The sequence below is a fragment of the Neomonachus schauinslandi genome, chromosome 8 (genome assembly GCF_002201575.2).
Source record: "Neomonachus schauinslandi chromosome 8, ASM220157v2, whole genome shotgun sequence".
Lineage (NCBI taxonomy): Eukaryota > Metazoa > Chordata > Mammalia > Carnivora > Phocidae > Neomonachus > Neomonachus schauinslandi.
This window is the reverse complement of record NC_058410.1, coordinates 100,709,415-100,781,503: the sequence shown is the minus strand read 5'-3', so window position 1 is coordinate 100,781,503 and position 72,089 is coordinate 100,709,415. Positions and strand designations below refer to the sequence as shown.

Below are 72,089 nucleotides of genomic sequence, written 5' to 3'. Positions count from 1 at the left end.
AAAACATTAAAGGATCATGATTTTGCTTCAAAATTCAACAGTTAAGAACATTTCTAGGCAAAGGTTAGCAAATTTTTTCTGTGCATTATAATCAAGTTGAGGACAGGTTAAACACATATGGCTGGCTCCCATCTCCAGAGTTTCTGATTCAGTCCCCCCAAAATTAGCATGTCTAGCATGTTCTCAGGTAATGCTAAAACAGATCCTCCACAGACCACAAATTGCACCTGGAAATTTTACTGATTCTTTTCTGTATAGAGACCAGCAAATGTATTCTGTAAAGGGCAAATATTTGAGCCTTTGCTGGCCAAGATGCAAAATCAAGGATATTTTGTAGGAACTTGAATAGAAGAGAGAAAACAATTTTCCATAAATTTTAACTGACAAAAATTCAATAGATAGAATGATTGCATATAATATTTTTAGGGGAATACAGATCTAATAATAAGGATTACATTAATTAAACATTTTGCTTAATTGATGTTAGAAGTTAGTAGTTCATGTCATCAAATCAATTACAATATCATTGGTAAATACTAGCCTTTACTCATAGGCCATACAAGGAGGAGGACTCGGTTTGACCCATGGGCTGTAGTTTGCTAACCTTTGCAATACAGTAACATTAAAAAGAAAATCACAGAGTGATAAATAAGTAATTAAACATAAGAGGATACTTGGAGAATAAACTCCTCTACATTACAGGTTAGGGAAGCGAGATTCAAAGTAATGAAAAATCTTAAGGATTCTTTACAACAAATTTGTAACCTATAAAATAAAAACTAAAAGATAGGACTTCATCATCAAATGTAAGGAATTTGAATCAGTTAAAAAAAAAAGAATTCAGGATCAGCTGACAGGAGGAAAATCAATACATCTCTGGCAAAATCTCATTTAACAGAGATTATTATTATTAATTGATAATAATCTCTGGTATATGCTCTTATTAATTGAGCATATACCAGAGATTTTTCAAGAGGTTGGTGGTATATAAGGGCACATATTAAGAAGTATAGGTCATGAACTGCAGTAAAAATCAAATAAAAAATTACTTAAACACTTGTATTTATGTACAGTACTTAAACAGTGCATACTTGGTAACATGACCAATCTGGAGACATATCCCCTAGATGAAGAACTCTCATTAAGAAATAGTTCTATGAGGTATTACATTCAGCATTCACAGAATCAGTTTCACTTACCATTAGAAAGGTAGTACAAATGATACTCAAAGAAATCATTAATGGACATGATATCCCTGAAGTATCACAAAAGAGAATACTAAATTAGTATTCCTCTTAGCAGGAAATAGTCCACTGGCAATAAAGCAATAATAAACAAAAAGAACAGGTAAATTGATCTTTTTCTAACCGTAAGCTATCAACATGGTTAAGTATATGTGCTAAAAATTATATCAAATTTTTCCAACTAACTAGAGTGTCCAGCAAGATTAAAATATAGATGACTGTTGATGAGTGGTAGTAATGGGATTAATCTAATGATCCTTTGATGCCTAGAATATTATCATTCAAGATACAAAGTAATTACTTCCACAATTTGGAAGTATAAATATTTATATAAACATGTCTATATTACCTCATGGAATTCTGACCTTATAGAACAGAATGCTTTTTTTTTTTTTAAAAAGGGAAAAAAAATCTTCACACTAGAAAATTTCTTAGTAGAAAAGGATTAAAAGACATTCCTTCTCATATCATGTGTTTTTAAAATGAAGGAACAGAGAATTCTTACCTCTTGGGGCTTGCTAAGTATGAGGATAGTTCAATTCTTTGTTAGTGGTATCTTCAAAGAACTAGGAGTCAGAGAGAATACTGCACTTTCACAAAGACAATGCTATTTTTCTAGGCATATCAGTACAGAAACATTGTGTCTTAATGAAATGAAGTCATATTATGCATTGATATGTATCAATATATGTATACAATATAACTTAAATATTTCAGGTAGAATAGCCTAAACCGTTTTAAGCACATGGGTGTAATGTAACAATAACAACTTTTGGTTAAACTAAATGCCACCTTCTCATCCCTGGCCCCCACAGCAGCACAATTTTTGGAAATACAAAAGCCACCTTCTCCTCAGTGAAGATCTGTAGGGTAAAATATAGTCTTCAGGGTGGCCAGGGGAGTCCTCATTTTTGCTACCACACGGGTGTCTTCATCTTTCCTAGGCTCACCGTGACACTTCCCGAGTTAGCCATGTGTATCAGCTGCACGAGCTGCTTTTGAAAACTGAAATTCTCTAACATCTCTCTCACATTGCCCTCTTAGACAAAACTATGATAATAGTTTTGGTTACTTAGGATTTTATTTCTTTTAATGATTCAAAAGAATGATAATCCTGCTAGATGTCATGGTGGACCTCAGAGATTGGTGTTCTGAGTAGTTGGTCAGGTTCACTCATCAGCTTACTGAGCTTCCCTCCATAAGACTCTACATTGCTTTCCCATTCCAATTCCTTCTCCAACAAAATTAAAGATTCTCTCAATAGGACACATTCTTTGGGAGAAGCTGATTGAGCTGGCTGAACATAGTCCTAAATTGCTGGAACAAGAACAGCTATTACTGAGCTTCACTGCGGAATTTTATTTGAATAAATGATTTCCTGGGCAAAAGAAGCTCTCTCTCTCTCTTAGACCTTATCATTTATCCCTTTGCAGAGCCATGAATAGGATTTCATTGCCCTACTGAGAGGGCTATTAAACTGTGTCATCTCAAATTGTCATCTTATAGGAACTGGTTAAATGCATACAAAAAGGTTAGTAGGTGAGCCAAGATTGGAAGGCTTCACATTTGAAAGAGAGAAAACATGCATTTTCTTTTAAGAAAGAATTAAAATTATGTTTTGGAGAGATTTTGATGTGGAATAAAGCAAGTACGAAGATAACCATGATTCTCGTAGTAAAACTGGCAGTAAAGTCCCATATATATAGGAGGAGGAAACAGAGCAATTCAGATGAGTAGCATTAATGTCTGGATGGCAACATAGCCATAATGACATTATAAGGACAATTAGAGTCTGATCCCTTGTTTAATGAATATGTTTATCCATCTGAAATACAAAGAAAGTGGGCAATGAATAGACAGAATAGAAACTAAATTATTTTTATTTATATAAACAGTGGTACTGAGGATATAAAAGTTAATATTTCTGTTAAACATTGTGTTTTCTTTTTACCCACCCTTGAGTCAATAAGATGCATCTCTGTTCCAGTCTTCAATACTCAATTGTACTTCTGTTTTCCAGAGTTTATATGCAACACTGATTTCTCCATTTAATGCAGTATCCGTAATCATATTCATCATCATCACAAAATGTTTTACACATTCCTTTCACTCTTTCACATCTCTGAAATCTATACTTGGGCTTCAAGTTACTTCTGGCTGCAATCAAAAAAGACATGTAAAGCCATCAATCTAATTTTTTACTTGGGGGTCTTCTTACTTAGGGAAGGAGAAGTGTGTGGGTGATGGACAGTCCGGTGTGTCAGGCAGTTTTATGACACAATTTAGCAGTTGGTACAGAAAGTGACCGAGCTACAAACATTTTCCTTGCACAAATGTGTATGTACTTATCTTACAATTCACATCGGTACTGAACTTTAGCTGGCTCCTGAAGGTTCTTGCCTTCCCATCTTCTTTTTTTACTTTATTAAGACCAGATTTACTCTCTCATGCTTTCATTAAGATGACATCTGTAGTTTTTTAAAAACCTATAATTTTTATTTTCAGGTGTTTTCAATTTTTTAAACTTAGTCTGATTACCTCTTCACAGTATTATTTGCTCAATGCTTTCTTCTCCATTCCAGATCTTACTCGTAACTGAAATTTTCTTTTATTATATTAGAGCAAATGAATATGTCCCTTTCACCAGTCTACGGTAATAATGAATGAATAACATAACTTAGTACTTAATATATGTATTTTTCTTAAACATTTTTTATGATACTTTTATTCTTGTAGCCAAAATATAAACCTTATATGATAGTAATGATTTCTTCTGATTCTCTGTTATCTCCTACCCAGTATATCCTGATAATTATAGTACAGTAAGCATGAAAATACTGATAGAGTAATTTATTGAGGAAACAAAACCACATAAGATATGCTCAGGAAACACAGTTTTGTTGTACATTAAGTATTTAGTAAAAAGAGGATCCCCATGTTAGTCTTCTAGTGAGTCATCTAACACAATGCAAAGAAGGATGGCCTGAGATTCCAAATTCATAGCTTTGGGTTCATATATTAAAATGGAAGCAAATATTTTGGTTACTTAGGATTTTATTTTTTTTAATGATTCAATTTTACTGCAACTAATGCCTTTAGAAAAGAGACTTGGAAGTCAGTCTTATTACCCCCACCCCAAATTTTATCATAGTATTTACTTATCTTGGATTCCTCATTCCATCTATCTGCATGATAGAATATAATAAGCATAGCTATCACAAATATATTTTGAATATTAAATTTTACACGTGTCAGGAAAAATAAAGCAAAATAATTTCATTAAAATTTAGAGAATAAATTGAATTGAATTTAGATTAAAATTACATGTTAACTCATAGAACCTAAATGCCTGCACAGAACCTAAATGAAATTCAGAATGGTGTTTCATTTCCATGTGGCAGGTGTCTGAGTACCTGGTATTCTCTAAACATTTGGTTGAGAACTAGTCAGAAACTTCCAATGTAGAGAATGTAGAGAAGACTTCAAATGGACTAACTTTATTGTTGTTAATAAAGTTAGTAGAAAAGAAAAGGAAGCTAAGCATAAAATGAAAGAGATTGTCAGGAGGGTTTTGCCATGTAAATATATGTATGTCCTTTGGGAATGGGAAGGTAATTCACGATGACAGAATCCCTGCTCACCAGCAAATTTTGGTGAAAACTAATGAATCGTTGAACACTACATCAAAAACCAATGATGTACTATATGCTGGCTAACTGAGCAAAAGAAAAATAAATAAATAAATTATAAATTAATATTAATTAAAGATACTTGCATTAGCATCAAAAAATAAAGAAATCTAAAGTTATTTCAGAGCTATATTTGATATAATGAAAAGTAGAGAAATGTGATCCATGTTGCATTTTCCTTTTTTTTTTTTTTAAACTTTTGCTGGGATATGTACTTTTTAAGCTAGTCAATGTTCCTGAGACTCTAATATCTTGCCCACCCATAAAATCCATGTTGACTTTTAAGATATGTTAAATTCAGAAAAGAGAAAATATGGATGTATAGTGATCATTTACAACATTAAAATATACTAATGTTGTTTTTACTTATTATTTTAAAGAGTAAAAATGTTTTAAATCATGAAAAAATCTATAGAACTATATGACCTGGAAATAAAAAGCTTGTATTACAAAATTGATTCTATCACTCATAGTTGTTTGCAAATAATATATCATTTTAGAGTCAGCTATGTCATGTGAAAATTGTAAAAGTTATAATGGGATAAAGTATGTAAATAGTGTTGTGAAAATTGGTTATGTTATAAACTGTACAATGTTATACAAATATCATCCATGAGTGCGTATTTATGTGAGGTGGTTGAAACTAGTTAATATAAACCACAAAAAAATAAAAATGAATGACTGTTTGGAGGAAGGATGCATAGCATCTCTTTTATCTGTAATACCTCTGCACATTTTACACAACACTGGAGAAATGGTCTGTGATTACTGATTTTCATGAAAAGAGAGATATGTAAACACTAATTGAAGGACCTACAAGAGATATATATTTTAGACAGGTTTCTGAGAATCTGGACAAGAGTGAAGTGCTACAAATATGGTGTAGGTCTATTGTAGACAGCAACCTGTAACAAGCCCTGCATACACATGAATAGGGACAACTCTGTTAGGAAACAATTAAAAAAAAAAAAAAAAGCTCAGTGGCCTCCATGCAGTTGGTTAAATGTTAGTTTTCCCAAGCTCTGATGGGGGGAAGGGCGGTCCTCCTCCCAGGAAAAATGTCTGGCGTATATTTCCCCATCTCCTAGCAAATAACTTCTCTGAAAATGACATTTCTGTTAACTTGTGATGCAAATAGAAAGGCTGACTTGAAAGGAGGAGGAGGTATTTTGGATGATGTCTACTCTTACTGGGTCCAAGTTGAAATCAAGGTAGGAGCAAGGCCATGGGTCAGCTGGCAGTTTCTATAGCATGTTTGAAAGGGTGTGATCTTTCAGAATCAGATAGTATGATGTTTCAAGCGTGCATACTGTGTTTATTAGGTTTGATATATTGGATAAATGATTTAGTCCACCCGATTTCAGTTTCCTCATGAAACTGAGGTTTTTGTAAAACTTTAAAATTATAATGGGATAAAATATGTAAACTTCTCTTATAATGTTAAAAAAATGAATAAGCCTTCAAAATCAGGTTACTCTCGTAGCCTTTGTTTTGACTTTCCATCTGGATTTATACTTAAAACTGACCCCAAATGAAGCAGTGTTATTAGCATGTATGGCTTGTTATAGTGAGAACACAAACCTCTAGTCTTAAAGCTACATTAGGTCAGGTCCACTGTTTGCCTTGTTCACTGATTTATTTCAGCATGTAGTAAGATGCCTGAAATGTACATGCTCAATAAATGTATAAATGCCTGACAAAATGATTGAGTGAAAGAGTATGGTATCAGAGAGCGATATTTAATTGGTGTTTTATACTGGAAAACTCTCTGGACTTTACTACAATCTCTCCATCAGTTATGTCCTAAATGAGCAAATGACTTAACCCCTGTACTGATTTCTTCAACTGTAAATTGTGTTGAATCATGTCTACCTCAGAGGGTTATGTGGCAATCACATGAGATAACAGATAATAAAATGTCCTATAGCCCACAATTAGTATAGTAGGTTTTATTATCATTAATATGAGTTGTTTATAGATTTGTGTCAGCTTTAAAAGAAAACCTTTATTAAATCACTGATTTTTCGTCACTTTCACTATTATATGAAGAGAATACCTTCTCTTGTGATTCATACACACAAATTTAAATAAGCAACTATTTGTACTTGGCCCTGTACTGGATGTAGATGCAAAAATGAATAAAATAATTAAGCTCATCACCCCCAAGAGTAAACCAATATGTTTTGGGAAATGAGGGCATAGAAATGGTACAATTCACCTGTAAAGACAATCCTGAGAGATGAATAAAATGTTCTCAAAGCATAAAATAAAGAGCCGTACACTGGAAAACTCTATTTTACTATTACTACTACCACAACCATTATTAAAAGCTATGCTCTAGGGATGCCTGGGTGGCTCAGTCAGTTAAGCGTCTGCTTTTGGCTCAGGTCATGATCTCAGGGTCCTGGGATTGAGTCCCACATCGGACTCCTTGCTCAGCAGAGAGCTTGCTTCTCCCTCTCCCCTGCTCATGTGCACACACACTCTCTTTCCCTCAAATAAATAAATAAAATCTTTAAAAAAAAAAAGGGCTATGCTTTATTAAGTGCCCATTAGGTTTCAGGTTCCTTACTAAGCAAGTAGTATTCGTTATCTAATTTAATGTTCTAATAACCTTATCAGATAGGTATAACCATTCTCATTTCACTCATAAGAACAACTGAAGTAAAGAACTCTGCACAAGGTTTCAGAGGGAGTAGAAGGGGTTGGGCAGGCTTCAAAGTTAGTCATGTTGGACTCCAAACAATTGTACGTTCAACCATTTCACTGAAGAGGTGAGTTTTAGTTGCACCTTGAAAAGTCAATGGCATATTTTCTAGGAATTGAGGGGAAGCACTTGTAAGCCGTGTGTGTGTGTGTGTGTGTGTGTGTGTGTGTGTGTGTGTGTGTTTGGAATGAAGTGATATGGATATGGACACAGACTTCAGAAAACACAGGGAAGGTAAATTGGGCTCAGGTGTCAAAAGACCTCTATTGCTGAGGAGCTGAATATTCTCATAAATGGAGTGTGGTGAAACTATGGAAATGTTAAGTGCCATCTTCCCTTTAAGGAAGGGATTAGAGAAAATTTTGCAGGAGAGAGGCTATGTAAATGTTATTAGGACATTCTAAGTAAGAAATAATGAGAAAGATAATCAAGTTAATGGATTTCAAATAAAGAGGAGAAAGTGAGCTTGGGAGTTATTTGTGAATTAGAAGCAGCCCACTTTGGTAACTTTTGGATTTGGGAGAAGAGTACTAGGAAGCAGAGCAGTGATGAGTGTTTTAGCCCTTGATGCTGTGCAGCTGATGTTAACAATTAGTGAAACAGAGAATAAAAGTGGGGGGCGCAGACTTTAGCCTTTGTGAGTAAGATGAACTCTATTTTGGACATATCAGGATTAAAGAATTTGGAAACCATCCAGATAAGTAAGTTCCATAATTAGAAATAAATACAGCTTTGTGGTTTGGGAAGATTTGAGAAAAAATATTTGTTGATAGCAGAAGTCACTACAGTGAACAAGATAATCTCAGGAAGGCATATAAAACAAGAAGAGAAGGGATTCAGGGACAAAGTACTAGAGGTCACTGCATTTAAAGACCATCAAATAATTGTCAGACAATTGTCAAAACAGTGACAAATTCTAGCAGTGCGCCAAAGTCCACTAGATAAAGAGTTAAAAGAGGACTTTGGGTTTGTTTTTAGGAAAACACTGATCACATTAGTAAGATTTTCAGTTAATTGACAGGTGGGTGAATGTATCAGCGAAGAGAGTGGAGACTATAAATCTAGGCTGTTTTTCAAGAAGTTTGGTGAAGAATAGAATGAAGCAGATTAGAAAGTAGCTTAAAGGAAAAAAAAAATCTCATGAAATCTGACTAATTTTACCTTTAACATACCCAGAATCCTACCATTCCTCATTGTTTTTATTGTTAGCACCCTGGACTGAACTACCATAATGTATTACTTATATTACATTAATATCTTCTAATTCCTGAAAGCATTTCAGAGAGTTTTTTTTTAAATGAAATTCAAATCATGTTTTTCCTCTGGTTAAAACCCACTGGATTTCTCTCAGAATAGAGGACAAGATCCCTTCTCATTCCTAAAAAATTCTGGGTAATCTGCCAACACATTTCCTTTCAGACAAGCTCACTCAGGACTCTCCTCCAGACTCACTGTTCTCCAGCCCCCTTCACAGAAATTCCCCACAAATTTCATGTGAGCTCCCAGGATGTTTCTTGGCCTCTGTCAATTTTTTGCTCAAGTGTTACCTTCTCAATAAGGGCCTCCTGAAAAATCCTATTTAAAATTTCATTTTTGGGTCCTTTAACTCTGATTTATCATCTTCTAACATAAATTTGCTTATTTATTATGTTTACTACTTGAATTTATCTCTACCTCTAGAATATGGGCTCCACAAAAATAAGAAATATTGTCTGTTTTGTTTATTGATGTGTCCCAATCTTATTACATTATGGCTTCACATAGTCGCTTCTCAAGGAGAATTTAATGAATTGGTAAATAAATGAGAGGGGGGGTGTGGAATGCAGTGTCTAACATATTGTCAGTGTTATGAATTGACATTGCTCTTGGGGGAAGATCCCATGTCTTACCCATTTGTTAGCTCTATCAAATTGAATAGTTACTTAAAACTCAGTTTGTAATCAATAAATATCAGTTCCTTCAGACAGGAGCTGTAATTTTTTATTTTCATATCCCCAACACATAACATCATACCTGGGAAGAAGCAAGACCATTAGTCAAATGTCTGAATAAATAAATTACTATTTTGGAATTAAATTTTGTTCTTGCCCAAGGACATTGACATAAAATAAATCCTGAAATGGAGTGGATTTGAGTGTGTGGTATCGTCTGCTCCTAGTCCCATGCTGGAATTTGATGGTGATAGACCATTTCAACAGAATGCTTTTAACTGATTCAGGTGTGTATTGAGCTATTAACAACAAAAATACCCAATGCTTGATGGTGTCTATTTCATCAGAGTTGCTGTTAATCCAGACTCATAGAAAACTAAAACTGAAGGAAAATACACAGTGTCATGGAAATTTCAGTTCTGGGCCAAAGGAGAGAAAAAATGTAAAACTTTCAGCTCTTTAGAGCTAACTACAGTTACCCTTGAAAAACGCAGGTCTTAGAGGCATTGACGGCCACTCCACTTCCCCACACAGTAGAAAATACACATATAATTTCTTACTCCCCCAAAACTTTACATATAGCCTACTGTTGACTGGAAGCCTTATGGATAATATAAAGTCAATTAACATATATTTTATATGCTATATGTATTATATACTGTATTCTTTTTTAAAAAAAGATTTTATTTATTTGACAGAGAGAGAGAGCACGCACAAGCAGGGAGAGTGGCAGGCAGAAAGAGAGGGAGAAGCAGGCTCCTGGAGGAGCAGGGAGCCTGATGCGGGGCTCTATCCCAGGACTCTGGGATCATGACCTGAGCCAAAGGCAGATGCTTAACCATTGAGCCACCCAGGCTCCCCTATATCCTGTATTCTTACAATAAAGTAAGCTAGAGAAAATAAAATGCTATTAAGAAAATCATAAGGAAGGGAAAATACATTTATAATACTGTACTGTACCTAAAAAAACCCACATATAAATGGATTCATGCATTTCAAACCCATGTTGTTCCAGGGTCAACTGTAGTTTAATTTAAGATTATCTAGCTGTTCTATCAGTTAACCCAATGAAAGTTACAATGCATGAGCAAGAAAATTGACATAAATCTTCCCTTATGTAAGTATTTACCTTTTTTTCTCTTCTTTCTTTTTTTTTTTTGTTGTTAACAAAATCTGAGGTCAATATGAATTATTAGTGATACCTCTTTCTCTCCAAGGAAATAGGGTGCAGAACTCTATCAAAAGGACTTCTAGAATGTTAAGTCAATATCACATACAGCACACAGTTAAAAGATTTCTTCAGGGAAGAATATTAATTTCATAGTTGATGCCTATAGGTTTATATTCTCCTTCAAGTTTGTCAAATTTGTTCCTTGGGCTGAAGGAAGGCTGGTGGCTTGCATATACGCTGGACCACACAAGGAGAGACCAGCTCAGAAATGTAGATGGTTCTGATTTTCTCTGTCAAGCACTGAGGACAAGGGTCTACCAGGACAGATTAGTTCATATGCAGAGATGCCTTCGGTATCTTCCAGAAAACCTCTTACCAGCTACCATTTCTTGGTGGCCAATAAAAAACTCAATTCTTATTTGTTCCATATTAATAGTATATTACGCTTCTCAATTCTACATTATAGGTCTTGATATCTTAGGTAAGATAAAAGTCAAACATTTCATTTCTTCTCAACATGACTAATATATTTACTGTTCAAATGTTGGGCTAATTTTTTTCCAGGGACACCAATATATCATCTCTATCCCATATGTAATAAAATATGAAAATTTCAAATAGATAGTTTTCATAAGACACAGATAATGTGCTACCTGAAAACATTATTGATTTTTTTGTTTCCACCTTTTAATTTTTAAATTTCTGTGAAAATTAGTACTCAATTATAAGCCAGTGGTTCTAAATCAGGAGTAATTTTGCCTCCAAAGGGGATATATTTTTTAAAAATTTTTAAAAGATTTTTATTTATTTATTTATTTATTTATTTGAAAAAGAGAGAGAGAAAGAGCACGAGCAGGGAGGAGGGGCAGAGGGGGAGGAAGAAGGAGTCTCTCCACTGAGCAGGGAGCCCAGCCAGTACTTTATCCCAAGACCCCAGATCATGACCTGAGCTGAAGGCAGACACTTAACAAACTGAGCCACCCAGGTACCCTCCAGAGGGGATTTTTGACAACGTAGGTAGACATTTTTGATTGTCACAATTAGGGGAAGGGGTGTATTGGCATCTGGTGGGTCAAGGCTAGGAATGCTAAGAAACATCCTATTGCTAAAGATACAATGCTTAGGATAGCTGCCACAGCAAAGAATTGCCTGGATCAAAATTTCAATAGTTCTCAGGTTGAAAAATTCTGTTTAAATAAATACTGTAAAAATACTTTTGAAGATATTTATACTGCAAGGGAACACATTGAGAACTCGAGGTCTATTTTAAGTTATTAAAATATATGAAAGATAATGCACGTGAGGCTCCAATGTGTGCTTAGCAAGTAATTGCCTCATAATGGGGAGTCAAATTTTTTTTAAAAAATAAAAAAGTAAACAGTCCCTTGTGATGGAAATATATCCAGAAACTTTATATAAATAGAGAAAAATTATTTCTTTCTCTTTGTGTGTCACCAAAATAGATAATGCTTAGTATGAACATGGACCCTTATATCTCACATCTACATTTAGAAGATGTAACGAGATGTCCTAATAAAAACATCAAGAGAGGTAGCAAATGGCAACTACACTTGTGGTAGGCACTTTGTAATGTATAGAATTTTCCAATCACTATATTGTACACCTGAAACTAATATAATATTGTATGTCAACTGTACTTAAAAGTAAAAGAAAGGAAAGGAAGGGAGGAAGGAAGGAAGGGAGGAAGGAAGGAAGGTAGGAAGGAAGGAAAGAAGGAAGGAAAGAAGGAAGGAAAGAAGGAAAGAAAGAAGGAAAGAAAGAAAAAATATATCCAGAGGGTAACTGGGGTCTGGAAATTCTTTGACTTCTCATCTCCTCTGAGTCCAAGTCTCGCTCACATATATCCACTCAATAAATTTCATTTTTACTTGTTAAATTATCAAAAATATATTCCATTTTATTTGGGGGGAAGGCAAGTTTCTGTTTTACTGCCATGCTGTGCTATTGATGATGTTTTTTCAAAAATAATCCCAAATGAATGCCAATAACTGAGCTGTATTCCTAAGCTCATAAAAGAAGCAGAATGTGCATTTTCGAATAGCAACTGTATAATACAGAGGTATTGTTGAGAGTGTTGTAGAGTAAAATACTGTGGCCCCTCAGGAAGTAGCAAGAGCAACTCGGGCAGAGTGGAGCTGAAGAGCGCAGGTTACTCCTCCTTTCTGTTGCTGTGTGTCTCTTCAGAAAGGATCATTTCAGGACTGAGGAGATGAACTCAGTTGTTAGCCATAATTTCTGTCTTTGTCAAAAAATTTAATTACATATAGTCTCTTCTTCTTCATGGAATTCTTCCCCTCCATATTTTCTCCCTCTTTTATTTCCTGATACACATTTTTTTTCCCACTAAACAATAAATAAGGACAGAGACGCCGGGGTAGCGCAGTCAGTTAAGCATCCGACTCTTGGTTTCAGCTCAGGTCATGATCTCAGGGTCTTGAGACAAGCCCCTCATCCAGCTCCACGCTCAGTACAGAGTCTGTTTGAGATTCTCTCTCCCTTTCCCTCTGCTCATCCCACTGGTGCTCTCTCTCTTTCAAATAAATAAATATATCTTTTAAAAAATAAGAAATAAGGACAGAAATTGGAACTGATTGTGATTACCTTTGTTCTTCTGTTCTTATATTAATCCTTCTCTTACTTCAGCTCTTTCTCTTATGAGCAGGATCTGCACTCTCTATATATAGTCTCACAAAACCTGCGGTTATATATTTTCATGGCATAATCTATAGAGCAATGTTTAATGATAAAATGGCAGCACATTTCCATTGGAGGCTTGCATCTAAGAATGTTTCTCCCATTTCTTTGACTTCGGGATTCTTACACCATTACTTATGTCAACCAACACAAGCACATAGAACTTTGAAGAGTTCTTGGGGAACTTGCATAAAATAAATCTGCTCACTGCTGGCACCAAGAGATCAAGAGAAAATGCAATGTAAAGGCACCAGATACATGTGTGACATAGAACCACTTCTGAATGGCTCAATATTAAATTTTATTTAATTCTTTGAGATACACAGGCCTTGAAGGATATTCTGGGAAGACTTAGTAACACTGGTCCTCTCTTCTTGGAGCATGTATCTCTTTCTTGTCTTCTGTAAGCTTTACTTCTGCAAGCAGCAATGGGTTCCAGGTCGTATGCAGAAAGCAATCCTAATTTCACTTTCATGGCACTCAACTCTACATCGGCCATTACCCTTTCTGCACTCTCTCCTCAAATCCAAGCTACCATATTGGGGATATTTCTTTTTGGCTGTAAGAAGGAAAGAATGACTGAAATTAGCAACTTAGCTGTGACGCATCCATATTTTAAAAGGAGAAAGTGCAAGAAGTAAAAGATTTTTGTGTAGGTCAAAAAATAAGTCCCCCTTCTAATTAATGACGGAAAATCCTATTGAGCCAAGTTTAAGTGAACGTACCTGAAAATCAGGGAAGTGTCTTGGACCTAAGTTAGGTCCAAGGGAAATCCTGAAAATCAGCAAGTGTCTTGGACCTGAGTTAGGTGTGCCAGCTTGCTTCCTTACAAGTGACTGTATAGTAACTCAAGGATAGTTCCCCAAATCAACAGTTCAAAAAGTGTTCATAATTGACCTCTCAGGCTTAGTCTCTACAATTATCCAATTGCATTTGAGCTCTCCCTTTTCTGCTCTCACAAACATCATTTAGACAAAACGTACTTTTTGGGTTCTTCAAGAGATTTCTACTGCAGCTTGATTTTACTTTTCCAAAATGTTGAGAGAGAGGCAATGTTAAGCAATTTGTCTGAATTCCTACAACTTCCCTGGGTATTTTGGGATTTACTTCCACAAAGAAATTATCTAACTTATACACAAGTCTGATGACAGCGTTGATTTAAAAAATAGGAATGACTAGAGGGTGAGGCCATTTTTTGCCATTACAAGATTGCTAACATTACCAGTGCTCTGAACTACATGTTTTATCTTGTAGCTTGGAGATTGACTTTCACTTAAAGTTTATATTTATGGTAGTTGGAGCTATTTGGGGAATTGGGAGATGTTGGTCTGATAGGTTGTAAGATTCATTCCAAGCCAAATATATTTTAACTTTATATTTCACAATATGTGCTGGCCCATGAGTTTTCAGAAACCCTATGTTTTCAAGTATTTTTTTTTTATACACATCACTTTTGATAAGTAATCACCTTACTCATGTGGTGAGATTGAGGGGACCTGGTGTGGGAGAATTCTAAATATTGCCAATTGCTGACCAAAGGGCAGACTCAAATATTTTTGTATACTCGTGGTATGAAAGCAAATAAATTTTGCCACTAATTTCAACCATTAGTTAGGTTTGGTGTTCTAATCAGTCCCTTTAAAGACCAGGCCTTTCTACCTACACATTCCGTCTGCATTTCCAAAAGTTTGGTGGTGAGTAGTGATACTTCTTAAGGAATACCTAGACTCAGAGCTACATTATCTATATTATTGGTATAAATAGTTGATTTAAAACCTAACTCTTCTATTAAAATGACCTCTCTTCTAACTATAATTGAAGCAATGCAGAATATGACACAATTTACAGCAGAAAAAAATAGTTACTTTGCACAGATTAAATGTTAATTTCTAAATGTCATTTTTTATTGTATAACTTCTAAGGAATTACTATTATCAAGCCCATGGATGATTTGCCAGTGACAGAAACCTGAATTATATTCACTTTAGACATGAGGACTGTCACACTTGTCACACCGTATTGCACCCTAAACTGACCTCACCCCTTCTCTTATTCATTGGTTGTCTTATTTCATCTTTCTAAAAATATTGTCTTCTTTCTTCTCATTTTGAGCTCTAAATATAAGTATTCCCCAAGCTTGTGTCTTTGGATTGCTGATATTCATCTTTGCAAGCCCCCCACCCACTCATTCCACTATTAGGCATACTCCCTGTGAAGCTCTAACTCAATCCCTAGTGCAGGGTTTCTCACCCTAAACACTATTGACCTTTTGAGTTGGACAATTCTTTGCTGTGGGATGCTATCCTGTTCATTGAAGAATGTTTAGCAGCATCCTTGGCTTCTATTCATTAGATATCAACAGTACTAGCTGTGATAACCTAAAAGTTCTCCAGACATTGCCTAATGTCTCCTTGGGGGTAAAGTTGCCTCTAATTGAAAATACTGTTTTCAGTGATTAAAATTACTGTTCTGGTGATGCCGTGATAAGCCAAACATATTGTTTTCAGCCTCAGATACATTGTTCAAATACTGTCTTTTCTCTGAAGTCTCTTCTGATCACTTTCAGGGAAGTAAGCTCTCTTTCCACTGCTTTCACAAAGCACTTCATATGTATCATTCAGACTGCATCTATTAACATGTTCACATGCTAGGGAATTTCTTTAAACAATATACAAAGTTTTACTTAATATATAAGCTAGAAATGGGCAAGATATTTCCTAAAATATATTTCAACCCATAATTTATTTTTATTTTCATTCACCTGCCATTTTTTTCTTTAGGCTACCATTAACCTCGTTGGAAACAGGCGGAAAATCATGACTATTCTTTCAGCACAAAACCATACTATCCTGGGGCACCTTGGTGGCTCAGTCAGTTGGGTGTCTGGCTTCGCTCAGGTCATGATCCTGGGATCCTGGGATCCTGAGATCAAGCCCCACGTTGGGTCCCCTGCTCAGTGAGGAGTCTGGTTCTCCCTCTCCCTCTGACCCTCTACCCTGCTCATGTTCTCTCTCACACTCTCTCTCAAATGAATAAATAACAAATCTTTTTTAAAAAACTATACTATTTTATATTCAAAGTACATGTTAGATTTAAAGAGAAGTGATTCTTGGCAATAACACATTTTTTTTTTTTTTTAGTTTGGCAGATGAAGTAAAACAATACATGAGAATGAAACAATACCTCAGTTCTAGACATTTGGTGCATTTATAGCCTCTAAAAATGAAGAGGAAAGTTAAGTGACTTCAATGGAAATTTTCCAGTGTAGACAGTTGAATGGCTTTTATCTGGACATCTTTTCATCTGTAACTGTCTGAATGGAAAAAGAACGAGGTTTTCTACCTCAATTTTGAGTAAGGACTTTTATACTTTGCAAGTGAGATATAAAAAACAACTGAAGAACTCTAAAAGAACCATACATATGACATTTTATGAAATTTAAGTCAATAACCATACATTGGTGAACTGTAAGTTGAAAGACAATATCCTTATTGCTTTATTATTTTCTACAATGTCTATATTTCCTACCACATCTTTTCTAAATTTGTGGGAAAAAAATATGTATCTAGACATTTTTTTTAAATTTGAGATTCTTTTTTGTCAGTAATGGTAGTTCTCTAAAAGTTTGGTTGATGTGTGCTTAACAAGGACAGTGGCCTTACTTTGAAAATACAAGAAAAAATATACAAAAAGTTAGTAACACTGATGTTGTAACCTATGGTACTGTATCCCCAACTGGTTTTTAATTTCTAAGTCTGCAGGACACATGATTTTTCAGTTTGTTGATAAATGCATGAATAGCTTTAATTATTGGTAGGAGCACCTGATATAGCTGTTACGAAGAAAAAAAATAAGTGACTAAAACAGAAAAATGCTTGATATAGTGATCTAGTCATGCTAGCTATTGTTGAAATTAAAAGAAGAGAAAGATTTATCACATGTTCAAAGCTGTATGAATCTGTATAGAATTCCTTTTTGGCCCTTTCTAGAACTGGAAAAAAAAAATTCAGAGATCCTTTTGAATTTTTGAATGGAGGGAATTTTTGAATGGAGAGAAAGGAAGTTATTCTCTTAGTTAGATGAGCAATTAATTGTATTTCTTTGTTACTTCAATGATGCTTGATCTGATCTCTATTTAGAATTTTATCCACTTGCAACTTTTAAATGATAATTTGGCAGTTTATTATGTAAGCATTGTATACATTTTTAGATTGCCATGATTGACTCTATAATATTTACAATGAAAGAACAAGTTATTTACTCTCCTAGGCCTCTATTATAATTTCTATTGGGCCTAAAGAAATCAGTCAGGTACTAAAAAAGGAATATTTTCCTAAGAGGTAGAGAATTTGAGCCTAATTTTAGTGCCAATTGGGTAGACTTAAACTAATCCTTTCATCTTAATCTCTTTAAAAAGAAGGTAGTAGACTCAATGGTCTTTTCTTTTCCAAAATGTATTATTCTATTTCTGTACAATTCATACTTAAACATTAACTCAGGAGGAGAGAATCTTGTTACATACCTGATGTGAAAAGGTAGCCTTTGAGGGTGGAAAAAATATCTCATGAAAAACATAGCTTGTGTACAAGGTATTACACTCAACATCCATGTGATCTGTAGCACTGAGAGAGAAAGGTAGTGACCAGAAATAGAGAAAGAAAGGCCAACAACGGACATGATTTGCCTATATACTGAGAACGGAATAGTAAGAAAGGCTTCTGCTCATTGGAGGTAGTATACGGGTATACGTTAAAAAGAACCAAAAAAAAAAAAAGCAAAATAGATCTTTCTCTAATACTGAACCATTTATTCCTTACCAGCTGATTATGCTAAAGAACATTTTTTTCCAGTAAAAATAGATTCTAACAAATTGCTTCAGAATGAAGCTGATGAGACTAATGTATTGATCTAATTGGTTTTTTTTAATTATTATGTTATGTTAGTCACCATAGAGTACATCATTAGTTTCTGATGTAGTGTTCCATGATTCATTGCGTATAACACCCAGTGCTCCATGCAATACGTGCCCTCCTTGTTTTGAAATCAGTTTAGATATATAGAAGAGTTGCAAAGGTAATAGAGGTGAAACTCCCAATATGGTAACATCTCACGTAACCATGCTTACGTTATCAAAACTAAGAAATAAACATTGGTATAATACTATCAACTAAACTGCAAATTTTATTCACATTTCACCAGTTTTCCCACTAGTCTTTAAATTTTTTTTTTTCTATTCGGGGGTCCAAGCCAGAATACCACATTGCAGTTAGTATAAAAATCTTTTAATCCCTATGTTATTACCATACTTTTAACAAGAAGCAACTTATGTCTTCTCAAATTCATTAGCACAAATAAGCCCATAAACATTTTCATGTTACCTGGTAAAATTGTGACCCAAAAGAGCAGAATAAAGAAAAAGAGATGAATCTTCATGGTGGAGTTTCTTAGGAAAAAAAAAAAAAAAAGTGTCACCAGATCTTTTTCAAGTCAGGGGTTTCCAAGTAAGAAAACAGAGAATCCTTTTATTTATAGATTCTCCTGGGAAGTGATTTTAACTACTGAGCCTTATCAGTAGTGAGAACATTTGTATGCTTGGTTGAATTGTGCCATGCTCAAAGAACACAGTCACAAGAATTATTACTAAATTTTTCCCATAAAAGTAAAACCCACCTGTGTTACCTTAAATAGACTCTCCTGGAAGTACAAACTTTAAGAGACTTGTAGAGGAAATGTGTTTGGATTGCTAAAACATCAGGGTGGAAATGTTATAGCAATACATTCCTCTATTATATGTTACATATGATGCCAAATATTCTAATATTTTAGTATTAAATTACTGAACGTCTGAAACATTGGATTTTATAGCTGTAAGTTTCCATTGAGATTTTGTTTACAGATGAGAACCAGGGAGGTTGAATGATTTATTTCAGTTCATACACTATGTAATTATTTAAATGTAACGTGATCAAGAAATTCTGGATTCACTGATGAGTATGGGAAATACTGTACACAATAGATTTTTAAGTATGACTTATGAATTCCTTATAATAAATCATCTGATTTCACAATTCTAATGTCTAATGTTTTTAATTCTGTTGATGGAACTGGAAATATATTCTGATCCAATTTGCATATTGCCCACATCTATTATTTCAGATACAGGAGGAAAAGCTGGAAGTTTCACACAATACCCAGAAGCTGATGCTGTAAACAGAGAACAACTAATTGATCCTCTCCTACCACCAAGTCAAGAGATTTTCTAGGACAATGGTTCTTAAACTTTAGCTACATCACAATCCCCTAGAGGGCTTGTTAAAAACAAATTGCAAGGCCCCACCTCCAGCGTGTCTGATTTAGTTGGTCTAGAATGGAACCTAACAATTACATTTCTAACAAGATCCTGGAATGCTAAGACTGGTAGAAGGGGCCACATATTACTCCAGGAAACCTGATTCATTCATTCTATTAACCATCAGAGAAAATGAATCCCAGGGTCATAGAATCTATGTCACAGATGAGTGAAGAATGTGAGGCTGCTTAGGGATAATCAGACCCTCTCATGTTACAGGTGAGAAAAGTGAAATCAAAAGAGATTAACTTACTTGCTTAGCATTCCTTATCCTTTACCAAAAAAAATGTTTCAAATGATAAAGTACAAATGGAAACTGGATTTAAATCAAATGTGAGGAACTTGACTTAGCTATGCTTTCTTTCTGGAAAGAAAAAAACCCTGAAAATTCAGCCTCAGCTGATAGGAGGAAGACCACTTCAATGTGTCACCATGCAATATTTATTCGACAAATAGTTATTGAGCAGTAAAATTTGCCAACGTGGAATTTGCTATAAGCTGATGGCGTATAAAAAAAAAAAAACAGAGTTTGAATATTAATGTTGGAGGGTGACATCAACCAAAGTGGTGGGGTAAAGACCTCTTGAGAATCCGCCCCTCAGTAAAAGCAATGAAAAAAAACTGTTGAAAACTGTCAGGATTAACTTTTTCAGAGCTCTGAAAATTAACAAAAGGCTTGGAACAACTCAGAGTCCTAATTTAAGAAAAATGTTTATTTTTCATACATATATAAATCAATCTATTTATTTATTCTTTTTAAATTTTTAATCATTTTATTAAAATATTTTAATTCCATATTGAAATATTGATTATGATTTTTATGTATTCTTTTTTTTAAAGATTTTATTTTTTATTTGACAGAGAAGCAAGAGAGCATAAGCAGGGGGAGCAGTAGAAGGAGAGGGAGAAGCAGGCTCCACGCGGAGCAGGGAGCCCGATGTGGGGCTCGATCCCAGCACTCCGCGATCATGACCTGAGCAGAAGGCAGACGCTTAACCAACCATCTGAGCCACTCAGGTGCCCCGGTTTTCACGTATTCTGACAATCTTTTTTTCTGTTGTCTAATAGGATGATAAGCTCGTGTTTATGTTTTTTCTTGGGTCGATTGGGATCGTATGTGATTACACATTTTGATACAAAAGTAGGTAGTTTGATATTTTTTTCAGTTCCACAATCCCTTTGCACTGAAATGATAAGTATTACTATATCCAACCCGAGTAAGATACATTAATATATGCAATTAATTTGCATTTACTGTTATGAGGACACAATAAAGTGTGACCTGTCAAAAAGTGTTGCTAGTTATGCATGCATCTCATTTGTTTGCTGTGATAATATTTATTATAAATGTTTAAGTATTTTACAATATTGCATATAAAGATGTAAAAATTTTAAAGTATATACCTAAACTAGTGGTGAACTGTATATAGTCCATGTGTGCAGGAAATATATGCCAGTACAGAATTAAATGTGCTAGGATTTTATTAGGGGAAATACCTGTAGGAGCAAAAGAAGGGAGTTAGGGAAGTTTAGGAGAGCATCAGACTGGGATGCAAAGCTGATCCTGAGTGAAGTAGACAAAAAACATTTGGATGAATGCATCCATAGGCTCCTGTGTAAATGACAAAAAGTTCAGAAAAGCCATAAAGGACTACTCCCCACAAAATCAGCAATCCAAGGAATCCTGTGTCTCTCAGGAAAGTGTCTGCTTTAGTAACCTTGCCGCAACCTGTGAAGGGTGTGGCCTCAGCACAAATGCAGAGATTTATCTCAAAGTCTATCAGCTGGGGCCTGTGATCAATTACAGTCACATTTCATGGCTATCTAAATTTGCCCTTTATGTCATGTAAATTTATTTCTCCACCTAGGTTTGAGGAGCAGCTCCTCCATGATTCCTTTGAATCCTTCTTGAAGGCAAACTTAGAAGATATTAGTGAGATAAATCTTAGCCTCTATCACTATTATTGATTGCTGGGTTTCAAATGGTACTTACCCTCTCCCTCCTCTACTGTCCATCCTAAATACCCTTCACCCTAGCTAGCACATCAGGAGGTTTGGTGGCTTTTCTGGAGATGTGATATAAGTCTTACTCCTCATAAGTTTGAACCCTTGATAATAATATATTTTAATTGATTGTTCCTGCACGTATTTATAAACAATTATAATGGAGCAAGGAAATACCACAAGTGTTCTATACGTTCTGACTCTTCAGTTTTCTTGCATTTGTTCCAGATCACCCACAGGGACATCTGCTTTTGCCATGTAAAGGGTCTGAAATCACTTGAATCTAGAATCTTTCATTTGTTAACTTCAAAGTTGTTTCTGAAGACACCACGACAGGGTGGATCTACTGAAAGATTGTTCTTAAAAGTTATGGCTCCTCAAAATTTTTCGACTGCCTAGGGTTCAACATGATCTACTTGTAGCCACTAACTCCATGGTAGATGAAACTGGCTTTTGGAACTACACTGCCATAGAATAAACTCTCTGCATGTGTGAATGAAGTTATCCAAGGAAGACGCAATGCAAATTTACCATGTACCTTCATGACAATTATTTGGCATTGCTCAAGCTTTAATATTAAATTGTATTTCTTTATTCATTACAAAGATATAAGAGCAGATGTTCTCACCTCTGAATGATGCTAGGGAATGATCTCGTTCTAGCTTCATATATCTGTTTGTTCCCTTCTGTCATCCATTGTTTATAATAGTCTTATATGATGGCATAGAAAACGTCACAGATCCAGGGCACAAAGGAATATTTTCCTGTTCATTACAGATCATTTTTCCCTGCCCATTAAGTCTTTTGCAATTCACATCCACAGCCATATTGCTATGGTGGTTTTTTTCTAGTTTTGGCTATTAGAAAATAGGAATAAATGAAATCTGTAATCCAGCGATGGCACATGAAATGTCCTGAGCCCTGTGGATTTAGAGCAGGGGTCAGGAAACAGCTCTCAGGCCAAATTGGCCCATTGACTGTTTTTATAAATAAAGTTTTTGGAACACAGCCCCACCCATTTGTTTGTATGTTGTCTAGGCTGCCTCTGTTCATGGCAAAGTGGATTGCAGCGGAGCTAGCTGTTGCCTGTAAAGCCCAAAATATTTACTACCTGAAATTTCACCTTTACAGAAAAAGTTCACCAACCCTTGATTTAGGCTTTTGCATTAATACTATAGGGTATTTTCAGGAGAGAAAATGACAGCACACCCCAAGATTACAACTTTGATTCTTATCTCTTCATCTCTACATCCCGAATTCCTCTTTCATCCTCCTCAATTATTATTAATTCAACAACTACTTGTTAAGAATCTACCAAATGTTAAGTTTGGCTTCAGGATCCATGGAAGACAAAAACAATAGGGTCCGTGCCCTTTGCTTCAGTATTATCCCTTCTCTGAAAGTTTTCCTGGAAGTTTCTCACAAACATGACTACCTCTTCCTTTGCCTTCCCTTACCTCTTTATTTGTTTCACTCATTCTGCTTTTATATCATTGTATCTGTGTTAGGGTTCTTGGAAACAATATTCTAAGTCTTGAACAAAAAGAGGATCTGTAATAGACGAAATTATCGCAATCTCTAATATTGATTTTGTCACTTATCTGTATTTTCTCCTTCAGGTTTAATAATTATATCTTCCTTGAAATGGACCAGAAAATTGTGAAAATCTTTTCAACACAGCACTAACTTGTCATGATAAGAAATATATATTAAAGTTATACAAAATTGTGATACGCCTTTGGAAATTTTACAAGATGACAAGGAGGTTGAAATTAAAACTTCAGGGGTGCCTGGGTGGCTCAGATGGTTAAGCTTCTGCCTTCAGCTCAGGTCATAATCCTAGGGTCCTGGGATCAAGTCCTGCATCGGGCTCCCTGCTCAGCGGGGAGACTGCTTCTCCCTCTCCTGCTCCCCCTGCTTGTGCTTTCTCTCTCTGTCAAATAAGTAAAATCTTAAAAAAAAAAAAAAAGAAATTAAAACTTCACTTCTACACATATTGGCACAAGACAAATATTTATGGTATTGATTTTATTTATTTTAGTTCCATCAACATGTCTTTATGAATCATAATGTGAAAGATGTTATTTTATTATATTTGCAAGCATTGTTTTCCTCTAGCTTATATATCACCTCTCCAAATTTTGTGGGGGAAATATGTGCCTCTACATTACTTATACTACCAGACTGGATTTGATTATAGAGAAAGTAAGAGCTTGCTAAATGATTGGAAAGATATCTTTAAAAAAATGTGCATGTTTTGAAATGAAGAGAAAGAGTAGTTAAAAAACTAATGGGAAGAATATTTTATTTTTTTCCCCTGTCCTTAAACAGAGTTTAAGGAGGCATAAGCCTGCTGTATACACTTTTTTTTTTAAATCAACTAATGGACAACCTCCTAGAGCTCTTATAAAGATTAATAGAGTCAATTCAAATAAAACACTTAGCAAAAGATTCAATACATGTGAATGGAAACACCATCTATTTAGGCTATTCTTAATGAAAACCCCTATTAGTGATGGCGTAAACCCGAAGCTCAAGTGGTCATTGGACGCAGAGAGTTGAGACTGTTAGTACTGGCTTTTTGTTCATTAAACTCAAGTGATGCAGACACAAGACTTAGAGAAATAGAAGCATAGAAAAGCATTTACCCTGAGCACTCTCATTTAAACTCGTATTATTATATATCCTGTAATTTAGTTCTCAGAGGTTCAAACAATCAAGCATGCCTGGAATCTTCTCAAAATTAGAAACTTAAATTATGCTCACTTTATCAAACAGGGGCCCATCTTTTGGCAATTCTTTTTTTGTTTTGTTTTGAGAGAGAGAGAAGGGTCAGAGGGAGAGGGAGAGAGAGAATCCTAAGCAGGCTCCACACCCAGCACAGAGCCCCACATGGTGCTCGACCTCACGACCCTGAGATCATGACCTGAGCCAAAATCAAAAGTCTGCCTCTCAATGGACTGAGATACCCAGGTGCCCCTTCTGGCAATTCTTAATGTTTGATACTGTTTACCCACAAGTCCTCCTGGAAACAATCATATCCTTTGTATGGGTCCATGTTTGTTCCTGCTTCACTTCTCTAAGAGTTCCTTACTTTGTAACTTTCCTTTTTCTGCTCCATAAATTGGGGATTCCTAAAGATTGTGTCTTCAGTTTTGCTTTTTTCTTCTATCCACATGTCCATCCAGTCATTCCATTAATATTTATTGGGTTTTTACTATTATATGTCACATACTCTTCTGTCCTCTAGGAAGATCAAATAACAAAACAGGTGCTTTTGCCTTCATGGAACTTGTTCAATACCAAATCTCACTCATCCTATGTCATGTCTTCCTTGAATACTTTTTAAAAAGTTATTATTTCTTCCTTTGACAGCAATAGTATTTATTTTGTTTTATTTCATTTCATTTTACTTTATGTATGTATGTATTACATATAAGCAACAGAAATTTATTTCTTAGAGTTCTGGAAGCTGAGAAGTACAAGATCAAGATGCTGGCAGATTTGGCATATGGTGAGGGTCTGCTTCCAGTGTCATAGATGGCTGTCTTCTTGCTGTATCTTCCCATGGTAGAAACACAGAAGGAGCTCTGTAGGACCCCCTTTATAAGGGCACTAATCCTATTCACGAGGGCTTCCCCTTCTTTTTTTTTTAAGATTTTATTTATTTATTTGAGAGAGAGAATGAGACAGAGAGAGAGCATGAGAGGGGGGAGGGTCAGAGGGAGAAGCAGACTCCCTGCCGAGCAGGGAGCCCGATGCGGGACTCGATCCTGGGCCTCCAGGATCATGACCTGAGCCGAAGGCAGTTGCCCAACCAACTGAGCCACCCAGGCGCCCGAGGGTTTCCCCTTCTTGACCTAATCACCTCCCAAAGGCCCTACCTCCAAATACCATTACATTGGGAATTAGGTTTCAATATATAAATTTTGAGAGGAAACAAACATTCAGTCCATAGCAGGCACCACTGTGGTAGAAGGTGTTGGTGTCTACAGGGAATATGCCCTTATCCAGCCATTCTTAATTTGCATGCAGAGTCACCTCCAGGTGACATTAGCCTCAGGATGTCAGGTTAGATTTGGTTCATATACTCACTCTTGCTGAGATAAAACAATCATCCTCCTTCTTATTTCCATGGGAGTATTTTAAGGGCTGGAAAGCATTTCCAATAACTTCCTTAGAATACAAACCATCTTGATATATATCTTCTTTCCTAGAAGACTCCTCACCTAGATGTCTCAGGATAGTTACAATAGATCAGATGTCCTTCTGTCTCTCACTCTCTTTTTTCATTGTTGTTGTTGAGGTATAATGACATATACCATGATATTAGTTTTAGGTATACAATATAATTATTTGATATTTATATACATTGTGTTATATACATTTATATATCACTGTAGTAAGTCTAGTTAACATCCGTCACCATACTTAGTTACAAAAATTTTTCCTTGTGATGACAACTTTTAAGATCTACTCTTTCAGCAACTTGCAAATAAGCAATACAATATTATTAACTATAGTCATCGTGTTGTACATTATATCCCCATGACATTTATTTTCTAATTGCAAGTTTGTATCTTTTGACCCCCTTTACTCATCATAATATTTTATTTGAATCACTCATATGGCACTGATTACATTTTACCTTGATGTGGAATTCCACTGATACACAACCCAGATGACATTTTAATCACACAGATGATTAAAATAAGTGCTAGGAAATTTACTTACAGAGAGAAAGTAAAGACATCTGTCTAGCCAGAGTTATATCATAAAACTATTCCTATGAAATTTCTTACCCCATTTTTGAACAGGAAGTTTAAACCTCCAAAAAGCTACAAGAAAAAATATAAGCAGTTAAGATACTGTAAAAAAAGAAAAATAATGTTGTTAATGTCAACCTAACCATCATGTATTGGTTAACTGTAAGCCATACATCATTTTCATTGCTGTATTTTCACTTTTTCTTTTTTATCCTATATCATGACTCTCCAAATTGAATGGTGGAAATGAATGACTATAGTTATTACATAGAATAAAACACACAGAGAAAGAGAGAGAAAGGTATTCATGAAATAAGGAAACCTTTTAATTTGTAGGCATGCCCTAGCAAGTAGTTCTGACTACTGAGGCTTATCACTTTTGAGACCATTTTCATCCTTTGTTGAATAGTGTCATGTGCAAAGAGCTGACAGTGAGGAAAAGTCTATTTTATTTTCATATAAAATATCATCTGTCTGTACTAATCTTAAAATGTCCCTTTTTGCAAAAGACCCTAAGGGACATTATAATCCCACTAGTGGTGGATTTAACTTACTAAAACATCAAGGTAAAAATGATACCTCAGTGATCCCATCCATCTTTTACACACATTTCAAAGACACTTCCCATTCCAATTTCAAAATGTTCAAAATGCTCAATATTATGACACCTAAGACCCTAGAATTAGAATTTACCACAGAGATTTTTTATTGCATAGATGTATACAGTAAGGTCCAGAGAACATGAGTGAATTATCATAGTTCTTTTTATGTATATTAATTTTAAAGTATATGATAAGAATGGGAATTTGTTAACAATTCAAAAGTCATCCTAACCCACTTATGTATGCCTTCTAAGTAAAATTATGCATATCATGGCACAAAAATCTTATTCATGAAGCCTAGTACTATTCTCTTATTTTTGCTGTGTTGTTTCAGAGGTATTTCTGATCCAGTCTGCCTGTGAACCATTTTCCATATTTGACACAAAAAAAACCAATGAATTAACAACAGAACATGGAGGACACCATCAGCTGTTAGATCAACCTGGAGTTTTATGCCTCCCAGCTACCTGTCCATGTCTTACTACTTTGACTATAATAATGTGGCTTTACCAATGTTATGAAGAAAGAGAACATAAGAAATGGATAAAGATCCAGAACGATGACATGGCTGAATCTTCCTTCAGAATTTCAAGAAACCGGAACATGAAGACAGAGTGAGCTGAATGCGAGTGTTCATGACACTTGGAAAAATATATGAATTAATTGCTAATGACATTAAAAACAAGCCACTGAAAAAAGTGATCCCACTTATGTGCATCCTTGAGATTTATTAGGTGAAAGAACAAGTGAAATACATCATGGAATTGGGTGGCCATGTAACCAACTTGCACAAAATGGGGCTACAGAATCTGGCATGACAATCTCTTTGACAGGGGCACACAGGGAGACAGTGAAGTAAAGGGATCAGTCTTAGCTGGCTGGCCCATAGCCGCTGGGGTATCTTGTCAATGAAGCACATGCAAGTTTGCCTTACTTTTTCTTTTTTCTTTTTTTTTTTTGTAAGTTTTCCCAAATCATCCTCTTCTATTTCTTTGTACCATTCCTTTCAATAAAGAATTTGGCATTCATACCCTCACCCCAAATATAATGTTTAAAACAAAAATTCTCCTTTTAAGATTTTATTTTAAGTAATCTCTACCCAACATGGGACTCAAACTCACAACCTGGAGATCAAGAGTTGCAGGCTCTACCAACTGAGCCAGCGAGGTGCCCCAGAATAAAAATTCTTGAATAATCAGAAGCCAATCTTCTTAACTTCTTTTTTTTTTTTTAACTTATTTTAATCTCAGGGTTTTATCTGTAAAAAATAATCTCTTAACTATACTTTTCTTATAGGTGTTCTTGAGATTAAATTAAATATTTATGTTTGTGTGCATATATGTAGTAGACCTATACCTGTTAAGGTTCCAGCCAATGATATTTAGAAGCAAATTATCTACAGTTTTAAGGAGTGTTAAAAGTCTATCAGGCAAAAAAAAAAAATTAAGTTTTTATATTATTTCAATGAATCTTCATAGCTCTTTGAGAATTTTTTTTTAGAAATTATGAAAATAAATGTCTTAAAGATTAAGTGACTTGTAAAGATTTGGGGGAATGAGTATCAGCATTCAGATATCAATTCCTGTTTGTCTGCATCAGAACCAGACCTCTTAACTGAAATGCTCTTCTTAATCAAATCCCATGGCATCTACATTTTAAGAAAAAGCAAAGCAAAAATTTCTTATTCAAATTTAAGCAGCATAAAGTTAAAGTTAGAACTATAACTGATTCAAAAAATATCTTATCATGTCAAATGTAAGTAGGTTGAAGGACTGTTTTCTCACTCATTTTATCCACATTCTACTGTTTTTTCCTCTCTGTGCTTGGTACCATATAGACTCACTTCTCTTTACCACTTATAGGATAAAACAAATGATCTATTCCATTAATAGTATGGCATCCAATCCTTTTAGACTTATCAAAAAATTCTCACCATCTTGGATAAGAAAAATGGTAAGAAAGAAAAAAAAGTATATTATATTTGTTGGTTAAATGGAGAAAAAGTTGTTTAAGCCAACAAATGAGTTCTGTTTATTTATTATACAAATTATTTTTGTACTTTCCCCACTAAAAGTCTTCATTACTTCTTATGTCAATAAAAATGTTTTACAGATTTCTGGAAGAAAACAGTAAGATAAATCTAGCAAGCTCATACAAGTAAGATCACCTGAAAAAAAAAGTACAGATATTAAAAAAAAAGAAATAAACCTTCAGAGATAACTTTTATTTTCCTTTACAGGACCCAGCTGGTTTGTGACAGAAGAGAAAGCTAATTTATCATTTACTACCTCTAGCTAAATCAAGCAGAGCCATAGGACATCATTCTGTCTTCCCACACGGATTTAACTGAGTTCAGGGATGAGAACAACAGGACCTCACTAAAGTTTTCTATCACTTTCTTTGCCTTGAAGCTACCAGCTGTGGGCTGTCTCTTCACAGTTCCAAAGTTCTAGTGCTCTATTCCGGTCTTAGATTCATGTTTCTGATGTTTGGAAACTGCACTCAGAGTTTGGGGAAATGTTTACAGACAACAAAGTAAAGGGCCAACTATTATACTTCTCTTTGTACTTTTTCCATTTTTCTGAGTATTAGCTTCATAGATATGAAAGACGTTATCAAAAAATTAGTGTACTTTGAATATAGATTATTTTAGATAATGTGTTATCAATGTCACTCTCCTGTATATAGTAATGACACTGTGGTTATACAGGAAGATACCATTGTATAAAGGGGATACATGCTAAAGTATTTCATATATTATAATGATAGCTAAAATTTACTTTTTTTTTCTGTGTTTAGAGAGTTCAGTTATTCCCTTAGTGTTTTTTTTTATTTTACATTTTTTAAAATTTTATTATGTTATGTTAATCACCATACATTACATCGTTAGTTTTTGATGTAGTGATCCATGATTCATTGTTTGTGCATAACACCCAGTGCTCCATGCAGTACGTGCCCTCTTTAATACCCATCACCAGGCTAACACATCCCCCCAACCCCCTCCCTTCTAGAACCCTCAGTTTGTTTCTCAGAGTCCATAGTCTCTCATGGTTCGTCTCCCCCTCCAATTTCCCCCCTTCATTTTTCCCTTCCTACTATCTTCTTTATTTTTTTTTATTAACATATAATGTATTATTTGTTTCAGAGGTACAGGTCTGTGATTCAACAGTCTTACACAGTTCACAGCACTCACCATAGCACACACCCTCCCCAATGTCTATCACCCAGCCACCCCATCCCTCCCACCTCCCACCCCTCCAGCAACCCTTAGTTTGTTTCCTGAGATTAAGAATTCCTCATATCATTGAGATCATAGGATACATGTTTTTCTCTCACTGACTTATTTCGCTCAGCATAATACCCTCCAGTTCCATCAACGTCATGGCAAATGGCAAGATTTCATTCCTTTTGATGGCTGCATAATATTCTATTGTATATACATACACCACATCTTCTTTATCCATTCATCTGTCGATGAACATCTTGGCTCTTTCCATAGTTTGGCTATTGTGGACATTGCTGCTATAAACATCGGGGTGCATGTACCTCTTCGGATCACTACAGTTATATCTTTGGGGTAAATATCCAGTAATGCAATTGCTGGGTCATAGGGCAGCTCTATTTTCAACTTGTTGAGGAACCTCCATACTGTTTTCCAGAGTGGCTGCACCAGCTTGCATTCCCATCAACAGTGCAGGAGGGTTCCCCTTTCTCCGCATCCCCGCCAACATCTGTCATTTCCTGACTTGTTAATTTTAGCCATTCTGACTTGTGTGAAGTGGTATCTCATTGAGGTTTTGATTTGGATTTCCCTGATGCCGAGCGATGTTGAGCACTTTTTCATGTGTCTGTTGACCATTTGGATGTCTTCTTTGGAAAAATGGCTGTTCATGTCTTCTGCCCATTTCTTGATTGGATCATTTGTTCTTTGGGTGTTGAGTTTGATAAGTTCTTTATACATTTTGGATACTAGCCCTTTATCTGATATGTCATTTGCAAATATCTTCTCCCATTCTGTCGGCTGTCTTTTGGTTTTGTTGACTATTTCTTTTGCTGCGCAAAAGCTTTTTATCTTGATGAAGTCCCAATAGTTCATTTTTGCCCTTGCTTCCCTTGCCTTTGGTGATGTTTCTAGGAAGAAATTGCTGTGGCTGAGGTCAAAGAGGTTGCTGCCTGTGTTCTCCTCTAGGATTTTGATGGGCTCCTATCTCACATTGAGGTCTTTCAACCATTTTGAGTCTATTTTTGTGTGTGGTGTAAGGAAATGGTCCAGTTTCATTCTTCTGCATGTGGCTGTCCGATTTTCCCAACACCATTTGTTGAAGAGACTGTCTTTTTTCCATTGGACATTCTTTCCTGCTTTGTTGAAGATGAGTTGACCATAGAGTTGAGGGTCCATTTCTGGGCTCTCTATTCTGTTCCACTGATCTATGTGTCTGTTTTTGTGCCAGTACCGTACTGTCTTGATGATGACAGCTTTGTCATAGAGCTTGAAGTCCGGAATTGTGATGCCACAAGCTTTGCTTTTCTTTAACATTCCTCTGGCTGTTTGGGGTCTTTTCTGGTTCCATTTCTTTGAAAAAAGTGGATGGTATTTTGATGGGGATTGCATTGAATGTGTAGATTGCTCTAGGTAGCATTGACATCTTCACAATATTTGGTCTTCCAATCTATGAGCATGGAATGTTCTTCCATTTCTTTGTGTCTTCCTCAATTTCTTTCATGAGCATTTTATAGTTCTCTGAGTACAGATGCTTTGCCTCTTTGGTTAGATTTATTCCTAGGTATCTTATGGTCTGGGGTGCAATTGTAAATGGGATCAACTCCTTAATTTCTCTTTCTTCTGTCTTGTTGGTGATGTATAGGAATGCCACTGATTTCTGTGCATTGATTTTATATCCTCCCACTTTACTGAATTCTTGTATGAGTTCTAGCAGTTTTGGGGTGGAGTCTTTTGGGTTTTCCACATAAAATATCATATCATCTGCAAAGAGTGAGAGTTTGACTTCTTCTTTGCTGATTCGGATGCCTTTTATTTCTTTTTGTTGTCTGATTCCTGTGGCTAGGACTTTTAATACTATGTTGAATAGAAGTGGTGATAGTGGACATTCCTGCTGTGTTCCTGACCTTAGGGGAAAAGCTCTCAGTTTTTTTCCCATTGAGAATGATATTTGCTGTGGGTTTTTTATAGATGGCTTTTATGATATTGAGGTATGTACCCTCTATCCTTATACTCTGAAGGGTTTTCATAAAGAAAGGATGCTGTACTTTTTCAAATGCTTTTTCTGCATCTATTGAGAGGATCATATGGTTCTGTTCTTTCTTTTATTGATGTATTGTATCACATTGATTGTTTGCAGATGTTGAACCAAATTGCAGCCCAGGGATAAATCCCACTTGGTCATGGTGAATAATCCTTTTAATGTACTGTTGGATCCTATTGGCTAGTATTTTGGTAAGAATTTTTGCATCCATGTTCATGAAGGATATTTGTCTGTAATTCTCCTTTTTGATGGGGTCTTTGTCTGGTTTTGGGATCAAGGTAATGGTGGCCTCATAAAACGAGTTTGGAAGTTTTCCTTCCATTTCTATTTTTTGGAACAGTTTCAGAAGAATAAGTATTAATTCCTCTTTAAATGTTTGGTAGAATTCCCCTGGGAAGCCATCTGGCCCTGGGCTTTTGTTTGTTGGGAGATTTTTGATGACTGCTTCAATTTCCTTAGTGGCTATAGGTCTGTTCAGGTTTTCTATTTCTTCATGGTTCAGTTTTGGTAGTTGATACATCTCTAGGAATGCATCCATTTCTTCCAGGTTATCTAATTTGCTGGCATAGAGTTGCTCATAATATGTTCTTATAATTGTTTGTATTTGTTTGGTGTTGGTTGTGATCTCTCCTCTTTCATTCATGATTGTATTTATTTGGGTCATTTCTCTTTTCTTTTTGGTAAGTCTGGTTAGGGGTTTATCAATCTTGTTAATTCTTTCAAAGAACCAGCTCCTAGTTTCATTTATCTGTTCTACTGTTCTTTTGGTTTCTATTTCATTGATGTCTACTCTGATCTTTATTATTTCTCTTCTCCTGCTGGGTTTAGGCTTTATTTGCTGTTCTCTCTCCAGCTCCTTTAGGTGTAGGGTTATGTTGTGTATTTGAGACCTTTCTTGTTTCTTGAGAAAGGCTTGTATTGCTATATACTTTCCTCTTAGGACTGCCTTTGCTGCATCCCAAAGATTTTGAACAGTTGTGTTTTCATTTTCATTGGTTGCCATGAATTTTTTTAATTCTTCTTTAATTTCCTGGTTGACCCATTCATTCTTCAGTTGGATGCTCTTTAGCCTCCATGTATTTGAGTTCTTTCCGACTTTCCTCTTGTGATTGAGTTCTAGTTTCAAAGCATTGTGGTCTAAAAATACGCAGGGAATGGTCCCAATCTTTTGGTACTGGTTGAGACCTGATTTGTGACCTAGGATGTGATCTATTCTGGAGAAATCCATGGGCACTAGAGAAGAATGTGTATTCTGTTGCTTTGGGATGGAATGTTCTAAATATTCATCATTATATGAAGAACCATAAATATGTATAAATATGAAGAACCATGTTCTTCATGGTTCTGTTCTTTCTTTTATTAATGTATTGTATCACATTGATTGTTTGCAGATGTTGAACCAAATTGCAGCCCAGGGATAAATCCCACTTGGTCATGGTGAATAATCCTTTTTATGTACTGTTGGATCCTATTGGCTAGTATTTTGGTGAGAATTTTTGCATCCATGTTCATGAAGGATATTTGTCTGTAATTCTCCTTTTTGATGGGGTCTTTGTCTGGTTTTGGGATCAAGGTAATGGTGGCCTCATAAAACGAGTTTGGAAGTTTGAACCATATTGGAATATATGAATCATATATTCATCATTATGGTTCTAAATACATGGTTCTTCATATTAAATACATTAATAAAAGAAAGAACAGAACTATGAAGTCCATTTGGTTCAGTGTGTCATTTAAAGTCTCTATTTCCTTGTTGATCTTTTGCTTAGATGATTTGTCCATTTCAGTGAGGGGGGTGTTAAAGTCCCCTACTATTATTGTTTTGTTGTCAATGTGTTTCTTTGATTTTGTTATTAATTGGCTTATATAATTGTCTGATCCCATGTTAGGGACATAGGTATTTACAATTGTTAGATCTTCTTGTTGGATAGACCCTTTAAGTAGGATATAGTGTCCTTCCTCATCTCTTATTATAATCTTTGGTTTAAAATCTAATTTGTCTGATATAAGGATTGCCACCCCAGCTTTCTTTTGGTGTCCATTAGCATGCTAAATTGTTTTCCACCCCCTCACTTTCAATCTGGGCTACCTTTGGGTCTAAAATGAGTCTCTTGCAGACAGCATATCACTGGGTCTTGTTTTTTTATCCAATCTGATACCCTGTGTCTTTTGATTGAGGCATTTAGCCCATTTACATTCAGGGTAACTATTGAAAGATATGAATTTAGTGCCATTGTATTGCCTGCAAGGTGACTGTTACTGTATATTGTCTGTGTTCCTTTCTATTCTATGTTACTTTTAGGCTCTCTCTTTGCTTAGAGGACCCCTTTCAAGATTTCTTGTAGGGCTGGTTTCGTGTTTGCAACTTCCTTTAGTCTTTGTCCTGGAAGCTCTTTATCTCTTCTTCTATTTTCAATGACAGCCCAGCTGGATATAGTATTCTTGGCTGCATATTTTTCTCACTTAGTGCTCTGAATATATCCTGCCAGTCCTTTCTGGCCTGCCAGGTCTCTGTGGATAGGTCTGTTGCCAATCTAATGTTTCTACCATTGTAGGTTACAGATCTCTTCTCCCAAGCTGCTTTCAGGATTTTCTCTTTGTCTCTGAGACTCGTAAGTTTTACTATTAGATGTTGGGATGTTGACTTATTTTTATTGATTTTGAGGGGAGTTCTCTGTGCCTCCTGGATTTTGATGCCTGTTTCCTTCCCCAAATTAGGGAATTTCTTTGCTATAATTTGCTCCAATATACCTTCTGCCCCCCTCTCTCTTTCCTCTTCTTCTTCTGGGATCCCAATTATTCTAATATTGTTTCGTCTTATGGTATCACTTATCTCTCGAATTCTGCCCTCATGATCCAGTAGTTGTTTATCTCTTTTTCTCAGCTTCTTTATTTTCCATCATTTGGTGTTCTATATCACTAATTCTCTCTTCTGCCTATTTATCCTAGCAGTTAGAGCCTCCATTTTTTATTGCACCTCATTAATAGCTTTTTTTATTTCAACTTGATTAGATTTTGGTTCTTTTATTTCTCCAGAAAGGGTTTCTCTAATATCTTCCATGCTTTTTTCAAGCCCAGCTAGTATCTTTATAATGATCATTCTGAACTCTAGTTCTGACATCTTACTAATGTCCGTATTGATTAGGTCCCTGCCAGTTGGTACTGCCTCTTGTTCTTTTTTTTTTTGAGGTGATTTTTTCTGTCTTGTCATTTTGTCCAGAGGAGAATAGATGAATGAGAGAACAAAATGCTAACAGGGTAACAATGACCCTAGAAAAATATACAATAAACAAATCAGAGAAGACCTAAAACCGGGGGAAAAGAAAGGGAAAGAAAGAAAAAAGAAAGAAAAAGAAAAAGATTTAAAAAAAAGAGTATGATCAAATATGATCAGGCTGGTGCATAGATCAGTGCCACACACTAGATTTGGGGCGTATTTTGGTCTGTTAGAGGACTTTATAAAAGGAATTGATAAGATAAGAAGTTGTTTGAAAAAAGAAAGAAGTGGAATTTAAAAAAAAGGGAGAGAAATTGATTAGGCAGGAGACTAGAACAAAACCATACACTAGAGATTTACGATGTATTTTGGTCTGTTAGAATAAACTGTATCCTAAAATTTTAAAGAGAGAACAACTTATAAAAATACCAAAAATAAGGCTAACTACTATGAAGGGATAGACTATGACTCTAAAAATGAAAAATAAAAAAGATTTTTAAAAAAGGGATTGATAAGATGTTGGTTGAAAAAGGGAAAAAGAAAAATTCAAAAAAAAAAAAAGAAAAGACAGTTAAAAAAAATTAACTTTGAAAGACTAAAGAATCATGGTAAATAAGCCATGAATTCTATGTGCAGTGTTCCCCTAACACTGGAGTTCTGCCGTTCTCATTGATCAGTAAACTTGGTCTTGGCTGGCTGTTCTTGCTGATCTTCTGGGGAAGGGGCCTGTTGCCGTGGTTCCCAAATGTCTTTGCCAGAGGCAGAATTGCCCCACCCTTTCCAGGTCCAGGCTAAGTAATCTGCTTGGGTTTGCTCTTGGGAGCTTTCGTTCCCTGCAAGCTTTCCGTACAGTTTGGAGGACGAGAGTGAAAATGGTGGCCTCCCAATCTCCGCCCCTAAGGAGCCAAGAACTCAGGGCCCCACTCCTCAGTGAGCCCCCAGAGAAAAGCAGTCAGTCACTCCCATCTCCCCGGTCTCTGGCCGCACTCTGTGCTCACCCAGCCTGTGACCGAGCATTTCTATCTCTGGCACCCGACCCCGTGTGGAGTCTCCAAACCCAGCAGATCCCTGCAGTGCACTCTTGCGCTGCTCCTCCTCGGGGAGGAATGGGAGTCTCCCCGTTCTGCTGCTTGTTGGGTCCCTGCTGGAGGAGCAGTGGCCCAACTGTGCCACGATCATGGTTTATGGCCACCCCAAGTTGAAAGCCCACTCCTCGGCTCTGTCTCTGTAGCCGGCTTCCCTACTCCAATACCTGGGAGCTCTGCTGCACTCAGGCACTCCCCAGTCTTTCTGTGACCCTGAGGGTCCTGAGACCACACTGTCCCATTGAGGGTTCCACCTCTCGCTTAGCCACTGGAGCGACGTCCCTCAGCGGAGCAGACTTCTAAAAGTTCCAATTTTGTGCTCTGCTGCTCTATCATTTGCCAGTAGCGGCTGAGGTAGGCTCCCTCCCCTGCCATCTATCTTCCGAAATAACGCCTCGGATTCACTTCTCTGCATGTCCTACCTTCCAGAAAGTGGTCACTTTTCTGTTCAGAGAGTTGTTGCTATTCTTTTCTTAGCTCTCCTGTTGAGTTCATAGCTGTTCAGAATGGTTTGATCCCTATCTAGCTGAATTCCTGGGACCAGACAAAATTTAGGTCTCCTACTCCTCTGCCATCTTGCTCCTCCCCTAAAATTTACTTTGAAATAATTTTAAGAGAGTGGAAAAGAGCACCACACACACATACACACACAGACACACAGATACAGACACACACAAACACACACACACACAACCTGTACCAAAATAGCAACCTGTTAACAACTGGTTAGATGAATCTAGATGAAAGGTATACAGGTATTCATTAGTAAATCAGTCTACAACTTTGCCTTAAGTTCTACCTTTTTCGAAATAAATTTGGTAAAACAGCTAAAATCCTCAATTTACTGGGTTAGTCAAATTTTTTTATTACCATATACAATAGTACTCTACATCATATTTATAATTTTCATGTTGGCTGCCTACACTGAAATATGAGCTTCCCAAATTAGAGACTAATGTTTTCCTCTCTGCATTTATGTAGTTTTATTTAATTTACTTTTTAAATTTTATTTTTATTTAAAGTTATTTTTAGTTTAATTTCTCTATTTCCAATAGGAAAACAAAGCTATTCTAAACAATCCATCTGGGAATTAGTGACTGGTACTGTGTCTAAGAGCTAGGGAATAGAGAGAGAAGTTGCATGTCCAGAATGTAAAAGCTATGGCTATTCAGTAGGATCTAGAACTATGTTGGGTGTTACCTGAAGGGAAGTGGGACCATGTTCAGTGAGGACCTATAACCAAAAGGAGAATTAGCCAGTACCAGGAAATAATGCCTTGAAACAGAGGAGAAGGGAAAAATTAGTCAGGCTTTACCTATCCCTTAGGCATTCTTCCTTGGGTGCTTTCAATTGTCTAAACCACTTAGAAGAGAGGCAGCAAAGGTTCTCAGAAAATATTGTTTATCCAAAGAAGGAAGAAAATTGATTAGAAAGAAAACAGGTAATTAATGCACAGTAGTTTTTTTTATCTCTAAAGTCTTTATTGAAGTACAATATACATACAGAACAGTGCATGTGTAAGTATACAGTTCATTAAATACCCACAAATTAACCCCAGTATGTAACTGGCCTCCAGATCAAAAAGAAAAACATTACCAAGTACCTTGGGGTTTTCCTCAATATATCTTCCAATCACTATATCCTCACTCCAAGGGTAACCAAAATCTTGACATCTAACAACATAGATGAATTTGATGATGATGATATGATAATTTCACTTTTGAATGGAGTTATGTTCTTGTATGTATTCTTTTTGTTTTTCATTTTTGCTCGAGATTATGTTTGTGGGATTCCTCCATACTGTGTGTCCCATTCATTCTCATTTTCATATGGTCTTCCATTATGTGAATAGCACATTGTAGTTTTCCATCCCACTGGCAATTTGCATTGTTCTAATTAGAAATTAATGAAAAATGTCGTTATGAGATTTTAGTTTACACCTTTTGATGATGATGATGAAGAAGTGGGGTAACATTTTTACTTCATCCAGCAATGTTTAAGGGTTTCCAAAAGCTCCACATCCTCACCACTATATACTCACCAGTATATGGGATATACTTGATTATATCTCATCTTTTCTAATTTAGCCTTATATATATATATCCTCTATCTGAGGTGTCTGTGCAACTCTTTATCCATTGAAAGTCAGATTTTATGTCATAAAAATTTATTTATATGTTTTTTCTACATATTTCAGATGATTCCTTTTGGACAAATGGATGTTTAAAATCTTTTCCCACTGTATGGTTTGCATTTTCCCTTCCTAAATATATCTCAACAAACAGAATTTCTTAAATTGAATAGAAGGCAATTTATTAATTTTAATTAGCAAATTTTGAGGGTTACTTATAATATACTCCTTACTCCAGGCCATGAAGATGCTATAGGCTTATTGTTTTATCATTCACTTTATATAAGTAATCCACCTGGAACTACATTCTTGAATCTATGTTGTGATTTAGAGATCAAGATAAAATGTTTTCCCATGTGATATTCAAGTATCATTTTATGAAAAATTCATTTTCCCTACTTCTCTGCAGTCTTACCTATGTTAAAAATCAAGTGACTCTAAGTCTCCTTCTAGACTTCTATTTTGTTCTATAGTAAATCCTTGCACTTATACCATACACATTTAATTACTATTGCTATATATTAGGCCTTAGTGTTTGGTAGAATAGTCTCTAACTTTGTTCTTTTCAAGATTACTTTGTCTTTTCTTGGCTCTTTGCATTTCCATACACATTTTGAATTGAATTGTCAACTTACAGGGTGGGCAGAAGTTTTCTGGAGTTTTGATGGTAATTTCTTTGAGTCTGTAGATGAATTTGGAGACAGTAAAAATATTTACAATCCAATTCTCTCATTACATGAACAGGTTATATCCTTTCAATTATTTTTAAAATTTCTATGCATTTATTTTTTAGATTTCTACCTATATCATTTCAAAAATAATATTTTATTACGTATGAGATGCATTTTTCATTAGAGGTATTCCTAGATATTTAATGCCTCTCTAAATGTTATATATTTTTCAATTTTGTTTTTAGTTTATTTCTGGTATACAGAAATATAATTTACTTTTTTTTGTATTGACTTTGTTTAGTGATCTTGTTAAATTGACATATTAATTCTAGTAGTCTATAGATTTTTCTGAATTTTCTAGATATATAATCATGCTGTGTGTGAATAATGACAACCTTATTTCTTTCTTTTCACTCCTTATACTATTTGTCCTTCTTCTTAGCTTATAGCACTGGTGAAGTGCTCCAGTGTAGTGTTGTACGAAAGTGTTATTAAACTGACATTCTTAATTTGTTTCTGAACTTGGATGAAAGTGTTCAGTATTCCACTATAAAATATGAAGTTTGATGTAGGTTTTAATACAGCAAAACATTATCAGTTTAAAAATATTCCCTCGATACCAAAACCAAACAAAGATATTACAAGAAAGGAAAACTACACACCAATATCTCCCAGGAACACAGATGCAAAAATCCTCAACAACATATCTGCAAATCAAATCCAACACTGTATAAAATATTATACACTATAGTGCAGAGGACAATAGGGGAAGGGAGGGAAAACTGAAGGGGAAGAAATAAGAGAGGGAGACAAACCATATGAGACTCCTGACTTCGGGAAACAAACTGAGGGTGCAGGGGGATGGGGTAATTCGGTGGTGGGCAATGAGGAGGGCACACGATGTGATGAGCACTGGGTGTTATATGCAACAAATGAATCACTGAACATGATATCAAAAACTAATGATGTATTATACATTGGCTAATTGAATTTAAATAAATAAGAGAAAAAATATTATACACTATGACCAAGTGAGTTTTATCCCATATATGCAAGCCTGGCTTATCATTAAAGAATCAAGTAATATGATATATCACATCAACAAACTAAAAAAAAATCATTTGATCATATCACTAGAGACAAAAAAAGCATTTGACAAAATCTAACATCCATTCATGATTAAAAAAACTCTCAGTAAACTATGAATAGAGGGGAAATTTCTCAACTTGATAAAGAATACCTACAAAATGCGATAGCTAACATCATTCTTAATGGTAAGAAATTCAAAGTTTTCCTACTAAGATCAAATAGAAGGCAAAGATTCCCTTTACTACTCCTTTTCAACACCATACTAAAAACTGTAGCTAATGCAAAGGACAAGAAAAGGAAATAAAAGGTATACAGGTTGGGAAGGAAGAAATAAAGCTTTCTTTTTTTAAAAGATTTTATTTATTTATTTTAGAGAGAGAGAGTGTGAGAGAGAGAGCACAAGCCATGAACCGGGGGGGAGGGGCGGTGTGGGCAGAGAGGAGAAGCTGACATCCCCCCCTGAACAGGGAGCCTGACTCGGGACTCAATCCCAGGACCCTGGGATCATGACTTGAGCCAAAGGCAGATGCTTAACCAACTGAGCCACCCAGGGGCCCCTAAAACTTTCTTTGTAAATGACACAATTGTCTATGAAGAAAATCTGAAAGAAAAAAAAAAAAAACCTTCCTGAAATTCATAAGCAATTATATCAAGGTTGCAGAATACAAGATTAATATACAAATGTCAATCACTTTCCTATATACCAACAATTAACATGTGGAATTTGAAATAAAACAGAATATCATTTACATTAGCACTCCAAACACGAAATACTTATGTACAAATCTAACAAAATATGTGAAAGATCTGTATCAGGAAACTACAAGACCCTGATGAATGAAATCAAAGAACTAAATAAATAGAAATTCCATGTTTGTGGATAGGAAGACAATATCATCTAGATGTCAGTTGCTCTATAGACTCAATTCCATTCCCATCAAAATCCCAGGAAGTTACTTTGTGGATATCCACAAGCTGATTCTAAAGTTCATAGGGAGAGGCAAAAACCCAGAAGAGCCAGAACAATACTGAAGAACAAAGTTGGAGAAATGACACAACCTGAATTCAATACTTGCTATAAAACTATAGTAAACAAGACAGTGGGATGTTGGTGAAAAAATAAACAAATAAATCAATGAATAAAGAACCCATTAATAGACACACACAAATATAGGCAACTGATTTTTGACACAAGAGCAAAGGCAATACAATAGAACAAGGATAGTCTTTTCAACACATGCTGCTTGAACAACTGGACATCCACATGCCAACAACAACAACAACAACAAAAAACAACCCCCCCAAAAAAAACCCCAAAATGAGTCTAGACAACTTTCACAAAAATAACTCAAAATGGATCACAGACCTAAATGTAAAGCACAGAACTATAAAAAATCCTAGAAAATAACATAAGAAAAAACCTAGGTGATCTTGAGTATAGTGATGACTATTTAGATACAACAAAGACATGATCCATGAAAGAAATAATAAATTAGACTTCATTAAACTTAAAAAAAATTCTACACTGTGAAAGACAATGTTAAGAGAATAAGAAGACAGATTAGAGACTGGGAGAACATAGTTGCAAAAGATACATTTAATAAAGGAATTTAAGTTGAATTTAATATTCAAAATATACAAAGAACTCCTGAAACTCCTGAAACTCAACAATAAGCAAACAACTTGATTAAATAATGGGTCAAAGACCTTAACAGACACTTTACCAAAGAAGATATGCAAATGGAAAATGAGCATATAGAGATGTTCTAATGGCTTCAGGGAAATGCCCATTAAAATGAGATACCACTCCACACTTATTAAAATGGCCAAAATCTGAACATTGACAACACAAAATGTTGATGAGGATTGGATCAACAGGAACTGTCACTCATTGCTGGTGGGAATGCAAAATAGTAGAGCCACTTCTTTTAAAGTTTTTATTTAAATTCCAGTTAGATAACATACAGTGTAATATTAGTTTCAGGTGTACAATATAGTAATTCCACACTTCCATACACCATCCAGTGCTCATCACAACAAGTGCATTCCTTAATCCCCATCACCTATTTAATTCATCCCCCCACCTCCTCCCCTCTGGTAACCACCAGTTTGTTCTCTATAGTTAAGAGTTTATTTCTTGGTATGTCTCTCTCTTTTTTTCCTTTTGCTCATTTGTTTTGTTTCCTAATATGAGTTTCCACATGTGAGTGAAATCATATGGTATTTGTCTTTCTCTGACTGACTTATTTCACTTACCATAATACACTCTAGCTTCATCCATGTTGTTGCAAATGACAAAATTTCATTCTGTTTGATGGCCATCATATATGTGTGTATATCTTCCTTATACATTCATCGGTCAATGTATACTTTCATATTTGACTTTTGCAGCCACTTTAAAGATAGTTTGGCAGTTTCTTACAAAAGTTAACATACTCATATCATACAATCCAGCAATTGTGCTACTTGGTATTTATCCAAAGGAGGTGAAAACACATTTACAGCAAAACTCACACATGCAGGTTTATTCATAATTGCAAAAACTTGGAAGCAATCAAAATGTCTTCAAGGAAGTGAATGAATAAACTGTGGTATATTTAGACAATGATATATTATTCACAGATAAAAAGAAATAAACTGTCAAGCCATGAAAAGACATGGAGGAATCTTAAATGCATATTACCAAATGAAAGAACCCAATTTGAAAAGGCTGCATACTGTATGATTCCAACTATATGACATTTTATCATGAACTAATGTTGAATAACTCATACCAATCAGTAGGAAAAGAGGCACAATCAATAAAAACATGGACCCAAGATCCAAATAGAAATTCACAAAATAGCATATCTAATGGCTAAAGAGTATGTAAAAAAGTTTATCAACATCATTTGAGAGAAACAAGTAAATGAAAAACCAGCATGATATACATTTACACACTCAGAAGAATAGCTAAAATTGGAAAAATTATTCTATCAATAAACAGGAAAGGACCACTAATATGAGAAAGTTACAAGGACTCCATAATAATTCAGGGATAATGCATACCTTCCATCTTCCTTCAACTCTCTCCCCACTCCTGACTCTCCTCAAAGAATGCTTGATACACATCACCAATCATTTACAAAAGCTTTTCACAACCAACATAGAATTGGCCCCAGAATCACATTTAACACAGTCTCACCATGGACTTTTCTTTTCCACTGTTTCTATTCTTCAATTCAAAGTCCCATTCTGTATTCTACTCTTTTTTTCCAAGCCAACACAATGTTCATGAATGATTCAGGCTGAAATATATTTTATTTAGCTCTTTATTCATTACAGACATATACAGACAGAAATACTAGGTCATGAATGAAGTACTAGAAGTAATGAACTAAAGAGAAGATTTAGTTAATGTTTGTCCTTTTTGTGAATGGGTCTCTTCAATTACTCAATGTGGTCACATTGTCTCATGCAGCAGAGAGTTGTAGGTCTTGCACAGTATGCCATCTTAAATTCTTTTTCACCACATTGATTTTTACATTGACCACTAAGCTTTATGCATGCTTCCCACCAATTAAAGACAGCATAGTGCTCTTTACTTCTAGCTGAAAGAAGGCAAGAATGAATGGAATTAAAAATTCAGGTAATCCCCCTCAGGTAGGGGTATAAGAAATCAAAAAAAAAAAAAATTCAGGTAAGAAATGCCAAGATTTAAAAGAAGACACACAAAGAAGCACAGACCACAGAGGGAAGAAAAAGGAAAAGGATTCACCGGTTTTTTCATTGGAATCTTTCTGTCTCTGTGTACATTAGAGCAAACCAAGGAAATCAGCAAGCATCCTATTCCTAAGCTAGATCTCCCACGCCTACACATTTCAACTGATCAAGTCATGACTCAATAAGGGATATCTGGAGAGCTTGCAACATCGTAATACCTTTTTCTACCTCTCTTGCTCATCCCTAATGAATATGAGTGTGCCAATCTCCATCTTCTCTCTCATTTATTATAAATGCATAGTTCTGTTCTATTGTGAACCTTTCCTCCTCCACATGGTTTCATTGTTCATCGAAACCTGACTTTAGTGTTTTAAAATACTAAAAAATACTGTTTTTTAAAAATTTTATTCAATATCTCAACTCTTCTTGGGTCTGTACCCCACTTTAACCCCCAGGAAATGTTCACTTAAAAACAGATACTTTGGGAGGTTAACATAATGAATAGGAAATTAACAGAAAAGATAAACATAGCAAACGTTTCAGCAAGGCTGTTAATTTTTCAGTACTACTTTCCCTTTTCTCTTACACTAGAGTTTCTGAACCTATAGAAACTTTAAAATTTTTCACTCTTTCACTTTGCAGTGTAGTTCCTTTGATTTTGTAACTTCAACAATCATGAGGAATGAGGTAAGGATCTGCTGTTTCTTCAGAACAGAAGTTCTGAAATGGTTTTCATTTATTCCCTGTATCTTCAAAAATGAAACTATAAATAAATGGTGCAGATTAACACAGAACCAGGTTTTAGCTCAATATAATTAATGCCTTTTTAACATTTAATGCTTTTATAAAGATCATGAAATATCTTGTATTAGTAAATACACATCCATCATCCTAGATAAAAATAATCAGGCCCTACTGGACATATTTTAGAAGGTCAGCCAGAATGGGTAAGCCATTGTCACTGATGTCTGTAGGCAAGCTTTCATCCCAGAGACCTTTTAATTCTATAATTAACCAAACCCTTGTCCATCTTTTCCCAGTAAAACATTTTACAGAGGGTTTTTTTGTATACATATTTTAAATAAAGTAGAAATACTATTCACATGATATTCTCTTTATTCATCTTTTGCAATTTTGATGACCATATAGGTTATTTGCTATATGGCAAATATTGTTACTATTAATATTCCTGTACTCATTCCTCAACCATATGTACCAGTCTTCTGTTGGGTAGACATATTCACAATGGAAATCCTAAATCATAGACTATACATGTCCTCAGCTATAATAGATTGTGACAAATTGTTTTCCAAATTGGTGCTACCAGTTTCACTCTCTTCAGCAGTGCATGAAAATTCTTACTATTTCATTTGCATTATCATACTTTGCATTATCAAACTATAAAAATTTTAAATATGCTTTTGAATGTGTGGTGGTATCTTATCATGGTTTAAATTTGCATTTTCCTGATTGTTAATGAGGATAAACACTTTAAATAGGTTTGTGTATCCACTTTGACAAATTACCTAAGTCTTTATCCCATATTTCTACTGAATTTTCTGTTTCTTTTGATTTATTAGAATTCTTTATGTATTTTAGATACAAGCTTTTCGCCAGCTATATATTTTGTAATTTTAATATTTCATTCTATGGCTTGGTCCAGCTGCTATATAAGAACTGAGGAAATTTTTCATGTGAGGTGTTGATCAAGTGGTGCTATGGCCAAGAAGGAAGAATCTTAGAAGGTTGTGAGTACTAAAGCCTAGGTTTGAGATGAAGGTGACCAGAGATAATGTACACTTTCTCTGTATATTAATGTAACTCTGTAATTAATATAAATTAAATTATTTTGAAATCAAAAAAGAATAACATAATTCTCTAAGTTCATATAAATGCAGGTATATGTAGAGAAATATTGATAGATATATAAACAAAAATAGACATTTAGAGATAGAGATACATAGATAAATCAATGTATATTATAAACAAGGTAATTTTGACTTTGAAGAGTAAGAATTCCAGAATTGCAGATTACAGACTAAGGGAAGATTTAATCTAATGCATATCCAGTCACAGTGAGTAAATGCCAGTTTTTAAGTTTTTATGTCATAAATGCAGGCTTTTCCACTTATACACATTGCCAACAATATCTGATAGCCAAAAAATGGTATTTATTTTGTTAATGTCTCAAAACAACAGCTGTTAATGAATATACATAACTGCAATAAAGGATGACTCTTCTTTACTTACTTTCTTCATACCATAATTGAACTGATGTGATATACAACAAAACTTAAGCAAATAGAATAACCAAAGAACAAATTATTTTTCTATTTTTTTTATTTAAAGATTTTATTTATTTATTTGAGAGAGAATGAGAGAGAGCACATGAGAGGGGGGAGGGTCACAGGGAGAAGCAGACTCCCTGCTGAGCAGGGAGCCCGATGCGGGACTCGATCCAGGGACTCCAGGATCATGACCTGAGCCGAAGGCAGTTGCTTAACCAACTGAGCCACCCAGGTGCCCCTATTTTTCTATGTTTTTAAGTATTATATCATAAATCTGAGTACAGTCTGACTTAGCTAATGTTACCACATCTTCAAGAATAATCCTCAAATTTGGCATTATGATCCAACAAATCAACAATTTCTTACATGCCTCTGTCCTTTTTCTTGTTTTAAAAATATCCTTGTTTTCTTCCTTTTTTTTTTCCTTTTCTGCCCTCTAAATATGTGCATTCCTGAAGACTATTTTTTGGTTTTCCTCCCTCCCTTTATCCATGCATCTGTCCATTTATTCATTGATTCATTAAATAAATCTTAATTGAGCACCTCTATATATATCATGCACTGTGGTAGTCTTCAGCAATGATAAACAAAACACAAAAAACTTGGCCCCTGTATAAATTAACTTGGCCAATGACCTCGTCCCTACGTCTTTTTCTGAACACTGTCACAAAGACAACCTCTTTCTTTACCTTCCCATAGAAATTTATTTGTATCACTCACATTGTGTTTGTAACATTCTAACTTGAGAAGACACCTTGCTAAATGATATTCTAAATCATAATTGAGATAAAGACTAAAGCAGAGAAGAATTCTTTTTGAAATAAATCCCCAACACCTAGTCTAGACTCTTCTTGCTCAATTGCCTTTTTAAGTTATCTTAATTACAGCATCTTTGGAAGTAATAAGAACACCTTAATTAGCCTTTCTATGTAACAATTATATTTTATGTATCCAAAGATATCAGGCTTATGGACAAGGGGCAGTGGTGATTGACTAAAAGAAATTTTGTCAGCTGTCACATAAGAGGGAAACTAAGACAACTTAGAAGTCCCAGTCTGGCTTCTAAGCATAATGACACTAACAACATTTTTTAAAATATTAAGGATGCTAGAAGCAATGATTGGAGAATGTTCCATTTTGGAAATAGTAAGAACACCTGTATAGATAGAGTTTCATAAAAAATAAGACCCTACGACTTTAAAATGAGACTTCTTTCTCATTCTGAACATGAAATTCAACCTCCATAAAACTAGACATTGAAAGACAAGAAGAGTTAAATAAATGGGAGTGGGATGGAGAACATAGGATATTTCCTCCATTTCTTTTGATAGATAGTGATTAAAATTGCAAGATATAATTCTACTTGTTTTATTTTACCTGGATTGTTTTCCTTTGTACCATATTTTGCTTTTCCAAATATTGTGGAATAATTATGCATCTCTGAGTATAGTTTCTCAAATCTTTTTCTACATATGGTCATCAATAGTGGCATAGAATTGGTAATAGGTTGGTCACAACCCACTGCAAAAGAGAAAAAATTACTTTAAAAGCATAAGAAAAGGGTATTTTCCAAAATAAAGACAATACTGTATTTGCCTTTATTTCATGGTTCTATATACTATAAGAGGTTTTAAAAAATGATGAGCTTGTAAAAATATATCTCTTCAAAATTAGGTTGACTAAATAAATGAATGGCTTGGCTATTAATAAGCTTACCTCACATGACTATTGTAAGGAGTAATAAATTAATAAGGACAAGAGGCAGAACAGATGCTAGCTATTAACATCATTACTATTAAGGAAAAAAAGCATCAGTGCATATTTAAATCTATGTAATTCTACATAGTATCTCAGAAAAATTCTACAAATATGGAGAATTTTAATGAAGGTTTTAATAAGCTTTTATAAAGATGATGAAGGAAAACAATTATTCTTACTTAAATTAACTCCATGTCCTTGAGTTACATTATCAGTTGAAACTCAATTCTCTTTTGGTGAGAAATTGTCAGCTAAAAAGTTACTTGTGTTTGAGTGTCAGAACAGAGTAGCAGTAAGAGAATGAGTAATTATAGATTTATTTTATGGTGATCTCCTCCCATCTCAATAATGACAGATATCTTGGTGACCCCGAGAAAGTAACAAAATAAAGAAGAATTTAAATGGAAGTGAGTATATGTATAGCTAGTCTTTGGTCTTTTGGCTAGGCATTTAACTTCACTTAACCTCTGCTACTATAAATGCAAGATGAATAATTTGCAAGCATAAATTCATTCCATTCTCAATTTTTTTCAAATCTACTAATATATTAAATTTAGTAGAATTTGAATATTAAATAAAGACACATTTCATGGATTGATTAAATCATGGTAGTACTATTTTTTTCAATAACATATATATATGTACATATATGTATAAATAATTATATATATGTAAAATCTCATGTAATCAAAGTGAATTGCAGACTTTATTAGTGAATTGTCCCTGAAAAATTATTCAACTATTTTCTCCATCTAGGGGCTGTAAATAAATATAATATTGTCTTGCTGATAGTGTTAACGTAATGATTTTATAATGTTAATGATATTTACTTAAAAAGATCCTGACCCCACCCCACTTAGTGCTGATCCCTGTGGCAATAGCATTCATATTACCTGGTGGAATGAAGACACCAAAGGACAAAATAGAAAAAGAAAGAAGGATCTTCATTGTAAATTATTCCTTAGGAGAAAACAGCTCACAGATCTTCTGTCTTAACTTATGTATTGTTGAAATAAGAAAGAAAAAAAATCCTTTCACTTATAGAACTCTTCTGCACAGTCTTGATTACTGAAGCTTGTTAAGAGGAAGAACATTTCTATGCTTGGTTGAGTGTTCAAAAAGATACTGGCTAGACAAAGTCGGTGCACTGCCATACAAAAATGCCATCTGTTGATTTATCTTGAGGCTAGTTTCTCTACAAGATTATGGGTATAAATAATAAATAAATAAATAAAGGTTGAGAATAACCCTGCAGTAATTCACATGATATTGCAGAAGTATGTGTTTTATATAACCACATTTATCATTTTAATGTCCCCAATATAAGAATCTCAGTGTAATGAGAAATTCAAAACAGAATTTTAGACTGATATTACCATTGAGGATATTTGATTTTACACAAAGAAGTATGAGATCTAGGGTGATCAAGTGATTTCATAATCCATTAACATTTTTATTTAAAATATATATTAACATAAACAATGACGGCATACTGACTTGTTTGAAAATTATCTTATCTAGATCAGTTGTACCCTGAAGAAAGGTCTATCCCCTCAAGTAAGTTTTATGAATGTCAGTGCATAAGCATCCTATGTTAAAAAGTCAAAGTGCATTTCTATTTTTTTCCTATGTAGCATGAAGTTATTTCTGAGATCATTCATAAGTTTTCCATGGTTTATTATAGCAGATATTGGAGAAGTGCAGGTGAAATTGTTCCTGAGATCCCATAAACAGACATTAGGAGCAACAGTCCATTGATTCTCTCTTACTCCACCCAAAGAAGGCACTAAGAATCTGGGGATAAAGGGTCCCAGTCAACATTAGCCATCCTTATTCTACATCAACACAGGTGTTAGCTATCAAAACATGCATATTTAAAGTCCTAGCAAAACTTTATGAACAAAGTGATAGAGATATGTGCAAGAATTGTTTCCTTCTATAACCAATTTCTTCACTTTGTAAAATCTGAATTTAAAATGAGGGATTGGAAGTTAAGAACTTGGTGGGAAGCACATGATTGAGAATTTTGTCATCATCTGACATAGAGGAAGACCATTTAAGACTGTCTCTACATAAGATGAATTCATCAGAAATTAATCTAATACCTATTAATGTGCCTATTAATGCTCTAGTTGCTGTGAAGAAGTTACTGTGAAGAAGATAGTGTATTTGATTGTTGTGGATGAGAATAAGTATTAGTTGAGTCACTACAACTAAATTTCAAATTCTATTAAAAATAAATTATTGGGTAGCTTCTTTGTTATCAAAACTCCAGTGAATAAACCCTAAGAAAAGAGCAAAGAAGAAAGGTCTCTCTTTGATTTTCTATTCTATTCCTTTCCAAAGGTGCAATATTGTTACCTCCAGAGACTGTAACCAATTAGAAATTTATGTTGGATATTTCATTTATTAAATCTCAAGGGAAAAAACAACAAAATGAAAATATTACTGCTGACTCACTTAGGATAATTTGTGACTCTGGTCTAATCCCATGGAGAACGTGGAAATCCTCCCTTTTTTGAGCAGGTAAGCACCATCTCAGTCTTTTACTCTGGATGCCCAACACATTAAACACAGAATCTACCTCATGAAGCAGAACTAGACTATTTTTTCAACACTTATTATTTGAATATGACAGTACATATCATTTAAATAGTTTTTGTTTTACAAATACAAAGAATTTTAAATCATAGACAACTGGATAATTTAGGAAGATTTGGATTCATTGATCACCAATCTGTGATCACTTTGTAGTCATTCCAGATATTTAGGAAACCTAAAAAAAGACCTTGTCACTGCCTTGAGGAGCTCAAATTATTTTTGAAAAGACATGCAAATGGAGCACTGGATGTTATACACAAACATTGAATCATGGAACACTACATCAGAAACTGATGATGTATGGTGACTAACATAATAAAATAAAATTAATTTAAAAAAAAGAAAAGACATGCAAAGAAATATATGACAAAGCAATAGGGTAAATGTTATAAAAGTTGTATGAAAATAATTTTTATATGTGTTCTGAGTGTAGTTTTTCCCCTCCAATATCACAAAGTTCAACATGGAAGATTGCATATTACAGTGTTTCTGGATTAGGGATTTTGTGGATCTAATCAGAAAAATCTAAATTGTGAAAATTAAAGCAAAAACTATTGCATTGAGTCCATTGAAGAAAGTATTTTATCTTGTTTCATTTTCTCTTCATTTCCTAATTTTCCTTATTAAATTATAGAGAAGCAATTTATCACTCTAATTAGTGGCCCAGGGTCTGCAACATTCACGATTATCAAAAACCACACCATCTTAATAGTAAAAATGTACAAAAGGTGTGTATTTTGTCAATTCAATCAATTGGCAATGGCTATCTAGACTGTTGAGCTGAAAAGAATTCTAAGGCCAATTCTATGTTCAGTGGGAAAGAGTGTTGTAACTAAATGGTGATGTATATTAAACATTCCAGGCAAGGAGAGTTGCTAAAGAATTATCACATATTTATTGTCTCCAAATTAATAATATGAAATACATAGGATCATAAAATCTTTGTAACTTTCACATGTTATTATTTTCTGTTATTATTGGTAAAACTTCTAAAAGAAAAGCAATGCAAATTCTAGTATTTAAAGCAAGCAGCTTTGCAAGTCTTTTAAGGAGTGTAATCCTGAAGGGGTTGGCAGTGAGAGACTCTTTCATGGAGAAAATGAGTAGATTAGAAGGGAAAGAAAAGAAAGAATGGAAGCATACCTGTACATGAGAAGTAACCTTATAACTTAGTCTATAAAAATTAGAAAAATCCCAAACATTTAATTACTTCAATTCATTGTTAGAAATGTGCTTTTTGCTCCATACCAAAGATCTTGCTACACTGTCATTGGCTATCTCTTAAAATTGAAATAAGTATTACTCACATAGGCATATATATGCAATCTATTTGCCAGACCTACCCTAGCAATTTTTTCTCAATTTTCTCTAAAATGGCAATCAGCAAATCTTTTCTACCATGCTTCTATGTTTGAGCTCAGAGCTGCTCCCTTTTCTCTGAACCCTCCTTCTGACATCTTTTTCTAGCTCTTAGTCCTGAGGAGGTAACCCCCTAAACTTAATAGTTACTTGAAACTATAAGTGCTTAATTTTCTAGTCAGTGGCAGTTGGATTATTCTCACATGTCTATTAATCTAATTGTAAATGTCACATTGGGGAGCTCACAAAAAATGGTCACTACAATTAAAACAAGATATCTTATCTGAAGGTTTATATCTGTTCAGACTTTTATTCATGGGCTAATTAATTTTTCCACATAGTTTCTTCAGCATGAATGCCCTGCCAACCCTTATTCCATTAGCTAATTCCAATTATTTCCTTCTTTTCAATGTAGGTGTCGTGTTTTTATCAGCAATCATCATGACTACCCTGGATTAGGTTCTACTCTCCTTTAAATTATCTCTTTTTCTCTCCTTCTCCCTCCTGATTAGATATTGAGTTCTTCAAGTTCTTGTAGAAATTGTATTCATCCTCATACTTAAGTGGGTCTAGCTCAGTCCTACTATTTAATAGATATTCAGCAAACATATTTCTAATTGACCTCTAAGAGTTGTACTTTTGTTCTTTATTTGCAAGACTTGAATTTTGAAAAAAATACAATGTAAGTTATCTAAAATAAGTATGGTTCAATTGCTCAACATCGTCTACTACATAAACATTTTTAACACCCTTATTCCTTACTCAAGAATATTGGGGAGTTCACTTGCTTTGCCTTAATTTTATTATTTTGCTGTTATTTCTAAGCATTTTGAATAAAACATGATTCAAATTAACTTCTAAACATATAAGAAGAATCAAATTGACATTTTTGATTGGAAATTGTAAGGAACAGATAACTTGGTCGGACAGTTTGGGGAAGAATACTATGGACCCTCACAGTGGTGGTGAGGGCAACTGGGGAAGAGTGAGCTACAGGGCCAAAGTCACTCCTCCCTCCTTCTTTTTTTTTATTATTTAATGAATTATTTGTTTCAGGGGTACAGGTCTGTGATTCATCAGTCTTACACAATTCACAGCACTCCCCATACCTCCCTCTTAAACTCATCTCAAGCAGAAACATCTTAAGTACTTTAATCTTAAAGGAAGTTGTTCAAAGTCCCTGACTCTTTGGGAAAAGGTAGTTATATCAAGTGTCCTCTTTCCCATTTTGTTTCCTCACTTCTTACTCCCTTTTTTTGCTCCCTGTCTCACTTCGGGCTTGACAAATTATAAATAAAATAAAATTCCAAACGGGTAGTGTTTTTTCTTCTCTCCATATACCAATCATTCTCCTAATCAGCTGTGTCCCATTCATGAGAAATGTCTGATCATCCACATCGAGTGCCCCTAGTCTGGTGGATCTAAATTGTTTTATGATGTAACTTTCTTAAGACAAAATGACAGAGAAACTAGTAAGATTTGCCTTTCAAATTAGACTTTCTTCCATACTTTGGTCCATCTATCGGGCAATACTACTTTCTATAGCTAATTCCATAGCAAATAGAAAATGTGTTTCTGAAATACCTTCAATGTAATCGATTCTGTCTTTCTTATTTTTTATGTCTTGAAAAGGAGAACTGAACTACAAAGATTTCATGTTTATATATAAATGACTGCTACTCCTGAATGTTTCAAGCATATATATTCCATTTTCTCATCCTTTGGTCATTATAGAAATTAATGAACAGAGTAGTAGTCCTTAATGGAAGTTTTAAGAAAGCTTTAAGAAAGATACTAAATTCTGGATGCATGGGTCTCTATTTTTTTCTGTCATTCTTAGTTTTTCATCATCTTAACTTCACATCAGCTAATATACAGCCTGAGATGAAGGTTTTAAGCAGTAAACAATTCTAACGTATTATTTACTCCAGTGATCATTGCATTGTCCATAATTTTTTCTTGCATGCCTTCCAGAAGTCCAAGCCACAGTAATGGCACTCTTTACTTTTTTTTAAGTGGAATTTTTATTATTATTATTTTTATTAACATATAATGTATTATTTGTTTCAGGGGTACAGGTCCTCTTTACTTTTGGCTAAAATAAGGAAAGAATAGCTAGAATTAAAATCCAACTATGACAAGCACAGCTCCAAAATAAAATAGGCCAAGAACCACCAGAAAGCAATATACCAATAGGAAAAACCTATCCTACCATCTTAGAAATCTTTATTTCTTGCTGTATGTATTCTACTATATACCAAACATTGATCAGGTTTATGGAACCATAGTGGCCAGAACCCAGGTCCTGCCTCATGGAACTTACTCAGTCAAATCTTCTGATAACCTTGTCTGAGAACTCTCATGAAAATGATGGTCACCTCCTTTGTTCTCCCATGTTATTTACTCTGCACCATTCATACATAACTTACAGCACTACAACTTGAGAGGGACTTCTCCTAAATGATATTCTAATCCTGATTCAGATGAGGGCCAGAATAAGGAAAAATTCTTCCCCAAGTCCTCCAGAAATCTAGATTTTTGTCACTCACCTGTATTTTATTCTTTCGAGCTATCATTCTTACCCCATCCTCAGCATTAGCAAAAACATCCTGACAATGCTTTCAACATATCTGTATTCTTTAGACTACCCAAAAGATATACCAAGGTTATAAAAATGTTGACTGGTAACAAGGTATTTTGCCATCCAAACATGAAGGGGTAGGGGTAAAAGAGCACCTCACCCCTCACCATATTGGCATTGAATGTACCGAGAGAAAGAACCATAAGAATAATGGCCAGGAAGTTGTTCTTCTGGAAAAAAAATTATGGTTAGAAAACTAGACATGATTTCATCATAAATTTATCATGTGACTTCGGAAAGAGATTCACAATTACTCATTCCATAGGAGATTTCATATTATATAATCAGAGAAGTGAGGAGACAGAAAGCGAAGCATAAAATACATACTTAATATATTTATCTTTGATTGAGTTGAACAGCAACAAACTGTTGATATATTACAATGAGCAAAACATCCTAACAATTTCAATCTTTGTATATTTTTGTTATATTACACATGAAGAAACGTTTTAGAAGAAATATATATCTCTTAATTTTACTTATTCTACTTCAATCTACTTTTCGTTGTCAAGAATTTTCTCTTCTTGTCAAGAGAATGGCAACAGTCTTCTAAAAGTTTGGTGTGAGTCCACCGTAAAGGAAATGAATTTATTTGAAAGTATAAGAAAAGGTGCTTGCAGAAGTAATGACACTATGTCTTCATCTTTAGTTAATATCTCTATGCTCCTCACTTAAATATAAAAAGCCTACAGTACACATTTCTTTGAAAGTATGTTGAGAGCCACCTGGGTGGCTCAGATGGTTAAGCATCTGCCTTTAGGTCAGATCATGAATTTCAGGTCTCGGGATCCAGCCCCATGTCAGGCTCCCAGCTCAGCAGGGAGTCTGCTTCTCCCTCTCCCTCTGCTTCTCCTCCTGCTTGTGCTCTGTGTGTGTGTGTGTCTCTCTCTCAAATGAATAAATAAAATCTTTAAAAAAATGAAAGTATGTTGAATGAATAAATAAATGCCTGAATGATTTGTTTACAAATAGACAAATGGCTAGTGAAGAAATAGTAAACTAATATATAGAAAATCTTTAGCAGAGTACTCAATACATGTTAGTTACTTTATCACTATTATAGATATGATTGTTAATATCTTTTTTGGATTTTTATAGCTAGAAAGAATCGGAGTTTTTTGAGATTTTATTTATTCATTTAAGAGAGACACAGAGAGAGAGAGTGAGAGCATGGCAGGGGGGAGGTTGAAGGGGGGAGGGAGAAGCAAGCTCTCTGCTGAGCAGGGTGCCAGACACGGGGCTCAATCCCAAGACCCTAGGATCATGACCTGAGCCAAAGGCAGATGCTTAACGACTGAGCCACCCAGGCACCCCATATAGCTAGAAAGAATCTTATTGACTAACTATTGAGTATTGAGATTTCTGAAGAAAATAAAAAGAAAATTATTCTCCTGTTTAACATAAATGCTATAGCTTGGTTTACACATTCCGAAGTAATTTAGTGATAAATTATCAGCTAAAAGTGATTTACCTATTAGTCAAAGTAAGAATAATCAACTTTTGATTTACTTTATTCTAAAGTTTTATGATTTCAGTAGGCTTGTGTGTGTGTGTGTGTGTGTGTGTCCCAGACAAAACAGTAAAGAAAATATCAGTTGAGGATCTCACTTCCGTGCTAACATAATAATTTATGTGGTTTTAAGGACGTCACTTTACCTAACTTGTCTTTTCTATCTCATGTAAAAGATGAAGAGCCTGACATAGAGATTTGCAAGTTCTATCCAGCCTCAAACATGTTTTTCTACATACATATTATTAATTCTTGCCTATGTATTAAATACATTTTTTTCTATATTTAGACTATTAATTTTCATCTACATATTAAATACACTTTGCTATATTCAGAATATTAATTCTTACCTACATATTAAATACATTTTTCTATATCCAGACTATTAATCCTCAAATACATATTACATATAAATTGATTATTATGTAGATTTGTATTTCATTGAGTGACTGCAATTCTGTCACCCCATTTTCTAATTTGATGTTATAGTAATGAATATACACAGCCCTTGTCACTGCAAAGGCATTTATTTATAAATACTGTCCTTAAGGAATGACATATCTAATTTTAGGACTTTTTGAAACATAGGATTTGATACTTCCTTAGGAAAGAAAACTCAAACTAAAAATATACTTTGGGATAATGTATTTGCATTCAAAAACAATCTCATGTTTTGAGAACAGTAATGACAAGTAAAATTTACAGACCCTTAGTAGAAATGCTCTGTCTCCAATTCCCATATAGTAGAGTTGGCTCAAGTGTCCTACAAATCTGAAATAGTTTATTGGCAATAACATGAAGGAGAAGGAGAAGGTCAGTATTAAGTCAAACATACGGTCAGTGCAGAGGGTGAAAGAAAATATCCATATGTTTTCTTAGTCAAGGTGCAGAGACCTATGATACTGAATTCTGAATAAATGTTGCCTGATAATAATGATTATCTTAATAACTCAGTCCTATAATATTAGTGATTATATTACAGTTTAGATATAAAATTCATGATCCTTACTCCAGTATTCTAAATAAGTCCACTAAAAAATTCCATACTGCCTGATGTAATTATAGAGAAATAAAGAACAGAGAAATAAAGAAAAAGAGAATTTTCACTATGAATGATTTCTTGAATGTAAGGAATCCATTGATATGATCTCTCAATTCAGATCTTGCTTAAATAGAAATAGAAAACTCTTTCATTCATAGAATCTCCTAAGAAGTTTTCATTATGCTTAGCTGAATAATGCCACATTCAAAGAGAGATGGTCAGATAAGAAAATTTGCATTTTCTCAGAAAATATACCCATCTGTTTACTATAACCTCAAGGAGATCATTTTGGGTACAAACTTTATAATTACAAAGTATGTATGTTCAAATTCTTAAGACATCAAGTTTTAAAATTATACTACAACAATTTAATTGGTCTCTGAAAATGTATTTTATACTCAATATCAGAATGTTGAGTCTTAATGTGCAGAGACATCTGAATCATAACAATTTGAGTTTGAGGTATTGTAAAAAAAAAAAAAAAAACAAAACACTTAATATCCTAGCTGAAGACACTAAAAACCAAAGAGGTTAGGTGATGTATTATAACATATATTCTTTATAACTTATTAAAAGTGGAGATTCGGGCGCCTGGGTGGCTCAGTTGGTTAAGCGACTGCCTTCGGCTCAGGTCATGATCCTGGAGTCCCTGGATCGAGTCCCGCATCGGGCTCCCTGCTCAGCAGGGAGCCTGCTTCTGCCTCTGACCCTCCCCCCTCTCATGTGCTCTCTCTCTCATTCTCTCTGTCTCAAATAAATAAATAAAAAATCTTAAAAAAAAAAAACGGAGATTCACCAATGGTTCTGTCTCTCTAGCCAAACTTAGATTATTTTGATAAACATTCTGAGAGTAGATCTTATGACAAATAATAAACATTTCATTTTTTGAAACCAAATTCTATGACTCTAACTTTTTCCTAAATAAATCAGAATTATCTAATCTACCCCATAAAATTTCTACAGGCTATTATATAAAGATTTATCTCTAGTCCTCAGATACTGGTACTGAAAACAGAGATCAATTACTTCTTTCCACAATACTCCCCAAATGCCTGGACTGTGGGAATGAATAGGATCAATCACAGGAGTGTCAATAATCTTTACTCATGTTTGTTCTTCAGAAGCAAGACAATTATTGCATTGGTGGTAAAGTGGTAAGCAGGGCTGTCTTCAAAAAGCAACACAATTATTGGTCACAGTGTCATAGAATAATAATTCAGGAATAATTCAGTAAATAATTTCAGGATGCCTAAACATTCTGGACAGATTCACTGAGATGAAGTGGTTTACCCAGAGATTGATCCCCTCCTCAATCAATCTTTCCCCATACAATATAGGAATCAACATTCCAACTACTCAAATTTAGTACTTGAAACTTGATTATGACACATGTTCTTGCAGAGAAGTAAAAGATTGAGAATTTCCCCTCAATTGACATGAAGGTCACATTTTAGCCGCTTCTAAGTAAAATTCATGTATCTGGTCCTGCTCAAAGCCTACAATAAACAACAGAATTTAATTTTGTTATGAATAAGAATGATTATTAATGTGAGCCACCAAACCCATGAACAAATCAATTAGAACATCCTTTTGCTACCAGAACTCCTGGACCACAGACAAGAAGAATAAAGAACATTTCATTGATTTTTTTTTCTACTATTCCTTTCCAAAGAGATAACAAATATGAGATTATTCCTTTACTCAAGGGCTGCAGCCCATTAGAATATTTATTTTTGAACCTATGTTTTCCAAATTGGAAGGGGAAAATAGCAAAAGAAAATGTTAATACTGATTCACCAGGATGTTTTTATGAGCTAGTCTTAAATCCATGAAAAGCATGAAAGTTGTTTTCTAACCTTATTGTACATATAAGGCTAGCCCTGGAAATAAATTTGAGCTTATGATTTTTAACTCTGCAACACTTAGTCTTTTTTCCCATTAAGATGGCAAGCATAATGTCTTATTTAGGTTTTGTCACATAAAAGGTGATTATTGTCAAAATTTTCATAATCACTACCATTTCTTGAAAGCTTATAAGTCAGTGCTGTGCTTTAGAAGATGTTAACTCATCCAGTATCCACAAGAACCTATAAGGTAGATATTATTCTCTACATTTTCTAGATTAAGAGAAGGTAAGTAACTTTCCCAAAATTAAATAATAAGTCTAAGGACTAGAATCCTTACTCTGGTATGTTTTATCCAAAATATGTAGTCATAACCACCAAACTTTGGTCAAGTCATCATTTCTTTGCATCTCTTTCCTCCTCTGTAAGATACAGAATTGAAACTATTGGACAATTTTCAAACTTTGTAAATTATAGATTTTTGAAATGAAATTGTATGTATAACCTTGATTTATAAAAATCAAGCTGCAGCAGGAGAAGAAGAAATAGGTCTCTATATCTTCCCATCTTCGTGGTGGTCTAAAATAATTTCACAACAATCTTGCTCCTATAGAAAACCCATTTTGAAAACTACTAGACTACAAGCGTTTGGGGACCCATACAAATCCTTTTCACAAACATACATTTCCTTTTCAAACTCTATTTTTACCAAAGAAATTTATGAATCTGGCAAAGGACTTCATAGTGAACATTTCATAAATGAGCATCATTGGGCTGCTGAGAAGAAACTATGGTTCAAGTGTCCTTTATATTCTGGTAACTCAGCCAACATTTCAAAGACTATAAACATTTCTTCTCTGAGGACATTATTTAGACTATCCAAGAGACAAAAAAGCATATATCAGAATGACCTTTGGCCTAGCAAACAGAGAGCCAATTTCTATCTGTACAGATTCTTGACCAATATGGCTTTACTGTTCCCCTCACCTTGGCTAAATTTAGACAGGTTTCTTTCTGACAATAGGCCCCTGACCCTCATTTTCCTAAAGCATTTACTTAGGAAAATTTGCAATTAGAAATTATTTCTCTGCTCCTGTGAGATGTAAATAATCTCCCAGTCTCATAAGATTTACAACCCAAGAATGTCTTTTTTGATTATTTTCTCAAGGAATAGATGGTAGCCAGGTTTTGGTAGCCTCTTATGTCAATGGTAGAAAAAAGTGGAAAAGTAAATATGTCCCTGATTCTGAGATTTTGATGCAGATGAGAGTGTTTTCAAGGAAGCAGATTGTAAAGAATATGTGTGTATTGAGCAATTGCAAGAACAAATTTCAAATGATAAGAAGATACTCATGATTTCTATATAACATTACAGAATCTGCAAGTGGAGCAGAAAGAACTCTGCTTGGATAAAGGCTAGGGCAGATATTATATTGCATCATTTGAAGAAAAGAAAGGGAGGTTCTCAATAGCCAGGTAAATTATGGACAAAGTAATCAAATGAGAAATAAGTTCAAGGTGAAGGAAATATTGCCCAGAATTAATGTAGGAGAACAAGGTATAATTTAGGTGATCTTGAAGTGATAATGCTTTCCTGTGATCTCTGAAATGGAAATATGCTCATGCTGAGTATAAGGTGAAACCTCTAAGGCTGAGAACACTCTGTAATATCAAGCACAGATAACAAAATTAATTAAAGATGGAAAGTTCTAACTGAACAGCCTGTAACATTTCAACCCAAACACACGGCTATTTCCGAATAAATTGTCGATTAAAACTTTGCATTCCCTTTGATCCAAATCTATGCCCCACTAATATTCTAAGCAGTGGTAGTCATTATATTAGTGATAGAATTTATCACATGGTGGAAATAATGAAAGTCATCTTTGTGTGAGACAAAAAAGAAATCAAAGCAAACGTAACAAAGGCAAAGAGGAACCAAAATTTGAGAACTGACTTGAAATTTTTGGTCATTAAACACTTCCTGACTTAAAGATTGCATTAATATGTATGGTAGAAGTGAAAGGCATTTGGCTGCAAATAAGCAGCCAAATAAAAATAAGCAAGGTTGGAACTTTTTTGTAAGTAGCTAATATTTATCTAAGAATCCCCTGTGGCCATTGCTGCCGTCTTCACTCATGGTCACAAAGCCTAGGGGAGTGAGCTAATTTACACCAGTGTAAGGGCTCCAGAATGTTCAGGGGGAAGCAGAAGAGTTGTAACATGATCACCTTCTTTTCTCTTTCCCTTAACGCTGCTCCAGGTTAAGAAGTGGCTTCTCCATACTTGTAAAAGGAAGAGGCTTATCAAAGCCTTTTCTTTATTCACTTAATATAGACTGTTTTCCTTTTAGTTATACCACAATTTTATGTTCACAATCCAATTGGAAAGCTATGGTCCTCAGAATACAAAATGTTAAAATATATATATAATATTTTATATATTTAATAATATTTTTTATTTAATAATATATATAATAATCCTATTTACATCTCAACATTCTCCTTGAAAGTGGAGGAATTAGCTTGGGAGAAGTCTAATGCCTCTTCCATGCTCAAAGACTTCTTAAAATAAAAAGGACAAGCATTTACCGGACATCACTATGCTGAGTATTGTACAAGACACTTTTCATTTGGCCTGTTTCTCATAATAACCTTGCTGAATGGTTTTTGCTATCACTATTTTAAAGAATGGAAACCTTATTCCTCAGAAAGTTAAAAAAAGAACTATCCTGTGATCCAGCAATTGTACTACTGGGTAATTTACCCAAAGAATACAAAAATACTAATTCAAAGGGATACATGCACTCCTATGTTTACTGTAGCATTATTTACAATAGCCAAAATATGGAAGTAGCCTAAGTGTCCATCGATTGATGAATAGATAAAGAAGAGGTGATATATACACACAATGGAATTATTATTCAACCATAAAAAAGAATGAAATCTCGCCATTTGAAATGAATGAATGGAGCTAGAGAGTATAATGCTAAGCAAAATCTGTCAATCAGAGAAAGACAAATACCATAAGATTTCACTCATATGTGGAATTTAAAAAACAAAACAAATGAGCAAAAGGGAAGAAAGGAGAGAGAGAGAAATTAAGAAACAGACTCTTAACTATAGAGAACAAACTGATGGTTACCGGGGGGAAGGTAAATGGGGGTTCGGGTGAAATAGGTGATAGGGATGAAGGAGTGCACCAGTTGTGATGAGCACCGGGTGTTGTATACAAGTGTGAATCACTAAATTGTATACCTGAACCTAATATAACAGTGTATGTGAACTAACAGGAATTAAATTAACAACTTAAAATGAAGAGTGGGAACCTTAGATTGAAAGAAGGTATATTATTTAGGAAATGTGAAATGTGATAGCAAAGCAACTCAAACTTGTATAATGTCTTAAATATAACAGAAGTTTATTTCTTGCCCATGTAACGTCAAAATAGGTAACACCTGAAGGAGTCTCTCTTCCAAACATTTGTTCAGGGATACAGGTCTTGTTCCATTTTAGGAGTCTGGCACCTTCAACATATGGGTTTTAAGTTTACTGAGAAAGGAAGAAAAAGTGAATCTCACATGGGAGTATTTTATGGACCAGTCATAAAAATGATATCTACAACTTCCTTTTACCAGAATCCAATCAAATGCCCACTCAACTCTAAGATAAATGGAGTTGTTATGGTCTCAGAAGGAAGAGAAAATAAGTTTTTGAACAGCTAGCCAGTCTCAGGCACAACTGAGTTTTCTGGTCACCAAATATTCCTGTTAAGTCCCTGTCCCACATGTAGAACAAATTCCCTACCTCTCCAAAGGAGACATCTCGAAATCTAATTCCAACAAAGCCTCCATCTAGAGCAAGATCTTCTAGTCCTACACAGTCTTTTCTCTCAGGTCTGGATGTGACATATGAAAATAGAAGTTATCCTATAGAAGATAGGTATAAGAATAATCATAATAGTATAATTTGTAGTAGCATATCATGGAAATAAATTTCATGGGTGAGAATGAAGAAATTGTGGCATATTCAAAATAATTAATAATGAAAGTGAATTAATTCCACCTACATCCAAAAATACAGATAAATTACAGAAATCTAATATACATGATTTGCATACAAATCTAACACATTTGTATAACAATATGGATACTTTGTATTATATTAACAGCTAGTATAAGAACTTGCTAGAAAAAACACCCTGCTTCCATGAGCGTCTTCTCTGAAATGTTTACTTTGGTTAGAAACTGATACTCTAAGCAGGAATAAGAATAGAGGTGTCTGCATAAGCAGAAAGAATTTGTTGCTCCAGGGAGCTGAGTTATAAAGAACCAGAATACTGGGTAGCAGGCTCTGCATGCCACAGTGTGAACCTTTCCCAAGACTCCTAAATTTTCATTAAATTTGAAATACCATTTAAATGCAAGTGGAGATTTTGGAGTAACCAGAGAAGTGAGTTCATTTTGAAGCTCAATTAAATGCAGAGGTGCAGATGAGGGAGTACAAAGGCAAAGAGAAGCATGAGATGCCAACTGTGGAAAACCTCATATATCGTGAGAAGAGTTCTCACTCTCACCAGACCATGAAAGTAGGGTTCAGACTGAATTTAACCAGATCGCTGTGGGACAAAGGGATTCTAGTGAACTTATAGGTTAAACTGATTGTTTGACACTTAAGCTCACAGTAGACCTTAAGCAGTGGAACAATTGCGTATAAGAAGTTTCAAGGCTGATATTCACCATATTTTACAACATGAATGGCAAAGGCAAATGATCAGTCAGAAAGGAGGTCAACCATGATGTTGGAGCAGAGTTCTGAAATTTCCCTGATATGCTAGGCATTGCCCTTTTACTAATAATTCCTGGGAAACTGTAGATGTCCCAGGATAGTAGCCTGGGTGACAGTGAAGAACTAGAACAGTGGCCATTTACCAAAAAGTATAAAAGAATTTCAATATTTTAACAACTACTATGATCATATCCGTGTGTACCAGTGGAACAGAAGTACTAGGCACTTTGATACTGTAAGAAGTTACAGGTGAGAGCCTGAAAATATTGAGGGAAAGGAAATTCCTTTCATTCTCTTCCCTTAACAGTAAGTCATATTCTCCTTCCTTGCGATCGATTTATCATTCTAACACCAGGGAATGGGTACAGTCATTTTTCACCTAAGGAAGGAGGAGAACATAATTTGCAGTTGTATCCCATTCAGGTAAGAAGTAAAAGAAACAAGCTAATTCCCTCAAGCTTCAGAAAAATGTGAAAAGAAGTTAAACAAAAGAAGGGCAGTTAGGAGAGAAAAGCTTGTAGCACAAATTTCCCTTCAGAGCTTCTCACATGGGCAGAGAAAACATGGACAAGATGGGTTGATGAGACGGTTTTACCCCACTTTAATGCTTAAAGAAGAAATTCCACTAAGGCTATTTTTGTACCAACTTGGGGGCAACCATAATCAGAGCAAAATGAAAACAAAAACAAAAAACTGTCCACATAGGCTGGTTAGGCAAAGGGGGAACTTGATACAATTTTCTCCAAACATCTCAGCTGCCATGCCAATCTCAGCTGGGATGAGATTCAGAATTTTCCACATGCACTTGGAAATGTGGAGAGGGACCCACAAAAGTTAGCTCAGAGTCTGACTGTGATGTTGCCAGAAAAGTTGGCACTTGTAGGAGCAAATTGATCTTGGATTCAAGGACGGCCAGAGCCTGAAATTAAAAGTTGTGTATCAGAGGGTCTACAATGCCAGTAAGAACCAAGGTTGGTCATAATAACTGGGGAGGACCTCTGGGCCCCAGCTGAGTCAGGAAAGAATAAATCACAAGTTCAACAACAGTAAAATTATGACACAAATTTTGGGAGGGCAAACAGACCAGGTGGGCATAGGACATTACCAAGGAGACCAGAGGATAGATGCGTGAATCCCAACACCATCATTTTGCTCTTCTATGGTCACATGAAACCCCTTCCTCCATATATTCAGATGCAGTCTTAGCGTTGAACAGGGGATTTGAATGCCACTTGAAAGACTAAATATTTCCTTAGAGGGACATTCTAAATTACTGTCTGGGGCTGAGTTCCCCGAATGGATTGATAGCGGATGGGGTGCCTAAGACTTCATAAGACAATAACAAGCAAGTCAATGAACTGTCAAAGCTCAGTGGTGTGGAACTTTCTGAAAAGTGTTTTGTAATCACATGCTCTCCAAAAGTCTACAAGGTTCCACATGTTAGAACCCACTATGATTATTGTAATCAAAGCACTGATAACAAATTTCAAAAAATAAAAATATCCTTTCCTGTTCAAGAATATAGGCATTGTGTAATTATTTGATATTTTTATATTCAAATATTAAGTGATTAAAATGTTTAATAGTTTGTATTTGAAGTGAAAAACCCTAGCTAAAGAGAACATTATTTTCAGCTGAGGTTTCTATAAAACTATTTCACACTGTAATTATTGTTTCATGGAATCCATGATGCTTTTCTTATTATTTCTAAATCATTTCTTATTATTTCTTATTCAATATTATTGTTCAGTTAGTGTTTTAACTTATATTCTTTACTATTTTCAATAATTGCCATCAGATTTTGACTACATCAATTACCTCTCTCTTTTCTCTTTAATGCCACTTTCTCCTTTAAGTGTACCCCACTTTCTTCAAAATAAAGAGAAAAGGATTTATTGACTATTCTGTGTAAGGTTCTGTTCTATGTAAAGAAGTATTAAAAAAAAGGAAAATGGTAGAACTTTAGCTTCAAATTATACAAAACTAGGCCAAGCTCTAACTCACTTAATTGCTGTTAACAAAGATTTCTTTTTTTAAAAAAGGATTTATTTATTTGTGTGTGAAAGAGAGAGAGCACATGCCAGCAAGGGGAAGGTGGAGGGAAAGAATCTCAAGCAGACTTCCCACTGAGCGTGGAGCCCAATGTGGGGCATGATCTGACGACCCTGAGATCATGACCTAGCTGAAACCAAGAATCAGATGCTTAAATGACTGAGTCACCCAGGTGCCCCTGTTAACAAAGATTTCTTAGTAAACTGTATAATAATTCAGAACAACACTTCATCAAAATTCAAAAAAAGAAAAAGCCTTAGCTTCTAAAACCAGGAGGACTGAATCTCATCAATGATTTCATCGAACTATTTCTTTTTTATTATTATTATGTTATGTTAATCACCATACATTACATAATTAGTTTTTGATGTAGTGTTCCATGATTCATTGTTTGCATATAACACCCAGTGCTCCATGAAGTACGTGCCCTCTTTAATACCCATCACCAGGTTAACCCATTCCCCCACCCCCCTCCCCTCTAGAACCCTCAGTTTGTTTCTCAGAGTCCATAGTCTCTCACGGTTCGTCTCCCCCTCTGATTTCCCCCCTTTCATTCTTCCCTTTCATGGAACTATTTCTTATTTCCCATGTTTATAAAACCAGAAAGGAAGTTTCCAGATGTCTACCTCACCATTTAAAAGTGGACACTTTAAGTTGTTAGACCTGAACATATATTTTAAACAAAGTATGTGACAGTTTAATGAAGAAATTAGGAATAAGGGAACAAGATATTTTGGATTGCTTGTCCAGAGTCAAATATGGATGGATTAAGTGAAGTCTCTTTTCAGTTTTTTTTTTTTGACTCAAAGAAATCCATTCAATGACAAATAAGTTATTTTTCCTTTATAGTAGGGAAATAATGGCTTATGAGCTAAAAACAATCTGCTCAAGACAATTTTAAATATCTGGAGACTTATAATTGTGACATGAAATGAAAGTAAACCTGTGTTTGCCCTTCAGTTGTCAGAAAGGTCAAGTGTCTCAGAGCATTTAATTTAAAAAGAAAAAAATGCACAAAACACAACACTATTTCACCAGTTGAAATGGCTCTGGAGTCTTCCATCAACTTCAGGAATTAGTTTCAAAATGTTGCCTGCTTTCATTCAGCCTGCAACCAGCATGGAGCAGACCACCTGCTGTGAAATAAGGGTGTAGCGACCAACCGTTATTATAGCAGTAGCCATAAGTTTATTGCTTATTGGTACTAAACTTAAATCTTAGTAATTTTGAATTACTGAGTTAGCTTAGATTTATGGAGATGCACAATCATTTAGAATGGCATTCATTCCAGAAGGGTATATTATCTAAACCAATTTTCTTATAGTGATGCAATTGCAATCCTATAGTTACGGTTGTATCAGCATTTCCATTATAAAGTCCTATTTTCAGGGTTTTATAATTTGACCATAAAAATTCTCTCCTTGTTGAAACTTGGCAAACAAGGTCTGAGGCATAGAACTGAGTTGTTGGGGGTTTTTTAATGAAATTTAAAAACACACCCACTCATGTTTGATCCATTCAGCCATCTTAGGTTTTAACTCTGCAAACAACAATAAAAATACACCAAGGATATCTAGACAGATGGAAAGAGTAAAGATCAATCACCTACAAACACCAACGTGCTGAAAAGGGTCAATTTCTATCAGTTGTACATTAAGTCCCTGTGAAGGTCAGAAGAACAATGGTTTGGAAGGAGTCAGCATTTCTTAGTTGGAATTAATCCACCCTAAAAACATGACGGTTGCCCTCTAGTGATCGACAGAGAATATGCACATGGAGTGCCAAGGAAAGGCCAGAATCCTGTCTTGATGAGACAGATATGTGGGAGTTTACTTTGCATAGTTTATAGAGTATATAAGACCAATCTGAGGTCTTTATAAATCCAAATTATTCAATATAAAAGAGGGAAGGCATTTCTCAGCGTTGTATTATGGCAATTAATGAAAAAAAACAAGCTATGACAACAGACACCTTAGGTTCCATCCTGGCTCTACTACTTGCAAACTTTGTAAACTAGCAAGATACCTAGTAACCCTGAGACCCAATTTCTCACCTATGAAATTAAGGATAATTGTAGCAACTGCAATTTGAGGGTTATTATAATAATTACATGGGATAATCCATGACGATCTTCACTCATACTAAGTTATTAGAAAAATGTTAGCTGTCATTATGTTGCTCCTTCTGCTGTCCCATTCTGAGCACAATATTCTTTCCAAAATTGTCATTAATGAAGAGTATCTTTTTTTTTTTTAAAGATTTTATTCATTTATTTGAGAGAGAGAGAATGAGAGACAGAGAGCATGAGAGGGAGGAGGGTCAGAGGGAGAAGCAGACTCCCTGCCGAGCAGGGAGCCCGATGCGGGACTCGATCCCGGGACTCCAGGATCATGACCTGAGCCGAAGGCAGTCGCTTAACCAACTGAGCCACCCAGGCGCCCTGAAGAGTATCTTTTTTAAAAGCATTTTTCTTTACGTACTTTGTCTTAATAAGCTTAAATCAATCTAAAATTGAAAAAACAAAGTTCAGTGTTATTTGCACTCTGTGATGTATAGAATATGTGGCAGTTCTTACCTTCAACACACCTGTAATTAATTCTTTCACTTGTGATATAAAAAAATGTAATTAAGAATCATGAGGTCCTGGCCTGAGCACTACATGGGGATGCAGAAGCAAGGATATGGTCTTTCCTATTTAGAAATTTACATTCAACTGGTAGAAATGTTGGGCACTTTAGAGGCAGAGGAGTAAAAACTGAGCTCTGGAGTACAGTTATGTGGGTTTCAGTCTGGTTTCTGTATGAACTTTGGAAAGCTTCTCAATATTTCCATGCCTCAACTTCCTTATTTACATCATGGGAGGAATTCCCATATAGTATGTCCAGTAGTGTAGTAATTGGAACGTGCAATAGATGGTAAGCATTACTGTTATAACCACTGTTTTTCACATGTCTTGGATTCTCATGCTCAACTAAGATGATAAATGTTTACCTGAGCTTTTCTAGAGATTGCATATTGGATAATGAAACATCTAAGAAGCCCACCCCATTACAATGTGCCTTTAGCAGACATAGAATCCTATCCAGGACAACCAGGCAGTGAGCAAGTATGCATTTTCTTTGCTGGGAGATGGAAAATGTAGACCCAGATAACTCATAACCTCCAATATGTACAGAAAACCAACAGTTTGTCTATTCCTCAATGGCATCTCAAGTTTCTGGGCCTTCTCACACTCAGAGAGCAGAAAGGATCTCACAGGAAATTGAGCTCCAAGGTATGTTAAATTTTCTGAAAGGAGTATTTTATGGCTTGAGAAGGGGCAGAATAATTCTCTGTAAATTTCTGAAGGAATGTGATATTTTCTAGTAATCTATTTATCCAAGGAGTACATTCTGAGGTCAAAACTTCAAATTGAACTCTATATGAGACTGTTTTGTTAGAAAGAAAATAAGAGAGGCTATAATTTAGGGAGGTTGTCATTCTATAAGCTAGGCTAGAGAACTGGAAATATAGTGTCTTCTCTGAGTCAAGAAGATGGATCATAGATGTAGGGAGGGGGCACAATAAATAGGGATATTATCTAGAAAATGGTAAATTCCTTCTGAGAGGCTATTTGTCTCTCACTTGGCAAAGATTATCTCCTTAGGACTCAAGTCCTCAGAGACCAAATTCCACCTAGTTACCTGCTATGAGATAGGGATGCATGGAGGAAGACAATTAAGCAAATGAAAGAAGAAATACTGAGAAAGGTGTTGCCTTAAGAAAACTATTCCAGGGGTGTGCCTTGATGAGGGAGAGAGAAGTATACCATGGATTTATTTTTAATTTATGCTTGAATTCCAGTCATCAAATTTAGTACCTATCCATAACATATATTGAAGTCGAAAGATTTTCTGAAGGAGAAGAGAATTTACCTGAAGCTTTTAATGTGAACCATTTTTCAACAAATGATAAAAGAAGGGAACATGTGACTGACTGATTAGGAAACACAATCAAATGGTTTTTGTTAGCACGGGTCCCCTACCTTCACCCCCTTGTTCTATCCGCATTATCCTGGGCTGGGCCTCAGGCACAGACACATGGGTGTTGTTTAGTATTTACTCATGATGATCTATCCTCATGTTGGATGGCCCAGTCACGAAAGGTGGACATAATAGAACTTTGGTGGACTTTTCTGAAACACAGAATTTAAAAGATAGATCCTGATACTACATTGGAGTAAAACTAGCAAATCTGTCCACACTTGCTAGGATTTGCGCTACTTTTTGACAGTAGAGAGGAAATTCATTTGCTTAACAACTATTTAGTAATTGACTATTCCTGAAACAATGTGTAATCCTTGCCTTCCTAGAGCTTATAGTGCAATGAAAAATTTACACTAGCAAACTGATCACTAAAAAAGGAGCAAGGTCCCCATCTTGGCTGGCTCAGTCGGTAGAGCATGGGACTCTTGACCTTGGGGTCATGAGTTTGAGCCCTATGGTGGGGGTAGAGTTTATTTAAAAAAAAAAAAAGAGGTAAGATGATCTGTAACATAAATATAGCATATACTGGGACAATGGGAGTTTATAACATCAGGCATTTAATTTAGTATAGCCTACTGAAAAATTTCATAAGAAGTGGTAGTGATATGAAGGATTAGTAGGAGTTAGCTGTAGTAGAAATAAGCCAAAAGTTAGTTAGGCAGAGAGATAAAGCAGGAAGAGAGACAGATATTAAATGGGAATAGAAAGCAGTAGAGTGTCAAGTGCATGGAAGTAAGAGGGGTTTGCAATAGATGCAAACGATAAAGGGCTGCATCAAGCATAGATTGTTTAAAAACAATAACGAACAAAAGTCAATCTGCTTTTATTATCTCCATGGCACTAATGTTTCTAAAAAATGATTCTAAACAGTGATAAAATACCCCTACCAAAAAAATCTTTTGTTGGTCTACTTTCTAAACAATGCCTGCAGATTTCATTCAGTTAAAAAATCTAATTACTAAACTTTTCCTTTCATACACACTTTATTCTACAAGAAAATTAATTTGGAGAAATCCCAGTTATACACCAAGCCCTCAACACATTCCAACTCAGCTACATGTTTTCATTTCTAGAGTACGTTAATAACACTTCAGAATCACCTGTGCTCATTTCAAACATAGTCACTGTTTCCAACCCAAGTGGCACAAAATATTCCTCTGCACAAACAAGAGATTTCAAATAAACAATGTTAGTACCATAATTGTAAAGATGAAGAAACAGAACTTGAGTTACTCTAATTCTGTAATTCTATATGCCTATTTGAAACTTTAATTGAATTTAATATGGAAAATAGTAAAAGAGTACAAACATATGTATGATCAAATTATATATAAAAGGTGGAATATTTTCTGAATTACCTGATCTAGGCCTCAAATATACAGGAATACCACCTGAGGGAAGAACTATCGTAGGCAGAAGGAACAACATATGTGACTCCATAGAGCTGAGAGATGGTAGTATGTTCTCCAGAGAGCAGCAGGTACCTCAGGTGGCTGCATCAGGAAATGCAAGGGAGTGGATACGGAAGTGTTAGGCCCTATGCAAAATCATGCAGAAACCTGGGAGCTGTGTTTTGAAATTTGATCTTGAACTTGTGGGCAATTGGGAGCCACGGAAGAGTTTCAAGAGTGGGATTAGCATGATCATTTGCACTTTCTAGAGATAATTCTGACCACCTTGTAAGAATAGGTCATGGGAATGATATTGAGGGGATATTGAGGGGATCAGTTATGTGAATGCTGTCATTTCAGTAAGAGAAAATCGTACTCTGAATCCAAGGTAGTGGATCTGGGGTTAAAGAAAACACAGGTGGGGAGAAAGGAATTCTGGTGTTGCCAGTATGTT

General features: G+C 35.0%; 3 protein-coding genes across 3 annotated transcripts; all 3 read right to left on the bottom strand.

The window, feature by feature from the left end:
* Window positions 1–3,267: 3,267 nt before the first annotated feature.
* LOC110582007 (beta-defensin 110-like) lies at window positions 3,268–10,078 on the bottom strand. Its single transcript, XM_021691936.1, has 2 exons — window positions 10,051–10,078; window positions 3,268–3,401 (listed from the first exon to the last, which is right to left on the bottom strand). Exons 1-2 carry the CDS (start codon window positions 10,076–10,078, stop codon window positions 3,268–3,270), a joined length of 162 nt encoding a protein of 53 aa, XP_021547611.1.
* Window positions 10,079–13,867: 3,789 nt separating this feature from the next.
* On the bottom strand, window positions 13,868–18,890 carry LOC110582176 (beta-defensin 110). The gene is made up of 2 exons (XM_021692120.1): window positions 18,836–18,890; window positions 13,868–14,016 (listed from the first exon to the last, which is right to left on the bottom strand). The coding sequence occupies exons 1-2, from the start codon at window positions 18,888–18,890 to the stop codon at window positions 13,868–13,870; spliced, it is 204 nt and encodes a 67-aa protein (XP_021547795.1).
* Window positions 18,891–44,064: 25,174 nt separating this feature from the next.
* DEFB112 (defensin beta 112) lies at window positions 44,065–49,331 on the bottom strand. Its single transcript, XM_044917218.1, has 2 exons — window positions 49,277–49,331; window positions 44,065–44,225 (listed from the first exon to the last, which is right to left on the bottom strand). Exons 1-2 carry the CDS (start codon window positions 49,329–49,331, stop codon window positions 44,065–44,067), a joined length of 216 nt encoding a protein of 71 aa, XP_044773153.1.
* Between the last annotated feature and the right edge of the window lie 22,758 nt (window positions 49,332–72,089).

Bases quoted from the DNA above. Each gene is read 5' to 3' on its own strand.
- LOC110582007 (XM_021691936.1), bottom strand. From the start codon at position 10,078: ATGCCTCTAAGACCTGCGTTTTTCAAGG. The intron at 3,402-10,050 runs GTAACTGTAGTT...TTTTGATTGCAG, and splicing joins AAGACCTGCGTTTTTCAAGG to CCAGAAGTAACTTGAAGCCC.
- DEFB112 (XM_044917218.1), bottom strand. From the start codon at position 49,331: ATGAAGATCCTTCTTTCTTTTTCTATTTTGTCCTTTGGTGTCTTCATT. The intron at 44,226-49,276 runs GTAATATGAATG...GCCTTCTTTCAG, and splicing joins TGGTGTCTTCATTCCACCAG to CTAGAAGTAAAGAGCACTAT.
- LOC110582176 (XM_021692120.1), bottom strand. From the start codon at position 18,890: ATGAAGATTCATCTCTTTTTCTTTATTCTGCTCTTTTGGGTCACAATT. The intron at 14,017-18,835 runs GTAACATGAAAA...TCCTTCTTACAG, and splicing joins TTGGGTCACAATTTTACCAG to CCAAAAAGAAATATCCCCAA.